At 39.8% G+C, this 72089-nt stretch overlaps 1 long non-coding RNA gene across 1 annotated transcript; it reads right to left on the bottom strand.

The window, feature by feature from the left end:
• Positions 1 to 31303: 31303 nt before the first annotated feature.
• LOC309844453 lies at positions 31304 to 69307 on the bottom strand. Its single transcript, XR_014300703.1, has 2 exons — positions 69189 to 69307; positions 31304 to 31462 (listed from the first exon to the last, which is right to left on the bottom strand). It is a non-coding gene; the product is annotated as an uncharacterized lncRNA (long non-coding RNA).
• Between the last annotated feature and the right edge of the window lie 2782 nt (positions 69308 to 72089).

Here is a 72089-nt window from a genome sequence, read left to right as displayed (position 1 = left end):
TGTGAAAAGTGTCATAAACATACTTCTAATAATCTGTGAGGGCTTATCCAATTGTTTACTTATTTAGAATTTGTTTTCAAGTTATTACTAGTCTATAGGGTAAACCAAATAGCAGGAAGTTCTATCTCATCAACCCAAATATCATCACTTCGGATCAAATGCATGTATAAAATATACAATATTCACCATAAAGGGTACATTTGGTTTTTCAGGAGCTTAAAAAAAAAAAAAAAAAAAAAGCTAACAATAAGAACTCCAACTCTCTATGAATTCCTCATTTTCAGAAACAGAAGTATAAAATTTACTTTGGGGACGCCTGGGTGGCTCAGTTGGTTAAGCAGCTGCCTTCGGCTCAGGTCATGATCCCAGTGTCCTGGGATCGAGTCCCACATCGGGCTCCTTGCTCTGCAGGGAGCCTGCTTCTCCCTCTGACTCTGCCTTCCACTCTGTCTGTCGGTGCTCGCTCTCGCTCACTCTCTCTGACAAATAAATAAAATCTTTAAAAAAAAAAATTTTACTTTGGTGTAAAATTCCATCCATCTTTTTTATAGAATTGTTACTTAAATAAAAGTAATACAAATAATGTTCATAATTAGAATATCATCTTGATTGATTCATTCAAAAAATGTTTTTGAAAAAACCATTTTGTGCCAGACATTGAGTTGTAATTTACAAAAGATCAGGGACTTCATCTGTTTTGTCCACTATTGTATTTTCAACATGGTAAAGAGTACCAAGTCAAGATAAGGCCCTCGATACATAATTAATGTTGTTGAATAGGTAATTGAATATGTAATAAATAATAAAGGGGACATAAGCAAATACAGTAACTTATAAAAGAAACCAAATAGAAGTCTACCTATTATATTATTATTGCCGATATAACAAATTATTACAAATTTAGTGGCTTAAAACAACACAAATTTATTGCCTTACAGTTCTGCAGCTCAGAAGTCCTAAAATCCAGCTGTTGACAGGGATTCTTTTGGTGAGAATGTTTCCTTGCCTTTTTCAGTCCCTAGAGGCCACCCACATTGTTTGCTTGTGGCCCCTTCCTTCATCATCAAAGCCAGCAGAGTAGCATCTTCAAATCTCTTCTCTCTCCTCCTCTTCCATTTTTTTCCTCTGATTGCACTGTTCCCCCTCCTTCTCCCACTTTAACACTCCTTCATCCTTATTATATTGACCTCTTATTTTACATTGAGCATACCAGATAATTCAGGATGGTCTTCCTATCTCAAGGGTTTGACTTAATTACATCTGCAAAGTCCCATTTCACCATGTAAGGTAACACATTTCAAAGGTCCCAGAATTAGGGTGTGGGATGGATGGGGGGGAGCACTTCTTCTGTTTACCATACCTAGGGTATAATACGCCACAGGATAAGGGAGCTTCATTTCAATCTGGAGAGACAGGGGAAGGTTTATAGAGAAGGCTCTTGTTGAGCAAACTCTAGGAACATGAACATATAGAAAGAAAGACTTTTATTGACATAGGAAACGTGTATAAGTAAGAAGACAGGAAACAGCAGATTTTGTCTGATGACTTCAAGAAGTTTGTTAAGATTTGAATGTGGAACAAGAACGATAAATTTGGGGATCATGTGCTGAACAATAAATTTCTGAAAAAGCCTGTGGTGACCATTTCATGGAGAGTCTTGTAGGATTTGCTAAGGACTTTGGACTTTATCTTATAGGCAAGTTTAGCCCATGAAGAATTTTAAGCAGCCTAAAATGTCTCAATGTTTTCAATTTGTACTTGAGATAAAGTTTAATATCCTTAACATGGTGCCATATTGGTCCCTTTTGGGGGTCCGCTTCTCAGAATAATATTTTTTAAGATTTATTTATTTGAGAGACAAAGTGAGCAACAGAGAGAGAGAGCATGAGCAGGGAGAGGGGCATAGGGAGAGGGAGACTCAGACTCCCTACTGAGCACAGAGCCCAAGGTGGGGCTTTATCCCAGGACCCCAAGATCATGAATTGAGATGAAGGCAGACACTTAACCCACGGAGCCACCCAGATGCCCCTCGGTATTTTTTAATAAATAAATTACATAGGGTTACAAGGAAAAATAATTTTGTTGAAATAAAAAGTTCTACCCATCAGCCTCTTGATAGTCTGTGGATCCCAGGTTACAAACCACTCAAAGACCTGGCTTCTGTCTCTTGCTCTTTCTCACTTTCTTCTTCCATATTGAGCTCAAAACTCCAAAAACAATGGTCTTTTCTCTGCTCCGTTGAAATGTGAAGTTCCTTTTGCCTCAGTCCTTGCCACATGCAATTCCTTTCATTTTTAGTGTTTTCCTTCTCCCTTGCCCCATCCCCACCCACACCTGGATAACTTTTAGTTGGTTTAAATGTCACTTTATTGTGATAATTTAAATGATCCTCAAACTAGAATAAATCTTCCATTACAGTACAGTATCATTCAGTAATTTTCCTCTGCATCTATACATATTCTGTAGTTACTTTTGTGATTATTTACATACTGCCTCTCTCAGTGACCAGTCAATAATTTCCATGAGTGCAGGAGCTATTATCTCTATTCTCAATATCTACCTCAATGTCTGGCACATAGTAGACACTGAATTTATTTATTTACTTATTTATTTGCACTGAATTTTGGTAAAAAGGTGTATTTATTTATTTGAGAGAGAGAGATACACGCATGCACATGTTAGTTTGGGGAGGGACAGAGGGAGAGAACCTTCTAGCAGACTCCGCACTGAACATGGAACCTGAGATGTGGCTCAGTCCCACAACCCATGAGATCATGACCTGAGCCAAAACCAACAGTCAGACATTCAACTGACTGAGCCACCCAGACAACCTGACACCGAATTTTTAAACAGATTTATTTTAAAAGTTCTAGATTTACAAAAAAAAAAAAAAAAAAAAAAAAAAAATGTGAAGGTAGAGTTATCATATACCCAATAGATAGTTTCTCCAATATTAATATCTTACATTTATGTGTTCATTTATCACAATAAATGAATGAATTTTGATAAATTAGTATTAACTAAAGCCCATACTTTATTCACATTTTCCATTTTTATCCAATACTATTTTGCTATTCCAGGATCTCATACGGTATATCACATTACAGTTAGTCATCACGTCTCCTTAGTCTCCTCTTAAATGTGACTATTTCTCAGGCTTACCTTACAATGGATAACCTTGAGACTTTTGTGGAGTACTGGTCAGATATTTTGTATAATACTGGGATTTGTCTGATTTTTCCCATGATTAAACTGTGACTAAGATTTTGGGGAAGAAAAACCACAAAAATAGAGTGTCATTTTTATCATATCACTTCAAGGGTGCATATATGATTTATCATTACAGGTATTAACCTTGGTCACCTGCTTATGGTAGTGTTTGTACATTTCTCCACTGTGAAGTTGTTCTTTTTATCTCAACACTTCACACATTATATTTTTGGAAGGAAATCACTATACATAGCTCACACTAAGGAGTAGGGATTTATGCTCTACCTCCTTGAAGTTGGAGTCTCTACACAAATTATATAGATCTTTTTTCTTTCATGAGAAACTTATTTATTTTTATCTGTTCTTTTATTTATTCAATCATTTATATCAGTAGTAATTCATGGTTATTTATTTTATACTTTGTGTTATAATCCAATACTACTTTAATTATCTTTTTGTTCAAACGGTTTCAGCTTTGATCATTGGGAGCTTTTTGGTTGGTTCCTGTGTCCCTCCTTACTCTCTGGCATGAGAAGATGCTTGAAGTTCATCATCTTTATTTCCTGCCCTAGCCCTAGAACTGGCTATTTCCCAAGGGGCCCTGGTTCTTTTTATTGAGGAACTAAGTTAGAAACCAAGATCTGGGCATTAGGTATGCTCATTGCTATATGTTTGCTTCTAGGCCCTCTCAGCTGAAAGAGCAAGGAAGTACATTTGTGTACTAACCCATTTAACACACCATTGTGTACTAACCCATTTTACACATTTATGTATATGAAGCTAAACATGACAGCTAAACATGACTTCATAATCATATTTCTAACTCTGATCCATTACCATAGACTCATCAGCCTCCTGCCACCCTTGTTTTCTATAACTTACTACAACTACAATGAGAAACCCAGCTTACTCCATCTGCCATCCATTTACTTACCTGTTCAATTCCATCATACACGATAGTGGTTTCAGAATTGTTAATCCATATGCCAATGGGAAGCAACTTCATTAACTAGATTATAGTGTTTATATATAGTTCCTTTCACCTTTAATCTTAGATTCCAATAATTTCCAAAATGATTGTCAGAGTTTTTCCTTCACCAGCTTCAGTGAGGTTGTTTCATGTATTTGTAACACAGTTAGATTCTTTTTTTAAGATTGATCTTATTTATTTATTTATTTATCTTTTTAATGGGGGCAGGATGGGGAGAAGCAGACTTCTTGCTGAGCACGGAGCCTGACTCATGGTTCCATCCCTTGACCCTGAGATCATAGCCTTAGCTGAAATCAGGAGTTGAATGCTCAACTGACTGAGCCACACAGGCTCCCTTGTAATACAGTTAGATTCTTTTGCCACAGTCTACATTCACCCTAAGATCTCCTTCACCTCCTAAATGATTTTAAAATTTGCATCCATTAATAGTTACTCATTGTAAAGTTCTATGGGTTTTGACAAATGCATAAGTCATGTGTCTACCATTATGTTATCATACAAAATTGTTTCACCATGCTAAAATATCTTCTGTGCTTTGCCTAATACTCTTCCTTCTTCCCAGCTTTTGAATTCCCAATAGCTTTGCTTTTTCCAGAACGTCGTATAAATGAAATAATTTAATATGTAATCTTTTTAGAGTAACTTTTTTTCACTCAGCAAACACATCTAAGATTCATCCATGTCTTTTCAAGTTTTGAAAACTCATTCCTTTTTATCTCTGAAAAGTATTCCATTGTATGGATATACCACCATTTGTTTATCCATTCACCTGTTGAGGGACATCTTGGTTTCTTCCAGTTTTTGCTAATCGTGATTAAAGCTGCCATAACCATTCTGGTACAGGTTTTTATGGTGACATAAAACTTCAAATCAGTTGGGTAAATACCTAATTACATAATTTCTGGATTATGTGATAAGCCTGTATTTAGCTTTGTAAGAAACTGCTAAACTGTCTTCCAAAGTGTCTGTGATTCTGTGCATTTTCAATGAATTATGAGGAGGCCATTCTGCTGGCAGTGTGCAGATGTTAATAGGGTCAAAAGACTGCTGCAATGCTTCTGGTCAGATATAAAGACTATCTGGATAAAGAGCAGCCAGGAGGATAGAGGGCAGTGGCATGGCCTTGGAAAGTTAAAGATATGGGGTCCTTAGAGATTTGGCCACTAACTAGATGTGGGATACTGATGATATATGGTAACTCCCAGGTGTCTAGCTCAGGTAACTTAGTAAATGGAAATAGAGAATAGGGGCACTTTGGGAGGGTTGGAGATTTTGGAACATTGTGATTACATGAGTCTGGAGTGTCTCTGGGACTTACCAAGGGAAGTGTCTAGGACAATTGTACACTTAACTCCTGAGATCAGAAATAAAACCTCTTTATCAGGATAGAAAGAAATAAAATTTCTCACAGTTGCAAAGAGAACTGTAGTAAATTCTAACTTAGTAAACTGTCAACTTTGGTTTAAGAACCATCATTTCCATTAAATTTAAATTTTTGCATGCAATGTATTTGGCTGTTAAGTGACAGTGGCTTCAAAATGAAGATAGATATCTGCATCACCATCCCTGTATGCCTGGTTGCTAAATTATTCTACCTGCCAGCCTGGATAATTCAACCTCTATTTATCAACTATGTTCTGAGTATTCCCTTAGATTACCAATATTTTGGGTTTTAGGACCAGGAAAGAATTTGGAGACCATCTAGTTCAACCACTTATCCTTGAATATGAAGTTAATTTGAACCTAATCAATTTAATTACTGTCATTTACTATGCTTCATTACTCCTTATTTTTAAAAAATACCTAGGTTCTTTTAAAGAAAAACTCAAAATTATTATGATTCAGAGGAATAAGTTGTTCTAAACCTTGGGATGAAGGTAATGTGACATTTCTTTATTTTTCTATATCTGATAAAATCCGATTCCAATTCTCTGTCTACCCAAATTGGCAGTTCAGTTCCAGTGTCAATGGTTTTTTGGGACTCTTTTCTCTCTGGGGCATATTAGGTCCTAGAAAATGGGAGTAAGACTGGGTCTCAGGTTTTGGAGATTACTGCTACCATCATGCTTTTCAGGTGCTCTTGAGGGCTGGAAAAGATGACAGCTCTTCAGTGGCTCTAGTCCTTTGTGGTAAGCTCAGTTACTAAAAAGAAAGGAAGAGAATTTAGTTCACAGGACTCACAGGCTCCTGCCTCTTCTGCATCTGGACATCTCAGACAAGAGCCCTCCAGAGGGCTCTTTACCACCCTTTCTCTTTTCTCTTTTCCATTCCTGGAAGATGCAACTCCATTGAAGTTAAATCATTCCTCTCTTCACCTTTAAAGTACAAAACTTTCCCCTCCAGACATCCTACCTTAATTATTTGGACAGATATAGACCAGAAATTCTAATTTCTGTTGACCAGAACTTGAAAGCAAATGAGTAGAGCTGGCCAGGTATAAGACTGACAAGTTTAGGGACCATATATACCCTGTCTACAGGGTGCAACAGTATCCAACCATATCAAGTCTTTCATTTCAATGAGAGAACCCAAGAAGACAACTTTTAGGGGAATTCTCTCACATTTTAAAAGTTAGTAACTATTTTAATATATTCTAAAATGCCCTTCACATCATAACAAAAAACCCTGTAATCAATAGGCAACTATTTTTGAAAACTTTTATATAGGTCGTCTAAATGCACGTGTATGTTAAGGAAACACAAATTCTTTCTGGAAAAATCTACTTTTTAATCCTAGAATTTAAAAGAAAAAAAGATAATTAGTCCTAATTGGAGTTAAGGGAAATTCATCATACCTTAGAAATAACAGTGGGGGCTCCTAGGTGGCTCAGTGGGTTAAAGCCTCTTCCTTCAGCTCAGGTCATGATCCCAGGGTTCTGGGATTGAACCCCGCATTGGGCTCTCTGCTCCTCGGGGAGCCTGCTTCCTCCTCTCTCTGCCTGCTTCTCTGCCTACTTGTGATTTTTGTCTGTCAAATAAATAAATAAAATTTTTTTAAAAAGAAAGAAATAACAGTGGATGAGGAGGTGCAGAAAATAAGTCTAGTTTTTTTTTTGTTGTTGTTGTTCTAATGAGTCTTCAACAGGAGGATTCATTTGAAAGTTACATTGTCAAACTTGTTACCTGTACTTTACCATGCTTCACATACATGACCAAATTTGGACATGTGAATGATAAATATCTGTGTTAGGACATGAGAGATTTGGATTAGCACTGAATCTTTGGTTTCTCTTCTACTGATTTTTCCCAGTGATTTTCCCAGTGAATTCAATAACTATCTCAATAATTGATGGATTAGTAAAAATATGGAAGTAGATGATCCATTTACTATTTCCTGGTGTTATAACAAGATAATCCAATAATGAATTTCTGTTTGATACTATATAGCCCTTGATAATTGAGTGTGTATGTGTATATAGGTGTCTGTGTATGAAAATACTTGGTCATGCTTATTTGTCTTGATCTGTTCAGGCTACAATAACTAATTACCTTAGACTAGGTGCTTATAAACAGCAAAGATTTATTTCTCACAATTTTGGAGGCTGGGAAGCCCAAGATCAAGGTACTGGCAGATCCAGTGTCTGGTGAGAACCTGCTTCCTGGTTCATAGATGGCCACCTTCTCTTTGTGTCCTCACATAGTGGAAGGGAGTGAGGGAGCTCTCTGGGGCCTCTTTTATGGGCACTAATCCCATTCAGGAGGACTCTACCCTACAACTTAATCACATCCCAAGGATCTCACCTACAAATGCTATCACCTGGGGGTTAGGATTTCAATGTATGAATTAGAGGTGAGCAGGGTACACAACCATTCAGTCTAAAGTACTATTGAACTACTTTATGAAAATCACTTGGAAGCACAAGCCTAAATTTAATCACAAAACTTTTATAGCAGAGGGGTCTCTACAAAATGAAAGTGCCTTTCTCTTGGAAGTAAGGAAGAGTAACAGGGCTCTTTCTTCCAGTTTCAGTTTGGAAAGGTCTGGCTTTTTGCTTATTGAAATGAATTAGTAACTCTGTATCTTAAACTTCCAAAAAGTAAAAACTCACTCAAACTTACCATGATTATAAAAAGGCCCCCTGCAAATCACTATATGCTTTTGTCTCCTTGAAATACGAAGAGCTCCATGCTTAGTATTCAGTGCAGTATGATTGTGAATGATAGCCAACCCTGGGAGGACCACCATATTTCATACTCAGAGGCCTCCTTAACTCCATGGTATGCACAGTGCATTCATTTCCTCATCATCTAATCAACTCTGTTAGCACTTTATCCTACTTCACCTCTGTGATATTCTTTTCCCCCAAACCTATCATTCTATTCTAATCATGAGAAAAATACCAGAAAACTCAAACTGGAGGACATCCTACAAAATGCAAAACAAGCATTCTTTGAATCTGTCAAGGTCATGAAAACCAAGGGAAAATGGAGAAGCCGCCACAGGCCAGAGGAAATTAAGAAAATATAAGAACTAAATGCAATACGATATCCTAGTTGGGATCCTGGGACAGAGAAAGGACATTAGCAGGAACACTTGTGAAATTAAAATAAAACCTATAGTTTAGAAAATAACATGTATCACTGTTTTGACAAATGTGCCATGGTTATGTGAGATGTTAATGGTAGAGAAAAAAGGCAAAAAGTTATGGGAACTCTCTATAATGTCTTTGCAATTTTTTATAAATATGTAATTACTTCAAAATAAAAAAAATATTTCAAAAAAAATTTTTAATTGTGCTAAAGTTAACTCCCTGGGTATCCTGTCTAATTTAACTTCTTCAGTCAAGCAACTTAGTAATAGGCTTTGGACATCAAACAAATCTCCAGGTGAATACTTTTGTTTTCCATTACCTTGTGGTCCCTACCAGGTCTGTCCTGGGTCAATGTATCAGTCAGGAAGGAATCTCTTGGTTGCAAGTGACAGAAATTTCAATTCTAATCAATAAACAAAAACGGGGATTTCTCATTTTATACAACTGTAAGTCTAGGCTTGTACTGACTCTAGAAAAAAGGGAATATTGTCAGTAGTTCTTCCTATTCTCTTAGCCCTGCCTTCTGCTCTGTGGCTTCATCCTGAATCCTTTTATCATGACTTTCTGCAACCCCATGCTTATACCCTCTGAATTCAGCTTTACTAGAAAAGAAACTATGCTCTTCTTTCCAATAGTTTCAGCAAAATTTAATTCCTCCTCATTGATTCTCATTGGATCACGTGTCCAACCACAAACAAATCATTGTAACTAGAGAATGCAATGTTTTCATTGGCAAACTTGAGCCACAAGTCCACCCCTGAACTAGGGTGGAGTTAACTCCCCTGGAAGCTCATGAGCTGACAGTTGTTTCTCAAAGGGAAAGGCAAGCACTGTGACAAGGAACTGACTAAATGGATAAAAGATAGCAAAAAGAACAGATACCTCCTTCCCCATAGTGTATTACCTTTAAACTAGGTGGCTTCTCCAGACTTCCATCCCTGGCTCAATACCAGTGCTTTTCTATAGAGAAGGGGGTAGCACTGTTTCTTCCATGCCTTTCTCGAGTCTACCTGTAACTCATTCACGGTAGCACCAGAGGTTTACCTGTTCTGAAAATGCTGGTAAACATTCCTTCCTTAACTTCAGCCACATTTTTCTCTTCCCTTCCTGGTCTTTAATTCATTTGTGGTATTTGAATTTGGTGTTATAAGCAGTAACAGCCATCCCTATGAAGGTATGGTTTTATAACCCTACTACAAACCAACAATATGTTCCCTATTATGGACATGAAAATTACCCCCCACAAAAAAAGTGACTGTAATTTTTCTCTAGAAAAGAGAAAAGTGGCTCTAAATCTTTCTCCTGAAAAACTTGAATTATTCCTCAATCTCATTATCTATCTGAAAACCTGATTAAAGAGAAAAAGTCATCATTTCCTATTGTTTTGTGTCAGGAAGGCTTTGATGTTTGATGGCATTTCATCTTAGATTGTTTTTTCTGCCCAGAATTTTTGACTTTGGCTCACTTAACCTCTCTTGGGCCACATGATCAAACCATGATCACATATAACTCTCAGATACCCAGACCCAGAGTTGGGGTTTGGGAGAGACGAGCAAAATGAGCATTTCTGTCACCTGGTGACATGTAGTAGTCAATGTCTTGTGTGTATGTGTGTGCATGCACCTACATGTATGTGCACGTGCATGTGTTCATGCGCATGGGCATGTACATGCCTTGGCTACATACACTGAGCACTCACTGTTCCTTATTCTCTGATGACTCTGACTGAAAGCACCTAAACCTATCTTCCAGATGGCTCCCTTCAACCATAGGAAGATGCTTGACTTAAATTTGAAGTAAGCCAAAATTACCAGGAAGTTAATGCCCTCTGGAATAGAGGCCTCAATAAATCACAGTAGTTGGTAGACAAATACCACTATTTCTTTACTTCTCAGGATCCTTCAATGAAGAAAAAACCTTCAGCCTCTGGGTAGAACAGCAAACCCTCTCATCCCTGGTGGCCAGGTAAAAGCTCATTGCTTCTGGGGGAGAGCTGGAAAAAAAAACCTGGGTGGAACACAAGCACTGATCTATTGTTGCTAGGGGAGGTATAGCAGCAAAAACCCTCTGCTCCTAAGGAAGAGGCAGAAAAGCATATTGGGTGCAAGATCCTTCACCATTAAGCAGATGCAGGCCACTACAAGGATGGAGTGAAAACCATCTCACCCAAGACCAACCACAGATACAAGGTAGAGCTCAGCAGCAACAGGGAAGGAGAGCAGGAATGCCAAAAAAGCACCACCCCCAAGGACAAGGTATAAAAAGCCTGCTTGATTCAGGTCAGGAAAAGAGAACCCTCTCCACATTTGGTGTGGTATTAGCAGTGAATAGCAAGCAAAAGCAGCCAACCACATGCAAAAGAGCATGGACAGAGAGAAACCTTATCTTTAGCACAGGCAAAGAGGACTGCTAGAGCTGAAGATGGAGCAAGAGCACAGAGGAAAGCCCTCCAGCACACAAGGTTTTACTCTGAGTACAAAACAAGGGCAAATAAACTCTGAAGAAATGTGAAGACTGTGGTGGAAAGAAGGTGAGAACAGCAACTATAAAACCCAACCCCAGCTCAGTTCCTGACTATTTTAACTCAACCCCACACACTTAGAGCCTGGCAAAAGAAGCAAGCAAATTTCTCGATGTAGATATTATTTAACTCAATCTCTACTATTATATACATAATACTTAGTAATTAATTTTTTAAAAAAGAAAGAAAATTAAGAGATAAAGTAGTGAATTGAACCAGATTCATAGATGACACAAATACTAAAACCATCAGCCAAAAACATTGAAACAATTTTAATTAATATGTTAAAGGATCTGATGGAATAGGTGAGCAACTTTCATGAACATACAAGGAATTCCAATAAAGAGATAAAAACTACTAAAAAAATACTAATTGAAATGTTACGAATAAAAAACATAATATCAGAGGTAGAGAATTCTTTTGACAGGCTTATCACCAGGCTGAAAGAACTAAGAAATCAGCAAATTTGAAGATATATCAATAGAAATTACTCAAAATGAATCACAAAGAAGAAAAAAAGAATAATATAATAATAATAATAAAGAACAGAACGTCCAAAAGCTAAGCACAATACTAAATTTATAACTTACATGAAAATGGACTCCCAAAGAGAGGAAACAAAATGGAGCAGAAGAAATATGTGAAGAAATGTCTTCAAATTTTCCAAAATTAGTAATTAAATACTGCAAGTCATAGATTTAAGATGTTCAGAGAATCTCAAGCATGGTGAAACCAATAAACACACAAATATTCACACCACTAATCAAACTGCTATAAACCAGAGACAGAAAATTTTACACGCAGTGAAAGCAAAAGGAAACTTATCTACAGAACAAAGGTTTATAAGAAACCACTCATTAGAAACTTTGTAAGTTAGAGGACAATGAACCAAGTGCTATAAGAAAAAAATTGCTGACCTGGAAATCTATACCCACTGAAAATACCTTCCAACAATGAGAGTGAGCTGAAGATATTTTTTCAAATAAATAAAGGTTGAAAGAATTCCCTGTTTGCATATCTGCACAATAAGAAATGTTACAGAGAGTTCTTCACTCATAAGAAATTCAGATCTACAAAAAATGAGCGAGAGAAGAGAATCATAAATGGTAAAAATAAGGGTATATGTAAAAATATTTTTCTGTATTTTAATATTTTAAAAGATAATTTATTAAGACAAGAGTGGGCAAACTTTGCCTATAAAAACCCAGATAGTATTTTAGGCTTTACAGACCATATAGATTTTCTGTTGCATAATATACCTCCTGGTTGTTATTGTTTACATAACCCAGTACAAATATAAAAACATAACCCATTACAAATATAAAAACAAAACTTAGGGGTGCTTGGGTGGCTCAGTCAGTTAAGCATCTGTCTTCAGCTCAGGTCTTGATCTCGGGGTCCTGGGATAGAGCCCTTCACTGGGCTCCCTGCACAGCAGGGAGTCTCCTTTTCTCTCTCCTTTTGCCCCTCTCCCCCAATGTTCTCTCTTGCACACTCTGCTCTGACACACTCTCTCTCTGTTTCAAATAAATAAATAATCAATCTTAAAAAAAAAAAAACTTCTTAGCTTATAGGCTGTATAAAAACGGGCCCTGGGCAGGATTTGGACCACAGATCATACTTTGCTGTCCCCGGATCTGAAGCAAAATAGTAGCAATAGTGGGTTATGTGTATAAGTAAAATACATGGCAACGATAATATGGGAGGAGGAAGTAGAGGAGAGTGAGAAAGGGATTAACAACATTTCAAGGTTCTCGCACTTTAGGAGAAGTTGTATAATGATCAATGGTAAACTGTGATAAGTTGAAGATGGATACTGTAAACCCTAAAGCAATCACTAGAAAAGTCAAAAGCAGACATAAGATGGAATTATGAAAAATATTTAAATAATAAAAAAGACAAGAAAAGAGGGAAAAAAACAAAGAACAATGATGAATGAAAAGATGGTAAATTTAATTCCAACTATATCAATAATTGCATTAAATATGAATTGTCTAAATGCCCCTATTAAAATGCAGATTGTTAGATTGAATTAAAAAGCAACATCTAGGGGCGCCTGGGTGGCTCAGTGGGTTAAAGCTCTGCCTTCGGCTCAGGTCATGATCCCAGTGTCCTGGGATCGAGCCCCGCAACAGGCTCTCTGCTCAGCAGGGACCCTGCTTCCTCCTCTCTCTCTGCCTACTTGTGATCTCTGTCTGTCAAAAAAATAAATAAAATCTTTTTTAAAAAGCCATATGTGTAGCTGTATACTACACAAGAAACCCACTTTAAATATAAAGATGTAGGTAGGCTCAAAGTACAGTGATGAAAAAAGATATACAATGCAAACCCAATTTTTTTAAAAAACTGAAGTGGCTGTATTAATATCAGACAAAGTCAATTTTAGAACAAGTAATACTATCAAGGATGAAAGATATTATATTGTGATTAAGGGGTCAACTATCAAGAAGCAATAATATCACTAAATGTTTATGTATGTATCAACAAAAAGTCATATACATGAAGCAATAACTGACAGAACTGAAAGGAAAAATAAACAAATAAATCCACACTAATAATTGGAGGCTCTAAAGCTCCTTTCTCAGTAATCAATAGAACAAAGATATAGAAAATTCAATAAAGATATAGAACAATAGTATCAGGGGCACCTGGGTGGCTCAGTTGTTAGGTATCTGCCTTTGGCTCAAATCATGATCCCAGGGGTCCTGGGATTGAGGCCCGCATCCGGCTCCTGTTCAGTGGGGAGTCTGCTTCTCCTTTCCCAGTCCCACTGCTTGTGTACCCTCTCTCTCACTCCGTCAAATAAATAAATAAAATCTTAAAAAAAAAAAAAAGAACAATAGTATCAATCAATCAGCTCAACATGACTACCATTTATAGGCATGTCCACCTAATAACAGCAGAATACACATTCATTTCGAGTGCACACGGAACGTTCATCAAGACAGACCATAAAACAAATCTCAAAAAAATGGAAAGAATTAAAATTATACCAAGTATATTCTCTGACCACAACAGAATTTCACTAGAAATCAATAAAATTGGAAATCCGTAAATAGTTGAAAATCATACTACGCACCTCTATGCCACTCCTAGGTCAAAGAAAAAGACACAGAGAAAATTAGAAAATATTTTGAATTGAATGAAAATGAAACCAAAATATATGAAAATGTGTGGGAGGCCTGATATAACAAATATTGTTTGAGTTGATTTCAGGAGCCAAGCTCTGTTTCAGATGAGGGCAATATCCCAGTCTGGTAAAACAGGAGGGAGTGAGGCAATAATTCTGTCAAAAGCGGCTGGTCCTGTCAAGGGAGAGGAGAACTGAAAGTGGGCCCCTGGCTTTGGTAGGTGGAGGCCAGTGGTGACCTGCAGGGGAGCAGTTTGCACAGAGCGGTGGGGGCAAACACCTGGCGGGAATAAATGGGTCGAGAGGAATTGGCTGGGCTGAGTACTGCTTCAAGGCATTTTTGCACAGGAAGGAAACCAGAGAAAGGACGATAGTCAGTAAGTGAAGTAGAGTAAAAAGAACGCTTTCTTGTTGTTTTCTTTTGTTGTCTTGTATTTTTTTAAATTATTTTTTAAAGATTTTATTTATTTATTTGAGAGAGAGAAAGCGCATGAGCAGTGGGGAGGGGGAGAAGCAGACTCCCCGCTGAGCAGAAAGCCCCAGGTGAGGCTTGATCCCAGACTCTGGGATCCTGACCTGAGCCAAAGACAGACGCTTCACTGACTGAGCCACCCAGGCGCTCCTGTTGTTTTATCTCTTAAAGGGAAAGAACGAACACCGTGCTTGCCTTCTAATGAGCATGATCTAATGGACAGCTAATAATTGACGACATAGGAAAGAGATGGAAGACATTCTGCACTGACGTCTTCCCCCAGGAGAGGGGGAAAGTTGTGGTACAAAAACACGTATTAAAGAAAATATTAGCACAGGACTCCCAGGCCTGCAGAAAAGAAATCATGCATGAGGAGTAGTTGTTTCCAGCACAGAGAGAGTCCTCAGCAAGTGTTAGCCGTTACTACTACCATTTATTGTTGTTGTTGTTAACTTTCCTAGGCCACATATTTCTCATCTATAAACGGAAGCTGGCATGTATCTCTGAAGTGCTATCCAGTTCTGATGGGCTGATCACTCAGGAAGCTGCCCATGATGTCCGAAGAGGACCTCACCTCCACGCCAAGATCACGCGCAGTCCCTGGGTAATAGTTAAAATGAAACAGCTTAACTAGATACGGCCAAATGGGAAACCTTATTGCTGTGCACAAGGAAGAACTCTAATGCCACTGGGCCTGTTGCTGCAGTAGGAACGCAGTGCAGAAAAAATTCTTCTAACACCTGAGGCTCTAAGACTCTCCAAAAGCAATTGAGTCGTGCAACTCCCATTGTAGATTGGGTTGCTATGTAAACTGGGCTCCATAAGGCATTTAAAGACTTAGCACAAGTGGCTCGAGGTTTAATCTTTTAATTCCATTGCTCCATAAGTTCCTTGTAGGTTCAGTGAACAAGGAATTTAGACATAATATTAGAAACCCATTTTCAGGAAAGGGCTTAGGCCTGGAAAAAATGTGCTGCATTTTAGTACACAAAAGACACCACAGACTAATCTCTAGATTTACTCCGTCTCCGGTTAATTCTCGTGCGGGATCCTGCTGAAAAGACTCATGCTTACACAGTAAATTGTCTGCGGTGTACTTCTTTTCTGCACCATCTACCCCCCGCCCCCAGCACCTCCAAAGGCCTCCTTTATTAAAGGGCTCGTGTAGATGGAATATGTTCACAAACATGCCAATTTGGGTCATTTGCTCCCTGATGAAAGCCCCAATTCACTGTGAAACATTATGTGCCACTTTCAGACTTGGGGACATTTGCACTTTAGAACAGTGCAGTCATGTGACCGCATTATCGAACACAGTGTGGATGCTCAAACCACTTGACACCTAGCCAAGCCAAAGGGAGGCTGAGCACTGTCAGAGATGGAGTGATAGTGTCAGGAAAAACAAGTCGCAAATTATCCAGCCTGAAAAACCAGTGCTAGTTTACGTATATCAGATTTAATTTTATTTTTCATGAGTCACTTGAGGGCAAGACGCATTTTGTATTTGAGCTTTGAGGAAGGGCTGAATTTGCTATTCTCACTCTCTCCCTCCTTCCCGTGGGAAACTGGCAAGTTATAAAATAGTTGTTATAGTCCTTGACACTTTTCTAAAATCACCGGATTTTTTTTTTTTTTTTTTTGGTGTTTAATTTTTGGTTGCGTTAACTGTTTAGTAACTCTAAACAATTGGACAAGGATTCATGGGGCTGCGAAGCCAGGAGTTAAGCCGCTGGGGTAGAAGAGGTTGTAGTGAGCTTGTGGCTAACATATGGTGTCCCAAATTTCTTGTTTGGACAAAGAAGGTAATTATCTGCACTCACACTTTTCTATCTGGAACGTCCAGACAATGTTAGTCCCTTCAAAGGAATGTTGCAAGAATTAGAAAACTGCTCTAAAATCTCTTAGCACTTCTAGATAACAAATTCCACCACTATTACTTACACATCATAAATATTGTGTTTTATTTTGATAATGGCTCTGTCAAGGACTTTTCTTCTTTTCTTTCTGGTCCTAGGTCTCATAGGGTTTAAAAAAGAAAAGAGAAAAAAAAACTCATCTGAAGTTGCAGTCAGGGAGAAAAGCACAAGAAAAGCACTTTTGATGTAGTAAAACAATTTTACTATGAGTGTCATCAAGGTATAAAGGAGAGAGACAAATTGTGGCATGTTTTATCACTTCAAGATAATTAAGCCAATTTTCACTGATGCTTATAAAAGTTTGACACAGAAACAAGAAAACTGTTAAAATAAAGTTTCCTAGTAGAACCTTCATTGTATGTATTCTGCTATGACAAGAGTGGATTTTTCAGCTCCTTTTTCCCACCTTGATGCTCAAACCTGCCTGATCCTTGTGAATATGTGTGCAAGCATTGCCAGATTTGGCAAATAAACATACAGGACACCCAGTTAAATTAGTATGTCAGGCAAGGGGCACCTGGGTGACTCAGTTAGTTAAGCATCAGTCTTTGGCTCAGATCCCAGGGTCCTGGGATTGAGCCCTTCATTGGGTTCCCTGCTCTTCAGGAAGCCCGCTTCTCCCTCTGCTCCTCCCCCGGCTCGTGCTCTCTCTCTGTCAAATAAATAAGTAAAATCTTTAAGGAAGGAAGGAAGGAAGGAAGGAAGGAAAGAAAGAAAGAAAGAAAGAAAGAAAGAAAGAAAGAAAGAAAGAGTGAGTCAGTCAGGCGAATAAGTAATTTTTCATAGAAATGTGTCCTACGCAATATTTGTGACATACGCAAACTAAAAAAAATCATTCTGGCTTATATGATATTCAAATTTAACTAAGCAACTTCTATTTTATCTGCCAAACCTAAACATGCTAGGACTTTTTTCTAACAGACCTGTGGGAGAGAGGGGCTAGCAGGGTTTGTCCGCTAGCTGGAGGTCCCCCCTGAGTAATATGAGTCCGTGCACCTAAAGGCTATAGTTACATTTGGAAAAGCCTGACTTGGCATGGGTACAACCAGACAAGAGGGTTGGTGGGGTGGGGTGGGGGAGGCAAGGAGGAAGAGCAGAGAAGATGGAGCTTCGCTCATCTCATGATCATGCTCAGGTAGGTGACCTCACACAGCATCCCAGGGACCTGTGTGGGGTTGATGCTGCAGTCTGTGGAGCAGTGGTCCAGGGACTCACTTGGGAATTTTGGTCTGAACAGCAGAGCAATTCCAGACCTTATATTCTGTGCTGATTTCCTAGAGATGGAAAGTTTTTAGCTTTTGTAGCTACATGCAGCTACATGCAGCTACAGGAGGGAGGGAATGATGCACAAATGTTCTCCCATTTTAAACTCCTTTGAGGGATTATTTATTATGATCATATCATGTCTGGTGGTTCACCAGTAAAAAATAATCCAAGATTAAAAAACCCTAGCTTTCAAGTCAAACTGATCCAGGTTTGAATTCTGCTCCACCTTCCAGCTACGAGACTTTGAGCAAGCTGTGTGAACTCCATGTGTAAAGTAAAGGTAATAACTCTTTCACAGGGATGTGGGGAGTAGTAAACAAGTAATCTCTAAATTTTTTAATCCCGTGTCTGCCATAGAGTAAGATCTCAGTAAATACTACCTATGTGGTAGTATAAACTTTTATAAGGGTCAAATTCTTCTATTTATTTATTTTATAGACAGAGATCACAAGTAGGCAGAGAGGCAGGCAGAGAAAGAGGGGGAAGCAGGCTTCCCGCTGAGCAGGGAGTCCAATGAGGGACTCGATCGCAGGACCCTGAGATCGTGACCTGAGCCGAAGGCAGAGGTTTAACCCACTGAGCCACCCAGGCGTCCCAAGGGTCAAATTCTTAATCTGAACTGATAATTAAACAAGAAGTGCTGCTCTAGTTGTGGACTTAATGACCCACATTAAGGTCATCCTATTAGGGCAAAATAAGCCTTTCAAGTCCAATGATGACACTTTCTGTTACTTAAGCTACAACCCCATAATTACTAACAAGAAAAACCTTCCCTGATTCCCGAATGAATGGGCTCTAGACAAAGAAAGTCCTTCAACTCAATATAGGTATTTGTATTGATCAAAGTGAGCTATTTCATTGATTCTTCAATAACATGCATCCAAATGTGAGCCCTGCATGCCCATAATATTATAAATTTTTTGACAGCTTGTCGGTTTGAAGAGTCAGCACAGAACAGAGCAGTCGTTCTTACCCTGACTGTATAGAAGCATCACCTGAAGGACTTTTTATCTTTGTTATTTTTTCTAAAGATTTATTTATTGTATTTTAGAGAGAGAGAACCAGAAGGTAGGGGCATAGGGAGAGAGAATCTTAAGCAGCCTCTCGGCTGAGCACGGATCTCACAGCCCTGACTCCATGAACTGAGCGGAAATCGTCAGCCACTTAACCAACAGCCATCCCATGAGCCCCATGCAGGGCTTTTTAAAAAAGCAAAAACAAAAACAAATGAGAGAGGGTACCCCTCGCAGACCAATTTAATTAGAAACCTGAGGTAAGGTGTGAACTTCAGTAGGTTTTAGTTTTCTGCTTTTAACAAGAAGTCAATCTGAAAATACTGGGTAGAGGAAAGAACACAAGCTTTTGAGTCTTCCCCCCAAAACTGAGTTTTTCCCCAAACTGAGTTTCAGTTGAACTGAAACTCAGGGCTTTATTTATGTTGCCTTATGCAATTGATTAATTTCTCAAGGCATAGGGTCTCCTAAGGATAGATGGAGTTCCTACAAAAATAGAAGTTACTATTCCAGAGTTTGTGTAAAGAAGGTGGGCTCCTTTAGCCATCTCTAGCCAACCAGAATATTCCTTTCTTTCCATTCAAAAAGACTGCCATAATAATCCCAAAGTTTTTCAGCATTTGTCTTTCTTGACTTTTTATTATTGCATGCTTAAAATCTGGCTCTTGATGTAAAAGACTTTCTTAGTTGTATTATATATGTCTTTCGCATTGCTTTGTTATCTTGGCTCTTTCCAGAGCCATTTCTGAAGGCTGGACATGAAGGGCTGAAGATTTTGGTACAAAATTTTATTAAAAGAAATTTAAATTAAAACAATCTTTATTATTTCCTTATGTTTCCTGCCTTTGGTCTTACAGCAGAAGAATTTCTCCTGCTGTGCTGTGCTGTGTTTACCAAAGAGCTTTCACTTTCTCTCTTAATCTCCAATTTCCAAAATTTGGACGCTGGATTAGAAATTGATTCTAATACTTACTATTTTGTTTTATGGTAGGGTCCCTTGCTAAAAGCCGCTGTCTAATACAGGTTTGAAATTTTTAATCAATTTTTTGTCATCAGAATATTTTTGCAAATCTCACCATAGCCCTTGAGGTTCTGGTGATAAACAAAAATGTCACATCATTAGGATTGGAAATCCTATTTCCAACTGTCTTCAAGATGAATGGACGTAAAGGTTGTAAAGAGTTGATATCCAAAATACTTAGAAACCAGTTCTAGAATATAAATTATAGTAAAAATAATACAGTTAAAATACAATCCCCCTTTTTTTTCACATGTAACCATATGATGATGATATGCTTATGGCAAAACTATTTCTAATGATGTAACATGAGATGTACCACAAATTATTTACCAAGTCATTCTGAGAATTTCCAAATCATTTGGCGGTTTTCAAAAATTAATGTTATCTTTTTTCTCCGTTAGTTTTTGTGTTTTTGCTGGGTTGTCACTATAGCTAGTGACTATAGCAACTTCATCTGAGCCACACATCAACTTAAAAAACTCCAACAGACTCCTCTAATGGCTTCTCTGGTAAGGAGATTGCCATTAAGTCTCAGGAAAAAGAATTTTTCTTAACATTAAGAAAATTATTGTCCATGGAGCTGAGTCTCATAGCCTCAAATTTTCACATTTTGAGTATGTTTTTTAAATGCTGCTAAAAGAAACAGTTAATGTCTCATCGATTAATGTTGTCATCTTAATGCCTTGATTTACAAGCTTTCCAAAAAGTTGTCTCATTTGGTAGGTTAAAGGTTTTGCAGTAACTAGGAACATAATTCCAGGTAATCATAATCTGCTCATCTCAAACTCACTTTTTAAAAATTCCGTTAAACATCTCGTGTCTGTCCTTGCTCAGTTTTTCCTTTTAAATGAAGTTTTTAGTTAGGATAATTTTTGACTTGCAGGAGAGTTGCAAGGATAGCACAAATCTCATAAGCCCTTCTCCCAGTTTCTCTTAATGTGAACATCTTATATAACCGTGGTCTAATGGTCAAAAACAAGAAATTAACATGGGCCAAATACTATTTACTAAACTATAGTCTGTATTTGGATTTCACCAGTACAACTTGAGTCCCCTTTCACTACCAACCCCGCATTCTTCCGTAAGTTAACTATAATTGCCAGTTCAGTTTGCATGCATATTATACACGTAGAGATAGGCCTACAGAAATATAGTTTTGTTCTGTGAGCTCCCTTATATCTGGGGCTTCCAGGTATTGTAAATTGACAAGTTAGCCCACATGTGCCTTTAGGAATTTATAAAATTTATAAAATTCGTAGCCAATTTTTTCTTATTCACATCTATGAGGGCTACCTCCTCCTCCCATGCTCTGCCCAAGGTGAAATAATTCGTGTGTATTCATGTATCCTGCCTCTGAGATCTCAGCCCTCTGATAGTTTCAAGAAAAGTTATGATTGAATAGACTACTTGATCTTTTTAGGCTTTTATTTGTTGTTAGGATGGAAGTGCAATTTTCTTGTGACTTACATTTTCAATGGAAACAACATTCTTGTCTTTGTGAATTTGGTAGAATGTTCATATATCTATTATTCTTTTTAATGGTGGCATTGATTTCTAGAATGAGATGTATCATGGCTCAAATGAATTTGTCCCAAATGGTTCAAATAAAGTTATTTTAATGGAGGACTATTCACAGAAGTGTGGACAGGTTTAGGAGTACAGGCAACTTTCTTGTTGTTGTTGTTTGAAGATTTTATTTATTTGAGAGAGAAAGACAGAGCATGAGTGGGGGAGGGGCAGAAGGCAAAGCAGACTGTCCACTGAGCAGGGACCCCAACGTGGGTTTCAATCCCAGGACACTGAGATCATGACTTGAGCTGAAGGCAGATGCTTAACCAACTTAACCAGGTGCCCCAAGAATAGGCATCCTTCTCTAGGATTCTAGTATCTGGTTGGGTTTTTCTTTTTAAGATTTGAAGTAATATTCACACCCAGTGTGGGGTTTGAACTCACAACCCCTAGATCAAGAGTTGCACACCCTATCTCAGCTGAGCCAGCCTGGCACCCTAGAATTCTAGTATTTGTATGTGCTCCTTAATCACAGATGTATGTGGAAACAGGACATCATAAATATAAAGGAAGTGAACGTGCTCTTGACTGGATTTCTTTTATTTCAAGGCAGTTTTATTAGTCAGGGTTCTCTAGAGAAACAGAACAAAGAGGATGTGTATATATTTGGAGAGATTGATTATAAGGTATCAACTGACACAGTAATGGAAGCTGACAAACCCCAAGATCTGCAGGGTGAGTCTGCAGGTCAGAGTCACCTTATGGTTCTGTGCCAGTCTGAGTCCAAAGGCCTGAGAACTTGGAGAACCAATAGTGTAGTTCCTGTCCAAAGGCTGGCAAACAGGAGACCCAGAAAAAACGAATGTTTCAGTTTGAGTCCAGCGACCAGAAGAAAGCCAGTGTCCCAGCTGGATGGCAGATAGACAGGAAGAATTCTCTCTTGGGGGTCAGCTTCTTTATTCTAGTCAAGCCTTCCACTGATTGGATGGTACCCACTCATACCAGGAAGAGTAATCTGCTTTATTCAGTCTATTGATTTAAATGTTAATCTCATCCAAAAACATCCTTACAAAAACACCCAGAAAAATGTTTGACCAACTCTCTGGGCACCTTATAGACCACTCCGGTTGAAACAGAATTAACCATCTTGACAAGGAAAAGGCCAGCTGCACATGTCAATTCATGAGGCATTTTATCTTTGAGAATTGCTGTTCTTTCAATCTAAGAGCTGATGGTGATGTCCTTTTTGGGTAATATGTGTATGTGTGCATATAGGAGTATGTGCATGTATGTGTACGATACATAACATATATGTGTGCATACATAGCTACTTTCTTTACAGAAAACACAAGATCCCTGGATCAGAGGACAAACCATTTATTAACTGAGCATCTTAAACATGACTTTCAATCCCCATTGAGCAATTCAATGAAGGCTGAGGTCACCCTGGACATACAATGGAATTTCATCAGAGGAGAGGAAACTTCAAATTATGAAACTTGGGGCTTTTATGGGTTGCTTGCACATTTGTTCATCTTCCCTTCCACAAGGGAAAGAGACCTTTACTCTGGAAAGTAAACAAATCCTCTCTGGGGAGGAGAAGGAAATATCTCTACCTTTTCTTTACCATCCTGGAGTATAGAAAAAAAATGGTGCCAGTAGAGATAAGTCTATAATTTTTCCAGAGCCATACTCTGTCTATAACTTCCAAGACATGTTTGCTTTTCGGAGTTTAAATGCTATGATTTTCCCAATTTCCTCAGAGTGATTCTTCATTACTAAGATTTCAGTTCAGTTGGGCAAAATAATTATGTGCACAGTGCTAGAAATCTTTATGAAAAGCATAAATATTCTTTTTTCTTCAGTTGATTTTCTTAATCCTTTTCCCCACTGATGAGCAGTGAGTGTAGATGGCCTTAGAGGTTCATCTGCTTTCTTTTAATAACTTAGCTAAGAGCTGGCTTAGCTAGACTGAGCCAGTCTGCAGAGGGATAGCAAAATTTTTGGTTGATGTCAACATTCTTGGTAGATAAGACTGTTCCCAGTGTCCAGTATGCATACTCCCTAGGGATTTTCTTGTGCCTACAGGTCCCTTAATAGATATATTTATTGCAACTTAGAAAAATTAGATGTTCCCAGCCCTTCCTAGGCTAAACCTACTAATAGGTACTATCGTATGGGCATAGGACTCATTTGTGTTCTTGGAATGCTCTCTGCCAGTCAAGGCAGGCCCCTCTCTGATGGGATCTTGTCCATGGTGGATACAGTATATTTATGCCAGGAATATTCTGTGGAATAATTAAGAGGTCAGGTTTATGGTGCGTTTTGCTACTTCTCTGTTTTTAAGTTTTTTCTCCCCATGAACGCACTTTTATATCTGCTCTGTGTGTTGCTAATTGTATATAACTAAGACCACTTTGCATGACAGTAAATATTGTAGATCTGTATATTTTGAAAGTCAAAGTTAACTCTTTTTTCTTTGTTTTTCCCAGTACCTTTTTCTGGGAGGCAGTTTCCTTATGATCAGACAGACCATATTCTTTCTCTTCAGGCTCAAACTGCCTCATTCAGCTTATCCTAAATGGAAGTAATGAAATACTGTTCCCTCTGATATTCTTATTGAAATACCTTGTCATTTAGCTTTCATCAGTTTCTAGAAGGTTCTGTGAGTGAGATTTCATCCTTTTGATTGTCTAGTTTTGTGGGGTATGATTTTTTTAAGTATAAAATTTTTCTTCTTTATGATTAAAATTAATGGCTATCTAAATGTGTTAGAGATAACTGAAACACACGTCCCTGTATCATATCTCAGAATTCATATTCTCCTAACAGAAAATATACTTAAAATGCTAATGTGCTCATCAAGCAGGTGGTGTTTGATAGCATTATAAAGAGGTGTTATAATAATCATGTTTGCCCAGTCGAAAAGAGGAAGGTCCATTTTTCATCTTATATCCCAAACTGGAAGCTATATTTTTTTCTGTTAAAAGGAATTTTTCCATGGTGGCTGCCAGAGAAAAGGGAATAACTTCAGTCTCTCCCAAGGCAATTCACCCAGGACCACAGAAAACTCAGCACAGCAGAATAGATGTTGCCAAAGACAGAATCTCTCAAACCAAAAGAGAGGCTAGACCCAGGTCCCAGGAACATATGTACAGACACGTTTGCAATATAACTGAGGAAAGAATAGCCCTTTTCCCAATAAGGTTCAGCTTCAGGAAGTACGTGGAATAAAATTCCTCTTGGTCCCTACCACCTAGTACAGTGGCTAGGACATGATAGGTACTTAACAAATGCCAGCTGAATAAGTAAATAAATGAATGATTAACCTCAACATATGGCCCAACGATAGCCAGGTATAATGACTCCTCTAGAGAGATTATTCCAAATTCCTTACCTCTCTCAGGCTACATGTTTGGTAGCTTCATTCCTAGTGATGGGGCCAACTTTGTTATTCACCTACTCTTCCAGGAAGAACTAAACCCATCATTGATTCTTCATTAGTAGCCCAGGTCCAGGGGTAGAATGTTCTTGGATTGATAGTGTTGTTGTATGAAGGTCCCAGAGAATACTGTAGGACCAACTGGTTGGGATGAGTTAGCACAACTAAGTGATTCATGAGAAGGGTGGAGGAACATTCTGGACCCTGGCTAAACCTCTACTGCTATAGTTGAGCCATTCTGAGATTACAGTGTTGGCCTTAGCAGTAGTGAGTAAGGCATCCTCCCAGAAGGAGTAGTCATACCTGCTTGATGACAGAGTAGGATGATGGTTAATGAATGTCTGGCTGAAGTGACATAACCACCACCTTGGGGAGCCAGTTCTACCCTCTTCTGCCAACACCAGTGCTCTGTGCATATATTTAGTTGGGACATGATTGTCATTCCCATTGAGTTGCAAGCTATACCACTCTTGAGTTCCTCTCCCTAGTTTGTTTTTTATTAGTACCAGGCACTGTTCTAGGTGGTTCCTAAGGAGTCTGCAATCTCATGTAGTGGAATAAATAGATATGGTAATATCTGTTAATGACAAATCCCATGAAGAAAATTTAGAAAGGATAGAGAATAACAAGAGGAATAATAATAAGGAATAACATTAAGTCAGAGAGGTACTCTTAAGCTTGTGACATTAGGACTCAGACCTGAATGATGAGAAGAAAACATCCTTGAAAACACATATCAGACAGGAGAAGAGTTAATATGAGGGCTTGAAATGGAAACAGCCATCTAAAATGCCTCTGACAGGGCACCTGGGTGGCTCAGTTATTAAGCTTCTTCCTTTAGCTCAGGTCATGATCTCCAGGTGCTGGCATTGAGCCCCACATTGGGGTCCCTGTTCAGCGGGAAGCCTTCTTCTCCTTCTCCCACTCCCCCTGCTTGTATTCACTGTTTCTCTCTACCAAATAAATATATAAAATCTTTAAAAAATAATAAAATAAAATACAGACAGAAGCAGACAGAAGTCTGCTGACTGTACTATCTTTCCTCAACATGCATCCAACACTGTCTCAGGCCAAAGCTCATTGGTTGCTCCCCTTGTTTCTAGGACTATTTTCTGTGACACCCATTCCCCCATCACAGAATCCCACCCACAGACTAAGTTTTCCAACCTGGAAGTAGAAGGGTTGCCCCCTCCATAGGAGCACAGAAGTGTTCCCAGTGGACAGTTGATTTCCGCTGAGCCTGGTCCTTCTGTAAGCATAGAGTGAGAGCCTGACACTTTTCAGGACGTCCTGGATGCTGTAACGTAGGCTAAATGCTGTCCATTCCGTATCTCATTGGAGTCGTACAACCCAATGAAATTGTTCCTATTGTTGATTCCTTTTACAAATAAGGAAAGTAGGGGACCAAAAGATTAAATAATGTCAAGATCTCAGAATAGTAAGTGGATGGGATTAACATGGAAAGCCATGAAACCTGATTCCAGTTTGTTCTCTTAACTGCTACACAATTCTCTCATGAGTGAAGCCTAGGAAAGGGTTCCTTCAGTACTCCACTTCTCCATGGGAACCCAGGCTATCTTTCAGTGTGATATCCATTTCCCCTAGTTCCAGATCTTCCAAATCATGTCTTGGAGGTTGGGTTTTTCACTAAAACATAACCTTACTCCTACCTAGAAGGATGTTGTGCCATGACCACTGTCTCTCAGGTTCAAATTCATCCTTCTACATTCTACTCTGGGATGCTAGGACTCTGATTCTGAAAAACACTTTCCCGACAACTTTGCACCTGGTTCTGCCAACAGGAGGTACTAAGCAGCCATCACTGTACATCAGAATACCCTGAGAACATTTGCAACCTAAAGAGGACTGGGCACATACCTAGAGAAGAGTTTCCAAGTAGTCTGGATAGCCTAGATATCACCATTTAACATCTTCTACAGGTCATTCTAACACACCAACATGTGTCAGAGCCATGGTACCAGAGGGAGATCAGAAAACTGAAGGGGGAGAAGGGACTTCCTTCTTTCTATTTGCTTGATGTTCCTGACAACATGGCCCCAACACTGGCACCTGATCTCAGCAGTACTACTGGTTTCAGCCTCCAGCCAGGCATTGGAGATGAGGCATCCTCCATCAGAAGGGGCAGCCCCAGCTTCAGCACAACAAGAAGTTATGGCTGGGCTCTCATGGCTCCAACTGGAGGTTTGTGTTCTGTTTTCCCACCTTTAACACTCTCTTAACAGATAATCTTCTCAACGAGGTAATACAGAATATTGCTCCTACTCTTTAGGGATCTAAAATCCCATCTGTCTCTGTCCTTACCTTGGCCTGGCTCAACCCACCTTATTTTTACAGCATTTAAGCCCTTGGTTTCTCCAACAGTGGTAGGAGTCACCTACTACAAGCTGCATGTCTGCCTGGGTTTGCCTCCACATGGACCCTTTTGGAGAAACAAGTCCCTTCCTTATTCCACTGGGACTAGAAATTACTAAGAATTAATAGGACAGATAGAAGATAAGAGTGTTGATTACGAGGAGGGAGAATTGCTGAGAGTTTGGGTGGTCAGGAAAGGCTTCATAGAACAGAGGTATTAGCTGGGTCTTATTAGGGGGATGTGGTGTTGATAGGCAGGGGAAGGGCATTCCAGACCATGGGAAATGGGAGGGGGAGGGTTGGGACAAAGGCAGGATGAAGAATGTTGTCTTCTGAGGACAATCAGCAGATCAGTCTGGTCTGACAGATGTAGATGTGGGACTAGAAAGGGAGGGATGGGGGTATAGGGTAGGAAATTTTAAGAGAGTGCAGCTTAAAAAGGGGCCCAAATTTCAAGCTAGAAGGCGAGACTTTATTCTGTGAGCTAGCATATGAAATTTCAAGTGACTTCCATAACTAAACCAATTCCTTTAGCAAAAACAACAGGATATAGTTAATGCAATTAGGAAAAAAAAATCCAAACATCTTAGCATAGCCCACAAGATCCTACATGATCTGCCTACTGTCCCAATCCCATCTCTCACCAAGGAAGGCTGTCAACTGGAAGCCTTCTTTCAGAGAACTCTCACTAGATGGGAGAGAATCTTTTCCGGAGGGTTGGTAAGAATGGAGCATTGCATCTGGATTGGGTATCTCACTGTCCACTGCACACATCAACTTCTGGATAGTGTTTATCTTGGGCTGTGGGAAAAAGGGATGGAGACATGTGAAACATTAGTTGGATTTTTTTTTTTTTTTTAAAGAAAGAATCCTAGTCTTAGAAAGTGATCTGTAGCAAATATGGCTAATGCTAACATCTTTTAGATGTGCTGATTGGTTCATTGGGATCTATTATATTATTTTCTCTACTTTTCAATATGTTTGTATGCTTGGAGTATTTTGTACTTGTAAATATTTCAGTGTTCAGTTAAACACATTTTGATCCTATATCTAAGTAGAAATATTAGTGAGTAGGCCAAACGATTCACCCTTATAACAAATCACAGCTATTTAAATTTTAACCTTTTCTTTAATGGATAGATCAGAAAATCACAATAGCTACTTCTAACTTTGAGTTCCATATAACTGGCATCTCTTTCCCCACAGATGTGCTGTGTTCCCCTGGATGGAACTGTTCACCTGGGGAGAGAAAGGGCTGTTACAGGATGAATATTGGTGCTTCCCCAAGAGTCATAGGTTGAAGCTCTAACCCCCATGAGAGACCATTGAGAGGTAAGTAGGCTTAACGAGGTTATGATGGTGGGGACACTATATGATAGGGTTATTGCCCTCATAAGAAGAGAAAGATAGCTCGCTCTTTCTTTCTCTGTCTCTCTTTCTCTCTCTCTCTTTCCATGTAAGCACAAAGAAGAGGTCATCCACACACAGGGAGGAGGCAGTCACCTGCCAGCCAGTAAGCAGGCCCTCAACAAGAACGGATCTGCTGGCACCTTGATCTGGAGCTTTCCAGTCTCTGGAACTGTGAGAAATCAGAATCTGTTATCTAAGCCTCCCAGTCTCTAGTATTTTGGTATAGCACCCCAAACAGACTAAGACAGGGGCATTGAGGTACAGTGTTCTCTTTTGCTTGTCTCTCTTTCTCCTGCCCTTCTTAGAGCCGTTTTTCTTATCCTGCACAAAATTGCCAGGTAGGTACATATGTTTAGGGTTGAGAGGCAAGAAACATTTTAATATTATGTTTTCCCCAACCTCCAGAACCACCAGATACACTGACTTTTGCTTTTTCAGCTCATTCTTTTATATTAGTCACCAGATATTTTTCGTTATCTTTCTTTGCCAGTTCATAAATTACACAGTAGGTACACTGAGTCCCGTTATATCGGGCTTACTTGTGAGTTTCTTCGGAAACCACAAAATTATCTTGGGCAATGACCTGTAGTTTTTAAATGGGCTGTAAAAATCTGGTGTAACAGGTTGTCTTTGAATGTGAGTTAAGGTTCCAGCATTAGGAAAGTGTAATATTTGTCACTTAAAGATGCCACCAAGTCTTTCATGGACTCGTTGTCATTCATCATTGTCAGCTATTTATTGAACACCAGGAGTTCATAATAGCGTACACTGGAGCCTAGAACGGGGTCTTAAGCAAAAGACAATAAATCCAACAGCTTTTAAAGAGTGACTTACAAGCTTCAATCTCTCACAGAAGGGCAAAATCCTAAAATAACTTTCCAAATAAGTCCACAGCGACTGTCCCAAGTATTATAATTACATCATTAATTTATGAGAATGCCACTTTTAAGTCAAGTAAGAGCTCATAAAGTCTACTTTCATTTGTAGGTGTAGTATGTGCATAGTGAGGAAGGCAGGAAAAAATCTGCGGGAAAAAGAAAAACTCAATCAGCAGTTGAGACTAAATTAAGTTCCATGTTGACTTTTAAAGGGTTATTAAACTCTCATTTAAGACTAGTTAGAAATTGGTTAATTCTGCCCTCACTTAAAGATCTAAAGCCTAGAGCCATTTTATTTAAGAAATCTATTTAACATGGGGGATGGGAACAAGACCCAGGGCTTAAATACTTCCCAGGTGGCTTGTGTGCTGGGGGCGGAGAGGCGAGTAGACACTCAAGATGTTCATTTGATAATTGATAATTAACAAGACTATAGGAAGTCTTTCGAATCACTAACTGGGGGTCCAGGCATTAAGTGTGAGCCGCAGCAGGGTATGGATTTGCAGGATGGGAGACCGAGTTCAGTGATGGTCTGGTAATCAGGGTGTGAGTGCTGGATGTCTTCAAGCGGATTGAAGAGTCACATGGTCTGAGGGTCTTTGAGCCCTAGAAGATCTTGAAATCCTAAAATTCTGTATCATTTGCATTATTTGGAGCAATGCAGAATCCTAAAGCAACAACATAACAGAGTGTAGAAAGTAATTTGGGGACCATAGGGTCCAACGTTTTCATTTAGAAAATAAGCAGACCAAGACCAAGAATGGGAAAAACCAACTCCAGGCAGCTCTGATAATCCTACAGAGTCAAGTCGAGAGATGAGCTGGGGATTCCCAGGCCTGTGTGCTTATCAGTAATGCACAAGAGATCTGAAATCTCATGCAATCTCAGCTCTGTGTTCAGAATCCTGCCTGAGTCCAGTGTTCACATCATCCTCCTGCTTTCTCCCCTAACTGGAAAATGTATGCACATACAAGAAGTACCTAGGATGACAGAGGAAAAAAAATCAGAATTTCTTCTTTAAATCTAATGAGGCATCTACCTAGGTAGACTTTTAATCTCATTATGAAGCTATGACTAGTTGTGACGGAAGTTTATTTTAATGTAGTTATTATAACAGAGGAATATTCTGGTGTGATGAGATCACCTTAATTCACTGTAAAACATCTGTGCGTGGTGCATTGTCTGATGCTCTTGAGTATGAATATCACTTCTCAAGGTAGAATTCTCAGCATCTCAATTTTCTGTCTGGCTTTTAAATTGTGTCTAATTAAAGGATTTCACATTCCTTCACAATATTGCCTCCTCAAGCAGAAATAAAACGACAGAAACACATTTTGTGTTTTTTCTTATGAAAGACATTCTATTAATATTTGGGTGGGTTATTTTGCCTGAAGTGTGTTAATTACATTAATTAGCCTTACTTCAAGAACAGTAACTAGGAGTTGGTGGAATGAATCTGAGTTAGAGCACTGTCATTCCAAAACTTCCCTTCCTTTTCCCTTCCTCCCAACCTACCCTGCTTTCCCACTATAAAAACACCAGGATATTGGAAAGTGCTACTCACTTGGAATTGCTATCATGCATGTTATTTTTGAGATGAAAGCACAGACACTACAAGAATAATATTCAATAATTTTATTGATCTCATAAAGAATGATGAAGCTCACAGAATGGGAGCTCCTCGGGAATCAAGGACACATAACACAGGATTCTAACCTTAATGAGCAAGGCCACATTGTTCTCTTGTTTTTCCTCATGTGTATTCTCTGGGTCACCTACCTGGAAAAGAGAAGGAAAAATAACACTCTGTGGTGGGCACACCAAGCAGGCGGGGGACAGTGAGCTTTCAACCACCTTTATTGAAGCAGAAAATACCATAGGCTAAACTCCCTCCCCAGATGTCACTATTCTGCGGAATCTAAAAAGAACCACATATTTTTTTTCTTGTACCCTGGCTGCTGATGGAAAACATTACAAAATCCTGAAAGAATAAAGAACTTGCCGATGTAAACTCTGTCACTGTTTCCGCCGCAGCCATGCCCTGTGGACTCTGACAAGGGTCACCTCCTATTAAAGCAGGCAAGGAAAAACAATCGTGATGCCCGGTCTCTATTCAAACTTTGCAAAGGTCATTGCCCTCATTCCGGCTCTCAATGAAATGCAGAGATTGTATTTTACCCTCTTGCAGATTCTGCAAGAAACTGTCTGCCAGGAAGGTGCTTCTCAGGCTTCAACGTACACACTAAATCATTTGAGGATCCTGCTTAAAAATTCTGATTCGGTAGGTTTTGGGGGGTGGACCTGAAATTCTGTATCTCTACCAAGGTCCCAAAGAGCTGATGCTGTTAGTGCCTGGACCATACCGTCAGCAGCAAGGGTCTAGGACAGTGGCTCTTAAGATGTGTTGATCATCACCAACAGGAGGAAATCTATTTTATGTTATACATTATATTTACACATTTTATGCCATAACTTTATATCTATGCATGTAACATTTGTGTGAAAATGGATCTAAATGAATGTAAAATGGAAACAACAGCTTCATAGAACAATTCTTACCTTTACCAGCTGTGACATTTTCTTGTTTTCTCTTTTTAAAGATTTTATTTATTTGTTTGTCAGAGAGACAGAGAGAAAGCACAAGCAGGAAGAGGGGCAGAAGGAGAAGCAGACTCCCCGCCGAGTAGGGAGCCAGATACGGTACCCGATCTCAGCACCCTGGGATCATGACCTGAGCCGAAGGCAGATGCTTAACTACTGAGCCACCCAGGCATCCCGAGCTGTGACATTTTCAAGACAAATTTTTCTTCTGTAATTATTTTGATTTAGTTGGTAGTTACCCAAGTTTACACAATATGATAAAATTGCAGAGATCTATACACATATACACTCAAGGAAGTTCACGTACTGCAAAATCTGTAATGTAATGCAATCTGAGTAACTCTGAGAATTGTGCCGAGGTCGAGTCCCTGGTTTAGACATCCTACTATAGTCCCACAAGATGGAAAGCAAAGGGTCCATGGGGCCTCTCTGTGCATTTCTTTGCAACTTCCTGTAAATCTATACTAATTTCAAAATAAAAAGTAACAGATAGTAAGTGGCTAGGAACCAGCAAAACAGGTTTCAAGACCACTTATGCACTGAGAGTCAGTTTGGAAAACTCTCCTCCGGAATATCATAAACAGTGATGGGTTGTTTCACCACACAGTTGCTGTTAAGTGGGTGAGGCAAAGAGGAGTCTTGGGGTGGGACGTGATGGTGGCAGTGGCGGGAGCGGAATGGGAGGAGGAAGGGAGGAGCCTGGGAGGAGGTTTTCTAAGGGCTGCTGGGTGGAGGGGGTCATAGATAATGCATCCCAGAGTTAGGGTGGTAGCCCACATGTGCAGGGAAAATAAGAAACACCAACATCTACTGGCGGTCCAAATTTGTCTCCTGATATTTCCGCTTTTCAGAGTGGAGCCCATCTAACAGAGTTTTGTTTTTGTTTTCATTTGAATGTGTTTTTTAAAATCTGTGGTAATGCAGTGTAAACACAGAGCCCAAGAGGATTTGAAGATATTTGGAAGAGAAACTCTAAGGGGTCTTCAGAGAGTCAGGAGTGGGAAATACTTAAAAGGCAAGCCTGGGGGAGGGGTCGTCAGCATGTGGGGAGCAGCCATGATTATTAGCCCCGGATTCAGACCGAAGGAATAGAGAGGCAATTTTACGTATTGAACTCGTTAGGCATTATAGTAGAGCAATGCTACCCTGCAAACCACAGAACTGTGTTGTCTCATTTTTCTCAAGATAACACAAATCACAAGAAAAATAGAGAAGAAGAAAAAGCACATTCCTTGGCCAGAAGCTTATGAATGTGGAATGGGCGAGGAGTGATCTTAATTTAATTAACTACTATTTTAATGTCACCAGATGCTGAAAATATGAATCATACAACGGTTTTCAACGTAATACCTAACTGATATAGCTAAATGGAAGAATGAACTTAGACCATTTTTGCAAGGCTTCCTTTCTTCATTCACTTCTTTTTTGCTTAGATGCAAGTTCGTTTTCTAACTAGATAACTCTGAAGCATTATTTTGCTCTTGTAATCCAATTGCGGGTAAATCAGAGAGATCTGCAAAGTCTAATTTCGAAGAGAAGAAGGTTTTCTCTGTACGGTATAATAATTCATTTCAATTAGCATGATGAAACAAACTGCAGAGCCATTTTTCACTGAAAATGTTGTGGTGGAGTTCGGGGAAATATTAAAGACATTTCTAGAAGCACAAACAAGCTTACACATGCACTTAGTTGCCCTAAGGAAGAAGAGAAGATTACAAATTATCTCATCACACAGATAAGAATGCTCTGTCCTCTTCAACACTTTAGGTGAAACAGAATCATATGTGGTTTATTTATAGTCATTCAACGTGTGATCCCAGGACATGTCCCATAAAAATATCCCTTTTACTCACATTATTCTTCTTTTAATGCACTTATCTATGGAGAAGATAAAATAGTGTCTATTATGGGTTTTAATAAAAAATATGATAGATAAAAAAATATCCATAAGAACAGATATTGCTTCCAGGAACTGAATGATATTGAATAAAACTGATATAATTAAGGGTTACCGAGAAATTTCTGATATAAGCTTAAGGGGATTTCAAATTTTGTAAATAAGAAATGTAGAAAAATCAGTGTATTAAAGACAGAGGCTGTTGTATATGTGAACGTGCAAGTTTGTGAAGGCTGAATGTGTATTGCCAAATGACTTGTAACAAACTAAAGAATGAAGTAGTAGGAAGCTGAGAAGAGCTGTAAAACTAATTGGGGTCCAATATGTTTTGGGCTGCATTTAATTTTCCTGAGGGGAAGAGAGGTCAGGAATGGAATGAAGTCAATGAGAACAGGAATAAGACTCACAGGAAAAAGCAAAAAAGCAAAATGGCCAACATTGAAAGGTCAGTGAATATCCTAGAGACAGGAAATGAACTTTAAACAAAATAGAAGGTAGTATTTCTATCTCTGTTTGAGAGTTGTTAAAATTGCTATTTAAAGAGGCAACTTCAATCGCCAGGTGTTGCTTGCGTAGAACCTACTTTGGTATCTAGTTAACTTATTAGAAATATCAAGAACATATATATTTTGCACTGGACAATAAAATAAATATTTAAATGCACAGCAAACTTCTTGCTATTTACCAAGACTTACTTCCTATTTTACTGTAATATGTTTTCTTGGAAGAAAAAGAAAAAAAAACAATTTTTGAATCATCTTTCCTAAGAAGTCTTCATTATGCTAATGACTATTAGAGTCTAAAAGTCTGCCCATAGTGTGAAATCAAATAAGGTAAATTTCCTCTTTTGTTAGAAAGCTACTGCTAGTCAAAACCCTTTGGGGTTGATATTTGACATGCTGCATTTTACAAAGGGAAAACAGGATTGCAAGTTTGGTTGATAGTCTTTTGCCTCTACTCTCTTAAGTGCTAGCAATGACAGAATAATGCAAATTCTGAATTAGCATCCAAATGCTTTCCAAAGTAAAACTAAAGCAAATAATTGCTACTTTGAATTGCCACATCTAAGGGCATCTTTTGATTCTACAAAGCCTGAGTTTTAAAAAATAAGTGTTCATGGTTCTATTGAAGGCTAATAATCATTAAAATTAACAATTGTCAGGAGGGTTGTTTTCCTTAAGGAGGCATTCATAATTGGGCTGTCTTGGTGCCCTCGTCTTCTCGTCTTCTCCTGCCTTCCTGCTTGATGCTGTGGGATTCTGGGAAAAAGACCATATGATGCAGCAAGATGATGCTGGGGTAACAGACAGTATAAACAGGCTTGTAAAACTCAAACAGGTCGCCAACAAACCGGTGTTGTGCCTAGAGCTTCCAGTAACACTCGCGTTCTCTTTTCTCCCCCAAGCATTCTGTTAAGCTTTTCCTCATATATCACTATTGCATGTAAATATTTGGACTGGCCCTTCCTGGCACTATACACCTATGTTATGCTTTTAAAACTGTGACTCGTCCTCTTCCACCCACTTGTGGGAAAGACTGTTTTGCCTACATTTTTTTCCCCAGTCACACGTATTCTGAATTTTTTTTGGCATTGCCGCACGACAGTTTGCTCTAATTTGGCTCTGCAATGGAGTGTTACCAAGGCTTTCTTCCCCCCTCCCTCTAAGCAAAGGAATGAGTTGGAGTGTGTGCTATACTTTGCTGTCTTGGCAAGAGCGGAGGAGGGTCAGAAAGGAACCAGGATGTTCTTTACCCAGTGCTCCTGGCCCCACTTCCAGAAGCTAAGGAGGAAGTTGGAATAGGCTACGACTTCAATGGGATACCGGCCCTGACGGCATTTGTTAGAAAGACCTGTACCCCAAACTCTCCATAATTGCTTAAGAGCGGCAATTTGATTGTTGAGGTTACAAAGAGACTTGCCTTTGAGTTGTATTTGTTCCACATATGTGCTTTTTTTCTACTTTGATTGTAAGTTTATTTGGAAGAATGATGGAGTTTGTTGGGAAGGGGAATTAAAGACCCAGAGATCGCCCCTCTCCACCCCACCACTGTGAAATCGAGAGTCTCCCTATCCCAAATTTGGCCCCCACAAAATTTCATGTGTTTATAAGGTGCTTGAACTTATGAAAGTGCAATGAAAATTTACAAACTGGATATATTTTTCCTCTTTGGTCCTTGGTTAAGCACATGAATGGCAAACAGAAAGAACTTATCTGAAAAATCAGCAGGGTAGCACTAGCTGGAATGTAATTTTACAAAACCTGGCCATCTTTCAACAAGAGTGGGTGGATTTTTAGCGCTACAAATGTTTGTGTATTATGAAGTATTTGCCATGGTGACAAAGCTGGGAGAAACATCCCATTAGCCACAGACGGGCTACAGATTGTTCTGATTATCCATGTCCAAAATTCAGTCTGGCTACGGCTTTGTGTTATTTTCAGTGTTTATAAGTGCTCCATTTTTTTTTTTTCAACATACTAACCTACAAACAAGCAAGTATGGATGTAGGTAGCTATTTAACTTAAAATTGCCTTTGAACATGTTCTTAGGGCTTATTCACATAACCTATGTGTAGATCATGTGTGTGTCATCATTACATTTACAAGCAGATATGTTGATAGTGTTAAAAATAACAATCTTTGAAAGAATGACAGACTTGTGAAAAGTATCCTGGAGCACTTATTAAAAATAAAAAGGGTCATAGAGAGAGAGTTCGAATAAGGAGCAGTAAAATGTCTGCACTAATTTATTTGCAGGTATTTCTGACTATTGATTTCGGTTGTAAAAGTTAGAGCTTCTATTTTTAAAAGTGACTTTTATCTCAAGTACATGGGGAGAAATGTGAATTATAAATAGCCACCAAAAAATATGCCACTGAATGTAAAGAATCCACATGTTCCCTCTTCCAAACATTTCTCTGCTAAGAAAAACATGAGAAAAATTTTAATGACTCTTTTTGCCCCTGTTTTGGGGGAGAAAATTTATAAGAAAATGGTGTTTTTATGTAGTGGAATGAATTGTCAATGCAATAAAACCTAGCATCAGACAGAACTGCTTTGAAGTCACCCATGGCTGTGCAAGATAGAAAAGATAGAAGGCAGGCAGAATAAGGGGGAAAGAGGCTAAAGAAAGAAAGAGAGAGAGAGAGAAAGAAAAGAAGGAAGGATGGAAGGAAGGAAGAAGGAGGGAGGGAGGAAGAAAAGAAAAGAAAAAGAAAAAGGAAAAGGAAAAAAAAAGAGAAAAGGGGCGTAGCTCTTAAGGTCATATAAAGATTCAGGGGGAAATGTCACAGAAAATGAATTCTTATCATCTGAGCAGCGTTGCTGCTAAGTTGACCCACAGTGGAAGCAGGAACAGTCTGGAAATTTAGTGAAAAGACGACACAATTAATTCTGCACCTGCTCCATCTCTCAAACTTCTTTTGCTTTTTTGTGTGACTTTTAGTAGAGGTGCTACTGATGTTCCTTTCTCACATAAACAAGGAAAAAAAATCTAATTTGCTTATTCATCACTCAGTCTTCTCAGGCAGGTAATAGGACAGATTATTTCACTAGACAGGACTGAGGAGAGACATTTTAATGAGGAAATAAAATGCCTATCACAGGTATTTTGAGCAAATAAAGTTTTGCTGACTCCTTCCAAAAATTGTGCTTTCTCAATTCGTTTTGAAAAGCACTAATTCGAGTGCACATCTGTGCAAACCGAGCAGTTGTTTCAATAAAATATAGTCAGATTTTCATATTCTCTAAATATGCTTGTGTTCAAAAGTAGATGTACCAATACATTATACGATTTTAGAAGAGGCAAATTAAAGAAACTTAGTTTTATAAAGATGGAGGATTCTGAAGATTTATTTCCAGACTATGGAAAGGGTCTGTAGTAAATGTTTCTAATAATCCTATTTCTAAGCTTAGCCTGTGTTTTGAGGTCTAATACCAGTTATGTTTCTTCTTGCCAACAAACTAGTTAGTTAAGGTTGGGACTATCCATTCAAGATTTCGGCACATAAAACATCCCAGTTTCCTAACTTCACTAAACAATTTCAGCGACCACAGAGCAGAGAATAAGAGTGGGTCATGGGCATCGGGGGCAGTACTTTACTTAATACTTGGCCACCATCATTGATTTCTAGCTTACATTTGCTTTGGAGTTCACATTTGGCATTTTCCAAAAGACAGTCTGGACCACTGCCTTCTCAGCTTGAGCTGAGATGTTCACTGGGGCTTTCTCTATCATATTTTGCTCATGACTAAGTAAAACTAGACTGACATAAAAGGCTAAATTCCTGACACATCTCTTCTAATGGCAAATTTTCATATTTAAAGAATTCCTGGCACATATTTGTGTTTCAATGGAGCCCTACACATCTGTTACTTATTTTGGTGCAGCCTCTATCACATATGCAAAAGTCTTTTGCAGATAAATTACTGCATTTCAATCTGAAATTACATAAAAAGGATTTCATTCTTTAGAAGAAAGTTCTTTACACAGTTATCACAAAAGGATCATAAGGGTTCCCCACAAAAGAAATAGACATCACACTGTGTGTGCAGAAAAGTGTGATCAGTTACTGGAGTCACTGCTCTAATAATAGTATGCATGCGTTCTTTATTAGAGGGCACGCATGCAGAGTTATATCCACTGTGGGTATAGACAGACAAGTGCATCCTGTTTGCCATAAAACTGGAGGCCTAGGATTTCTATAGGTTTCTATTTGGAAAATGCATCACATACCCACTTCATCCCACAACTTCCCTCCCAAGGCCCAGTGAGCATCAGCAGAAAGACACTTGCAAAAACTCTTCCTCTACATCTATATCCCCTGCACACCATCTCCTCTGCCCCTCCCTCCCACCTGGCAAGCAGACCACTATGCACATACCACCCAAAAGGCTAGCTTTTCAAATCAAAGGGAAATTTTAAAACCCTGAACCAAATAGTCCAAGGGGATGGCTTCCATCCCTTCTCTCTACTCAGGTGGGAAGAGAACAACTTACCTGATTGGTATAACTGGATACGAGGCCGTATTCCTTACTAGAGATCCAGTCCCTTTGAAGCTTTCTGGACCTGACTGCCCACAAGCAACCCACTTTTGCATTTTTGCTTCCTGTGTCCTTATCTGCACTAACTAGAGCAGCCTCTCCGCCTGCCACCAGACAAGGTCAGTTCAGGGGGAGGTAAAGCCTATTGGCCTCAGGTTTGAGTCACGTTCTCCAATCCATTAGTGACAAAGAAAGCCAATTTTTGCTTCCTATCTGACGTCTTGTATTTACTCCTCTCCCTCAAATTCAGGGAGAAGAGGTAAGTGATCCAGGGTACTTGCAAATACCAAGTGCTCTTTACAGCGAGTATCTTACTGTTCTAATGTTTGCTTGGCTATATACCTTCTTGCTAGACTATAAGCAACCTGACAGCAACACCTATATAGTTTTTTTCATCTTTGTAAGCCCTGGACTAACACAGAGCACAAGATTCAATTAATGTTGCTTGCATCCATCAATCAATGGCACTAGCACCTAATAAAATAGTAATGAAATGATAACCTAGTTTTAAAAGACTTCACTCAAGCAATTACATCAGCTGTATTAATCATCATCTAAGGGAAAGTGCTATGTTGTTTGAATGATTTAATCTAATGAATATTAGAAGTCCTGAAGTATGAGGGTTAACCCCCTTTCCCAATACTCCACCCCCCACTCCCCAATTCTTTCCTACCACATAACACTATTTATAGAATAGCTCACTTTTCAAATAGCCGTCATGGAGATTGAGTAAATAATACAGTATTGAATATGTAAATATCTCCAGGAATCTCCAATCTTTCCCTGAAGAATAACTCGTTGTTAGTTCCCTGAAGTATTTCAAGGACACAAGCACTGAGCCGGAAGCTTACTTTCCTGCTTCTGACTTCACAAAAAGAAGGGAGGTCCCAGGAGCAAGGTGGCATGGACCCCTGAAAGCCTTCACAATCCTCATGGTATTTCCTGGAGTTATACATACAAGCTTGAAAATATTCTTGACACAAAATTTGAGTCATGCTAAACACCTTTCCCATAAACATATGTGGCTTTATGTATGGGTTAATTCAAGCAAGTTGTTGTTCTTAGTAATAAGCATTAAATAGTCATAACTGAACTAGAAAACTTCATTTTAGAGTCACTCTAAGACAAACAGGAGAGTGACCCACTTGAAAGGAACCAAACCAACAAGGATTATCATATCCAGAGAGAGGGTTAAGCAACTGTGAATGAACAACTGCTCTTTTTTGCTTTCACTATTTATGGATGAATCTCCACCTTCCATTTTATTGTTTTTGTGTTGTTCGGGGTGGTGGGGGCACAGAGTTTCTGACAACAGGTGGGCACAATCAAGTCCCTTCATCATTATGCATACCTGTGATGTTCATATAATAAATCAGCAATTAATTTTTTTCTTGCCAAAGATACTACTAAATAAACCTTAAAACCCATTAGCTGCACCAATACTTTCTTTCTCTTGTGTATTCTGACCCATTAATTTGACTAAATCCACTCAACTAATCCACTAATCTACTTAACTAAATCAAATTTTTTCAATAACTTGTCTCTATTCCTCTTATTTATTAGAAGTGAGAATGGATTTAGTTATACAGCTTCCGGGCAGAAGAAAAGACTGAGGCAATAGAGATGTTTACCTAAAGAATGCTTTAGGAAAAGGGGGGAAAGGCTGCCATCATGGAAGAGGTAAGCGAATAGGTTTTGGAGACTGAGGTAGGTGAATGAGAGAGGCTACGGACTGAGAGGAAGATGGGAGGCAGAGTCAGTGACAGGGCACAGGGAATTCTGGGAGGGTGACCTGTTAGCAGGAAGGGTTGGGGTTGGCTGACACCGGAGCTCCAGGTAGAAGGAGCTACAGATTGCTCATAGCTATAGCCAACATTCTCCTACGTCACCTCCGTACTGGTGTGAGCTAGAACTCCAACTGAGAGAGAATAAATAAGCCAACTTCTTTGGTTTTCAAAACAAGATGTCCCTTTTGCTGCCTGATATTGAAAGTACAAGTATATGGCTTCAATATAAAATACATCTACACTCTAGACACTTGTCAGAGAGCTTTACCCGGCCTACTTTGTGTAATTTTACTGTACTTCGAGTTCTTGTCAGCAGGAACTAGGATATAAATTATAAATAACACAAACTTAAAAACAACAACAATAATAACACCAAACCCTCCTGCTCTAGGGTTGACAGCACGATTAGATATCCCTGGATCAAAAAAAAAGTATTCCTTGTACTTTCTTTGCTCTGTTTAAGAAGGCCAGAAACTGTTGTATATTTTAGAAAGATTTTCATCCACACTCTTACCTTAAAATGTAAAAGCGTTGGCATGAAAAGGAGTTGACTCCAGTTATCTGGAAAACATGTTTACATGGAACACTTCATTCCCCGGCAATGTCAACCAAATGATGTGTCATTACAAGAAGCAACGATGCATAACATGAAAGAGAGTTGGACCCACCACATTTCATCACCCTTCTGCTAGCATTCCAGAAGACCTTCTTGTTCTGCCTTCTTTACTGAATCAAATATCCAGCGCTACCCCAGGCAGTCAAATTGCTAACATTTTGATTTTTAAATCTCCATTGGAAATTAATGCATAGGTACATGACAACAGAAAAGGAAGCAATAATGTGAAAAGCCTAGGCACACCATGACATTTTCATTTTATATAAAGGCACTTACATTTTAAAATAGATAGCAATGAGTCATCTTAAGAAAGATACTGTATCTTTGTATGATAGTGTTACTGAGCTTAATACTGTGTATCTTCTCATCCACCAGAGAAAGAAAGGGAGAACACTGGGTTGCTTTTCTTTTTCTTTTTAAGATTTTATTTATTTATTTAGCAGAGGGAGATCACAGGTAGTCAGAGAGGCAGGCAGAGAGAGAGGAAGAAGCAGGCTCCCTGCTGAGCAGAGAGCCCGATGTGGGACTCGATCCCAGGACCCTGAGATCATGACCTGAGCTGAAGGCAGAGGCTTAACCTACTGAGCCACCCAGGCGCCCCTACTGGGTTGCTTTTCATTGACCTCTCAGGCGTTTTTCAAAACGACAGCCACATCATGCAAATATTTAATCAGTCCCTGAAAATTGTTAGCAAGAGGCAGTTCAAGGCAGCCTTCTTCATTTATTACCGGCATTGCTATAACAGTACTCAAGAAATACAGAGGGGCACACCAGTCTCCTGTCCTTCAGCCACTCTACTGGGAATTCTCATTCCATCAACGGAATGTGTCTGCCAAAATCAAGATGTAAGGTCTTGCGGATCATTTCATTTGAGAAAACATAAAAAAAGGACTAAATAATGGGTGGAAAAAAAAAAAACCTTGATTTTTTTTTTTTTTTAATTTGGGGCAAGGAGGGTGGAGATTGATCTAAAATGGTCCCATTTCCAGGGAAGACATTTGTTATTTAATTTTTAAAGATTTTATTTATTTATTTATCTGACAGATAATTTTAGGAAAAAATTTTAATCTGAATTCCAGCAAAATCAACACTGATGGAATTCAGAATTTGCAAGAGAATGAAACAAGTCTCAAAGATAATCAATTATGTTTAAAGAGCAAATGCTGAGAGATAAATTATCACGTGTTTGGTTGTATAGGGAGAGGATTTGTGCCAGCAAGTCAAATAAAAGGGAGACTAGGGACCAAATGTTCAGGGAGAAACATGGCCATGGCATCCAAGCCAGCTGGTCAGTAGGTTAGGAGTGGTCCAGGACTGACTGCCTAAAAGTCACCAGAAATTAAGGGCCTCAAGTGACTAATTGGGAAGTCAACCAGCCTCGATTAGTCCCCAGCTAAGGAGAATAGTCCTTGGTCTTTCCATTTAAAATAGACTCTAGGAAGGGCCAAAGGTAACTTAGAAAGGTAACTTCTGCTGCCCCTTGGCTGTAAACATCCCCTTTGTCATGAGAATATAACAAAGCTCCCTATCATCACCAGGTCAATATTTTTCCCGGACTTTTCGGGATACCTTCTCCAAATCACCATGAAAACCATGAGGGTACTTCAACTAAATCTAGGGTTTCAGGTCCCAAATCCCAAGACCCCTCCTTATCATGGCTGTCTTACAGGTTTAGAAAAACTTTGGGCAACCTTGGAACATGGGGAAAATGTTATGTTTTACATAACATAAAAAATAGGATTTTGTAATCTGGGGAGCTCCACTGACCATGAACCCATAAATTCAGACATGTCACTTAGGAATAAGGAGAACATAAAAACTGGTCTGCCCACTGCCAGTTTATAGCTACTATCTCAGAATAATTGTAAATACTGCCTCATTACTCCTAAACATCCCAGTTTGGGTTCTGTATTATCTGGGAACATTATTAGAGACCCCATTAAGACAAATCACCTTCTGACAAAAAAAAAAAAAAAAAAATCATTTGTGTGTAGAAACTAAATGTAGCTAGCTAAAATAGGTTCTGTTCAGTAAAGAATCAGCTCTCATAAATCGGTAATGAAAGGTAGAGTATGAGAGAAATGTTGACCCTTTGAAAAGTTCTATCTTAATTTCTTCCTCTTTGTGTGGGCAGTGGTGGTGGGGGGAGATGTGTGTGTGTGTGTGTCTGATTAATGCTTCTTAAAAGATCTTAGTGCCCTATTAGTAAAGATTTCACACAAACCAGCATTACTGCAACTTACTCGTTTGAAAAGTTCCCAAGCAAAGAGGTTGTCAGGAAAATGGGGGGACGGGGTAAGTTTCTGAATGGCTGTCAGACCTAGCTCCTGTCCTATGAAGCAGATAGAACTTCTCTGTGTGGGACAGAACATACTCACATATATATCCACCCACACATATATCCCGGCACAATGAGAAAGTAAACATTTGTGTTTTTGTCCTTTAATTGAGGGAGTGGCAGTAGGCGTGGTGGAATATCAGAAAATTGTGGCAAGGGAGAGAAACTTTAATGGCAATAAATTCCTCACAAAGAATGTCGCACTTTGCCCTGGAGAGTGGGCTAAGAGGACTGTGCTGCCAGATCAACATGGGACTGAAGAGCCCCTAGTGGGGCTTTCGGAGCCCCCAGCAAAACGGGGATGCTGATCCTTGAAGCAGAGATGTGACATGGAGAGCCTCTGCCTGTTTCAGAGTCTCGCTGGGATCTCTTTAACATCCTCTGGTCATTCTGTAAATCAAAACTAGCATGGAAACCACTTCAAAATACCGCATTTTATTTCTCCTTTTTGTCTGTTGCTGAGAAATGCATGAAAACCTTAGGAACGATAACATGAGAGGGCCTAAAATGATGGTGATTTTGTTCCTCTTCATTCAAGAGGTAGGAGTGAGCCCAGGAAAGGGTAACAGGAGAGTGGGAAGTGGGAGGCCTCATTTCTTTCCTTGTAATGGCTGCAGCCTAAGTTGCCTTTTATCCACTTAGGCCCACACCACAAGTTCACTCTGGAAATCTCTTCAGCTTGGCTACGTGCAGATGTAATCGGACCTGTTCTGGGCAGTCCTAATTGCAAACACATTTCTCCCCTTCCGTGGCCATTCCGAAGCAAGCAATGGTCACAGCCTTGCCAGGGTTTTCTGGCATCTTTTTCCTTCTTTGTTTCCAAATCTACATTTTTCTATGAGAAAAGATGCACAAGAGATTGTAAACAGGATAATTATATGGCAATATGATTTCTAATGCAGGCTTTCCTTGTGGATTATTTCAAATGTGTAGGGGTTTGTTTTGGTGTGTTTTTTTTCCACTCTGCCTGTGAGTCAGAGAGATAAAATGTTGTTTTGAAAGCACGAGTATACGGATCCACTAGAAACCTCCTACAATGTTGCTTAAAACATTTCACGAAAGATTACTAAAAGAAAGAGCAAAGAAGAGTGAGAAGGGAGTACAGAGGTGGTCCCAGGCATTTAGCCCACGTCACTGTGGACACAGGGTCTGCCCCGTGTGTCCTCTTTTCTCCAGAACAGTGTGGAGAAAGAAGAAAAACTATATGCACAAAGAGCTGCAAGTTTAAATATGACGAAGTTACAAAGTGATCCTGTCTGAGATGACAGTGTTTTGGTTGGGGGAAGGGATGAGTATGAGTCTTTGGAAGGATGCGTCCTCCTGTCCTTTCCCTATGTCTTCACTAAACTTTCCACTGTGGTTGGTCAAGTCAGATGCTTGGGACCCACAGATGGATGGGGTAGTGTCAAACACCTGCCCACCCTTCAAGCTGGCACACATAGACACAGCACATTTATTTATTGTGGCACAGAGCGGCAGTTTAAGCTAAGGAGCACTTAGGACCCCCTCCCCTTCCCGGGCTATGTGGCACAAGTACAGGCTGCAGGGGCATTCGGACTTCCGGTGGAATTGGTGTCCCTCGCGCTCTACCCCAAAGAAAGCCCCAAGACGTACTGTCTGCTTTTTCACCGATGATCTGTCTTCTATGCCACGCACCATGCCTAGCATATATTAGACACTCAATAAGTTTTGTTGAAAAAAAATTGTTAGTCTGCCACCAGAAGATTGAGCTGCTTGATAATCAAAGGACCTCAAAAAAAAACAGACTATTGATTCATTCCTTCAGCGGCTAGGGACACAGGGATAAAGGAAGTACCGTCTTGCTCCAGGAAGCTACGGTTTAATGAGAAAAACACATGCACAAGAGTCAAGTGAACAGAGCAGACGGATCTCATGGCGAGAAATCAGAAAAAATTTCACATAGAGAGGATCTTGGCCAAGAAGACTGCATTCTCTAGCCCCAAATATCAAAGAAAATAATGCCAACATCTAATCTCTGCCATTTCCTTCCTTCTCAGGAAGAAGGAAAACTTGACACATCAGAGAGGATGGATTATTCTGGATATACTGGAATCTGTTTTAGTTGTGAATACTAGAAATGACATAATCTCCCTATACACCTCATTCAAATGTAACAGGTTCTTTTTTTTTTTTGAAGAAATCTTCCTTCAGATATTGTGGGGTAGTCACATGCTGAAGAGTCAGGTAATCCTAGGCTGATGCTTATTAGTCAAGTGACCTTAAGAATGTTATTTATTGTATGTGATGGTCCCTTAACCATAAAATGGGGATAGCATATGTCAAGTGGTCCATAAATGTCATCCCCTCTCTTGCTGTCCCACACTTTAAGGTATACTTGGCATGTTCAGGTTTTTGTAAATAATCTATTTAACCATTAGAATGGTTGATAACCTTCATGTGTGAGCAAATGCAGTGAAGATTCTTAGATAGCTCATAGTTTGCCTCTTACTCTTCTCAAATGTAAATAAGAGCAGCGCTATTTCTTTTTCAAGAGCTTCTTGAGGGAAGCACGGAGTGAGACTAAAAAATATCAACCCAGAACATCAATGTTTACCATTCTTCAAATGAGGAGAATCTTAATACTATCCATAACCACATCAATAAGTATTAACTGATAATGATTATTTTTGGAACCAGCAATATTCTTTAGGCACTTCACTGATAACATTAGTAAGGCAAATGAAATCTTTCATGGGTTATTTTAAAAATTAAATGTATTTAATACATTTATTTTTTTCACAACTCCTAATTATATCTTCATTAAAAAAGTTCTTGACTACTATGTGTAATTTCACTCTAGGAGCGATTAAAAATTTTCTGAAGAGTTTCAGGAAATTATATTTGAAGGAAACACTTGAAAGATATTCAGCAATCTGAATATCTAGAGGCAATAAGAAAACTCAAATCAATGACATTTGAGTTGATTCCCATGACACATTTACAGCAAGTCTGTTGACTTTACTTCAACTTTTCTTCCTAGAAAATTTTTCTCACAGCGGCTAAGTAACAAATTTCTTTTCTTAGTCTTCTGGGTATCATATTAATTACCGACAATATCTCCCCACCCAAAAAAAAAAAACAATGAAACAGGGTAGGAAGAGAAAGAAGAGTCTTCTGTAATTAGACTCTAGCTAATACATTGGCTAACCAGCTTGGCAATGACTAATTTTAGCTAATTCTAAATTACCCATCCACAGATAATTCATAAGGTAAAAATTTATAGACCATTTATTGTGTGACATCTGCTTTAGTAGGTACTGAAAAACAAAAACAAGTAAGAATATAACCTCCCTGAAGACATTTTTTTTTTCACTACTGTATCTATCCTCAGCAACTAGGACAGTATCTAGCATGTTGTTGAGTCTCAATAAATGTTTTTAAGTTGATAGGTGAATTCAAGAAATGACAAAGTTCCAAGTTGTCACTGTCTAGGTGGGGAAATGGACATGTGGACCACTAATTTAATACTGTACTGTTCATGGTAGTTTCTTCCCACCCACTTTTCACGATCTCCGAACTTCCTTTCAGCCACCGTACAAAATCTTTTTTTAATTAGAGAGTGAAATGGGAAAACATTTAAAGTAAAAGAGGTTTGGTTTTAATTTTCTGTTCCACTACTAGCTGTGTGACTTCAGACAAATTATTTGCCAATTTTATGTTTGATCTTTGATTTATCAAATGGAGATAATGGTACTTGTATATAGGTCAGTCTGGAAAAATAAGTGACAGTGTATAAAACCCAGGGTTTGTCAAACAGTAATTACTTAAGTAACTATAAATCTCCCAGACAGATCCCTCTTTTTCTTCTCCTCTAGTTTTCTCTCCCAGACTGTATTAGCCTGTCCTCAGGACCACTGTCTTCCCAATCACTCTACACCAGAGGTTCCCAAACATGGCTGACTTCAGAATCACTGGGACCAGTGATTAGAATCTCTTGAGCGTGTCTTAAAATCCCACAGGGAGCTCATGCTCATCCTCTCATTCCAGCTGATTCTGATCAGCTGTTTGGGAGTCATTGTTCTCCATCAATGCAACGTTCCTTAGAGCTGTGGCTCTCAAACTGGAATGTGCACCAGAATCCCCACGTCGATTGCTGGGTCTCACCTCCAAAGTTTCTAATTCAGGAGGTTTAGAGTGGAGCCAAAGAATTTCCATTTCTAACAAGTCCCCAGGGAATACTGGTGCTATTGATTCAGTGACCACATTCTGAGGTCTTGTTTAAAGGTCTTGCTAGCCAAAGTATGATCTCCTGGCAGCCATGTCAGCATCACTGGGGAGCACCTTAAAAATTCAGACTCTCACACCTCACCTCACCTTTACCTTAAAGTCTGAGAAGCACAGATTTACAGACAAGCTTTATAAAGGGACCTTTTAAAAATGCTGGTTCCTGGGCTCCATACATTATGCTATAGCCCCAGAATCTACATTTTATTTATTTTTTAAAAGATTTTATTTATTTATTTGAGTGAGAGAGAGCATGAGAGGGGAGAAGGCCAAAGGGAGAAGCAGACTCCCCATAGAGCTGGGAGCCCAATGCAGGACTCAATCCCTGGACTCCAGGATCATGACCTGAGAAGAAGGCAGTTGCTTAGCCAACTGAGCCACCCAGGTGCCCAGAATTTACATTTTAATAAACTTCTCCATGTCACCTGGATTCATGCAATTCTTGAAACACAGCTAGAAAACACTGCCCAAGAGTTTTGTTGCAGCAGCTGATTAGCGGCAAAGTCAGTAATTGTACTCCCTACTGAGTATGTAACATTGAACCTAGACACCTTGCTAGGTGTCTTGCTGTAGCGAGAATCCTACCAACCAGGTAACCACATCCTACTTACTTTTTCCTATCAGCCAAGAAGATTGTGTATGCTTCCCAGCATTTGTCTCATTTTGAGACAGATGTCAAATTTGAAGAAGAATGTCTGAAACCATTGCCTATACCCATTAGTCAATACTGTTGTGATTTTAAGTAACAGAAACCCTCTCTATCTAGCATGCATGCACACACACTCACCCACCCCCCACACACAATGAAAAGATGAATTTTCTAGGAAGATAAAAGGTATCTAACAAAATCTGGATAGCTCCATTGGTTAAATATTCTACTCGGTTTCAGCTCAGGTCATGAAATTAAGTCCTGGGTTGGGCTCCACACTCAGCAGGAAGTCTGCTGGAGATTCTCTCCCTCTCCCTCCGCCTCTGCTCCTCCCCTCACGAATAAATAAATAAAATCTTTACAAAATACAACAGAAGGAAGTACAGTTGGGTCTCATCTTTGATGGTCCAGAATTGAGATCATTAATCTGTGGCAGATTGTATATTCCCCAAATGGCCACAGCAATATTTTATAGCCTATATGCTCTTTCTGAACTTTGTCACTCCTACACCAAGAGTTGGAATTTATTCTCCCTTCTCTTGAAACTGTTCAGGCCTTTGCAACCACCTCTTCTGATAAAGGACCATGATGGAAGGGTACTACGTGGCTCTCCAGAATGTGCCCCTATAATCTTAAGCCTCAATGCCAGAAGTCCAGCTGTCCAAAAGCTTCCATGTGCGAAAGACCACTTGGAAAGACCACATGGAGATAGAAAGAAATACCCCCAAAAGACCCATGTGTTCTAGTTCCTGTCCAGCTATTTGAATCTTCTTAGTCCAAGAATCAAATACGTGAATAAGGAAGCCCTCAAATTGTTTCCCAGGATACTATCTGACTGTAACGATGTAAGGGACTCTGAAGAGAATCACCCAGTTAAATCCAGAACCATGAGCAATATTAATAATTGTTGTTGTTTTATACCCCTATCCAGCAATAGTAGCTGAACTAATCTCTCTGTTTATCTAAAGCATTGTGATTTTGCCCTTCTATTTCTCTCTGCACATCTTCTTTCTGTCTACAGACCAGGCTCATGCATTTGTTCATGCACATAGAACAATATGGTTATTCAGCTAGACTACAAGCCCTACTTCTTAAGTTTTAATGTGCATAGGAATCACCTGGAAATTTTGTTATAAGATAGATTCGAATTCAGTAGTTCTATGGTGGTAGCTGAGATTTTGTATTTCTTTTTTTATTTACTTTATTTTTTAATAGGCTCCATACCCAATGTGGGACTTGAACTCATGACTCTGAGATCAAGGGTCACATGCTCTACTAAGACAACCAGATGCCCTAAGAGCTCGTGTTTCTAAAAAGGTCCCAGGTGATGGATGTTGCTGTGGCTGTGGACCACTAGATTAACTTTACCATTTGCTCATTCTCTTTTTTTGTGCTCTCTCTCACCTCTCATTATCTTCAATAACTTAAAAACAAATTGTAGACATTGTGATAGTTTACCACTAGGTCCTTCAAAGTTAACTCTGCTAAGAAAAAGAGCATTCTTCCATGTAATCAGGATACTACTATATACACCAGAAACTTAATTGATATTTAAAAAAGACCTCATCTAAAATACAGTCCATATTTAAATATCCTCATTTGTCTCAAAAAATATCTTTCAAAGCAGTTTTCTTTTTCCATTTTGATCTAACATTCAGTCAAGGATTATGCATTTTTGCTACCCTATACTCTAAAATAGTTGCTTTATCTTTTCTTGAAATGTCTTTTATGAGATTGATATTCATGCAGGCCTTGCCTAATAAAATGTCCCATAATCTGGGTTTGATTGTTTCTTCATGAATAGATTCAAGTTATTCATTTTAATGTACCAATTATGTACTTCATATTGGAACACATTGGAACACCTCAGGAGACTCATATCACTTTACCCCTTTCTCTGGTGATGCAAGGTTAGATCTCTTAGTTATGGTGTTGTCTCTTGCATTCCTTTTTTAAGTGCAAAGAAATTTTTTCAAGAGAGGTCCCACCTGCCTGGGTGGCTCAGTAAGTCACAGGGTTAAGCACCTGACTCTTAATCTCAGTTCAAGTCTTGACCTCATGGTCCTGAGTTCAAGCCCCACATTGGGCTCTTCCATGGGCGTGGAGTATATTTAAAAGAAAGAGAGGGAGAGAGGCCCCAGCTGACTTCAGCTCTCATCTCATTGACCAGAACAGGTCACATGGTCATCACTAATCCATTCATTGACGAAGGAGAAGGGTATCCTGATACTGGCTTAAACCAATCAGGAATCCATCCCTGGAGATGAGGAGCAGCCCAGCCTCCCTGGAAGTGGAGGTCTATCACCCTGTGGGAGAGGAAACTATAAGCCTGGAAGAAAGAATTGCATGTGGATAGACAACCTACAGTGTTTGCCATACTTACCTAACATTACAGAGCTAGTTAGAGGAAAAAGTGATCTCTGATTCTTATTCCAACATAGCATACTGCCTCCTCAAGAGATTAAGGATTTATTGCTTATAAAATACTTTACAGGCCTCCTGTGAGAAATCCAATATTTATTTACCCTCTAAGATAAAAACAGAAATTTGTATTTTCTTATTTTCTTTCAAGCTTTCCTCAGTCCATGATTCTTCACAGTGTGATAATGATATAGCCATATATGTCCTCTGAGAAAGAAAACACTTTTTTCCTTACAAAATAGGCTAATAAGTTACACACAGAATAAGTCCATGAAACGTAAATAGTGTAATTTAAAAACATTTCCCCCCCAAAAAAATTCTACTCTATGATTCTTTCAAAAAGTTCTAGAGATCTGAAATAAAAAGGAGTTATAATTCTACCAAGACAAGAAGCCAAAATTATGGATGCTTTTACAAAGTTTATCAAGACTATTAATAATGGTGATCCAAACCTTTGGCATCTACAGAATTGGGTGGGATATGTATAAAATGTAGTTTTCTTATGAGAACTCTGGCACTCTGAAATCTGAAAAACATGAAGTTGATTCTGAATCCCAGGAAAGATTTGGTGTAATTCTGAAAATCAAATGTAGTGTCTTGGTGCTAGATACAAGGGCCATTGGTTGGGTCAACCAAGTGACACTTCCCTCTACAGTCATCTTTCCTGTGCCTTCAGATGTAGGAGAGGCAACTTACATCCTATGATCTGAAGGGTTCAAAGGCAACTTTTTTACTAGTTTGTATAGTGCCTATGAATTTTACCACAGGAATCTTAAAGTCATTCATTATCCCACTTCCGGCAAGAGGTCTCTCCCCCTTCCCAGCCCCTTTCTCACTGAGCTGAAGCTATTCCCCCTCTTTGTACTTAAATAAGGAGCCCCAAAGTTGACTCTGCATGGGCCTAAGCGATAGTTCTTCCCATACCTCTCTCAGTCAACATTTTAGCAATAGAACTTTAGGTTCCATTGAAACCTAAGGACAAAGAAGCCCAGACAGCTCTATGGAGAATGGATTATAGGTGGAGAAATGGGTACAGATGTGTTGGGAGATGAAAAAGGAGAGAATATTGAAGCTAATCTTTACCTGCTTCACAGTTTTGCCCAAACCAAGGCACTAGTTTTAGAGCTCACCACAATTTCTGTTTTTGACAACCACCGACCTCAACCTTCACCAATTTTTTCTTCTGTGCTATAATCTTGACTCCAGGAGAATGGTGCTTGTGATTTGTATAACCTTGTTTCACCCTGCAGCAAAAAACAGGAGATGGCCAAATACCACAGAGAACTGTGGGGTTATTTTTGTATGGGCACCAAACAAGATTTCTACATAGATTTGTCATCTCTCCCATACAATGAGTGAGTTTTATAAAAATGTGGAGAGATTTCTCAGAACTATTATTCCAACTATTTTATTCTTTGGCATTTACCCACATACCCCATGAGAGGTAAATATGAAAAAACAATATTTGGCCATGTAGCTATAGTTACAGGCCACAGACAGCCAAGGGTACAGAAATTTAAAGACAAATGTAATATACAACTTTGCCCCGATTCTGTCTCCCTGGATAAACTCTGCTTACCACTTAAATCTAAGTGTTCCCTTGTCCTAGATAATTGACAAGCAGTGGGAGAATGTAAAATCAAGTAGAAATTGAACATTGAACAGAAAAGGACCTCTTTTCCAAAACAAAAATTCCATTTTATTGTGGAATGATGAAAATACCCCATTCTTTTGTTTAGATAAATTTCAACAGCGTTTACGCTGATTTCCCCACAGGGAGAAAAAGAGACTATTTCTTTGAAAAGTTGTTGGCAGAAAAACACTCAAGTTCAAATTGGTTTCATCCTGAAGGTTTGAAGTAAAATAATTCTTTGTAAGGATTTATAAATAAGACATTCATTAATGAAGTTTCACAATATCACTTTGAAGTGAATACTACTGAATTCATTTAACTTGTGCTGAGAAACCTAACAGAGAAATTGGGCAATTAGACTTGCTCAGTAAGGCATTTAAAAGTCTAGAGAATGAATCTAGGAATTCCCAGTGCCTCAGTCTCCATGTTGAAGGAGACAGATATGGAATCAGACGTGCATCAGATACAGAGAAAGGAATTCTGTGACCCAGATAGAACGAGAAGTATAACCTAGACATCTACTTAGGGTATCACTATTTCCCATCTGGAACAGATGTCCAGTACATGTCACATCTGGAAGAAGAGGCTTCTGGGAAGTGCATGAGTGCTTTCACGGAACTGAACATCTGCCCTGACCTCTTCTCCAGTTCCCAGGAAACTCAACACCTATCCCTACACTCCCCGCCCCAAGTCAGTGCTGCTATTAAACATTTCTGAGGTGAATGGCCTGAAAGCACCTTGGATATCAAAGGCCTCTCCCCCAAGGTCAGCCTAGCTTTGAGGTAACTCTGACTGCCTCTGATTCCTCTCTTTCCGCAGCCCAGCAACATTCAAACATGTCAGCTCATTGTTCGTCCCCAAATTTAACCCATTTTTGTTGACATGTCCCTTTTCAGTCTTATTCAGGACCTAATGACAGTACTTTGTAATCTACTTCTTCAACACTCCTTTCCTTCCTGTCTGTCCTCCTGTCTATTGCAAAGATTTCTGTTTTTGTGGCAAGAAGAACACCTTTACTGCCTGCCTATCACCCTCTGGTCCAAGTTGCCTTTTCCCTTAAGTTTCAGGTCTGCTCCCTGATGTCTGCTTTCCATTTTCTTCTCTTTTACTCAGGCAAGCAAAGCTTCTCCAGAGGTCCAGTGACACAGACATCTTTCTTTTGCCTTTATGTCTGCTACACTCACACACACCTCTAATTCTCTAATTTCCTTTCATGCTTTCAGAATCACTTCATCTACTAAATTTATTTTTTAAGATTTTACTTATTTATTTGCAGAGATCACAAGTAGGCAGAAAGTCAGGCAGAGAGAGAGGTGCAAGCAGGCTCCCCACCAAGCAGAGAACTCCATATGGGCCTTGATCCCAGGACCCTGAGATCACGACCTGAGCCGAAGGCAGAGGCTCAACCCACTGAGCCACCCAGGCGCCCCTCATCTACTAAATTTACATTGACCCCAATGCCCCGTTTCTTGTCCATGCTTTCTTTGTGCAATTGCCCACATTAATTCAGTAAATATTTACTGATAACGTCCTATGTATAGAGCACCATATGTAACAAGAAAGATACAAAGATAATTGAGATATGCATCTGGAACTTGAGGACCGGAGCATAAATCCTTCTAATTCACAAGGGATTCAGAATACCTGGGTGGCTCAGTCGTTAAGCAGCTGCCTTCAGCTCGCATCATGATCCCAGGGTCCTGGGATTGAGCCCCGCATCAGGCTCCCTGCTCGGTGGGAAGCCTGCTTCTCCTTCTCTTACTCCCCCACTTGTGTTCCCTCTCTTGCTGTCTCTATCAAATAAATAAAATCTCTTAAAAAAATACAAAGGAGATTCTAAATGATACTAAAATGATACTGATAAGGTGATATGGTCATTCAAAGTCAGGGGCAGTTCCTTCCAAAAAGGAGGAACATGAGCAAAATCAGGAAGATTTCATGGAAGAAGTAGCTTCTTCGTGTAGCCGTAAACAGATATTTCAGCTATAGAAAGGTATTTCAGGTGTTAAAAACTGTACCAGCAAAGGCATGGAATGCGGAGGAAACCGGGATTAATAGGACAGTTTGGGCTGGCTAGAACATGGAAGGCAGAAAAGCATGTTTATGGAAATAACTATGGAGCCAAGTGTGCAGCATTGGAATGGTATGCTAAGGTGTCAGATTTGTTTTGAAGCCACTGAAAGCTTGTGATGAGGAGTGAGACAATCTGGGCTGGCCTCTGGAAGGTTAAGCTGGCACTGGTACAGGTGAAAACAAGAAGCAAGGAATATTTAGGACATCATTATAACCAACTCCAAGAGGGAAAAAGAATCGAGAACCTGGACTAGAGTAGTAACAGTGGGAAGGAAAAGGAAGAAACATCTAGGGAAGGGTCCAAACGTAGAATCAACAGAGGTTGGCAATGGGCTGGATTAGTGGGGAAGAAAGTGACTCCAGGTTTTCCTAATAATGTCGGTACAAAGAGCCACTAGACAGACGGCTGCTTTTTTTAATTCCATCCACAAATGCTTATTAAGCTCTTACTGTGTGACCAGAGCTAGGCAAGAAATCAGAGATACAGTAGTCAATGAAAATAGTCTTCTGCCATGAGAAGCTGTCAATTTAAAAGAGCAAGATACGGGGCTGCGTCGGAGATGCTGTGAAAAAAGCTCCCTCAGAATCCAGAGGGGTTAGTTAAGTCACTTGTGGCCAGAAAGTTTCCGGTCCAGAGACCAGGTTGTGTAAAAGCCAGCTGCACATGACCATATGCGTAACCGCAGAGAAGCCCGCCTCCTCTGAGAACATTCCTTTCCAGCTCCTCGGGTGCCTGCGTCTCAGCTTCGATGGAAATGAAAACAAAGACTTCATTGTTCATTGTTACCCAAAAACTGTCATTTCCATTGCACTTGAATTAGGTAATAGTATCAGGTGATGTCGCCTGGGGTGGGGAAGGGAGAGGACTGGCAGCCCAATGCAGGGCAAAGAGCTCTAAATTCAGAGTCAGTAAACCAGACTTGTTTTTTGGCTCTCCCACTGACCAGTGGGGTCAACTTTACCAGGTATAAAAACTTCTCTTGGCCTCAGTTTTCTTATTCTTAAAATGGTGACTTCAAGAAAAAAAAAAAATCTGCTTTACTTATATCACTTTGTGTTGTAGAGATCGAAAAAGAAATATAAAAGCAATTTTCAAAACATAAAATATTATTAGTTATCAACTATTACTAAATATATTTCTTTTAGTCCCGATTCCTCCACAGAGCAAATGACACACTCATGTTAGATTAAAGCAGAGTTTTTTACAAAGAGACTGCTTCCAAAGTACAGGCCGGGTCCTGGGAGAACACAGTACTCCAGGGCAGGTAACATCAGAGGAGCCGTTCCCACGCGTGGGATGAAAGAGAGAAGAGGCCTGAGGATCGTGGCAGGGATTGGGAAAGACCAAGTGCTATCAGTTGGAGAAGGCTGTCTGCAGCCAGCAAAGCAGAGAGGAAACCCAGATAATAAATACCTCGGTCATGCTCTTTCTTCCATCTAATCAGCTTCCAGGGTCCCTTGGTCAGAGCCAACCAGAAGACAGCAAGAGAGAGATCAGAGCTGAGGTAGTCTGTCTAGGTCAGGCTCTGGGGTTAGCGAATTGAGTGGAGAAGTATCTGACCCAGCATCAGTAAGCTTCTATCAATCATCTTCAGTGAATGCGAGAATCACTGGTGGAAACTTGTTAGAAAAGAAAGTGCAAGGAGATGTTTTCCCCGAGCAGCCCACAGATTCGCACGTATGTGGTCAACGGACACATTTTTGAGAACACTGAAGTGGATAGGTTAATTTCTAGATAGATTAATAAGTGATTCCTAGGAGCCAATCAAGTTCTCTTCCCTCGGTCATGGAGGGGGGTGGGAATCGTAGGAGTAAGATCAGATTAACCCACCAGGAAAGAAGGCATTTGCTCCTCTTCCCAAGTGCCTTGTATATCTTGGAGACTGGTGTGTGAACCATGGGGGGTTGTCATTTTGCTAGGGCCTACCACCTGGCACGATTCAAAAGAACTCTAACACCATCCTTTGCTTCTAATAGGACCCAAATCAACCCAGAAGAGAGTCTGGTCACAACGCTGTGTCTTCATGCATTTGTTTCAACCAATTATAGAGAATGTCACTCCCACAGGGAAGAGTTTTTCATTTTTGACAGGATCCTGTTGCACTAAAAATCACTGTGTTTTCTCTGTCTTTGTATCCCTACTGCCAACACACTGAGTAGATGGTAAGTGCTCAGTAAACATCAAGGGCCACCATTTCATGACTGGACAGAAAAGAAAAAGGAATGCAGTTGAAATGAATATTGTAAAGTCTATTATGTGTTTCTTTTAAAAAGCAAAAAAAAAAAAAAAACTTATCTTAAAAAACTTTCTTTGGAACTTTCACTTAAAACCAAATCCACGGGACACCTGGATGGCTCAGTCAGTTAAGCATCTGTCGTTGGCTCAGATCATGATCCCAGTGTCTCGGCATAGAGTCCAGCTTCGGACTCCTTGCTCAGTGGGGACCCTGATTCTCCCTCTGTCTGCAGCTCTCCCTGCTGTGCTCTCTTTCCCTGACAAATAAATAAAATCTTTCGTAAAAAATAAAAAATAAAAATAAAACCAAATCCAACAAAAGTCCAAACAAATTTTTAAGACTATATGCAGTTGCTATGTTCCTCAAGGTAATTAATGGGTCCCTGGGAAAGAGAGCCTCTTCTCAGGCTCCCACCTACTGTTTTGTACTTCTGTGTAGTTGTTATTCAACATAACTGAAATTTTCTTAGAAATGATAAACTCGTTGCAAATAACAAGATCTCATCCTTTTTATGGCTAAGTAATATTCCATTTTATATATCTATATCTCATACCTTCTTTATCCATTCATCTATCAGTGGACACTGGGCTGCTTCCATATCTTATCTATTATAATTTTTTTGTTTTCCATGAGTAGCACTATATGGGGACTAATGATAGCTACACTTGTGGTGAGCATAGCATAACATTTACTGAATCACTATGTTGTACACTTAAAACTAATGTAACATTGTCAACTACACTCAAAAATAAAAGAAGAAGAAGAAGACGGAGAAGAAGAAGAAGGCGGCAGGGTGGGGGGGAGGAGGAGGAAGAGGAGGGGGAGGAGGGGGAGGAGGAATGATAAAGTTGTAAAGATAATGCCACAGTAGAAATGCGGGTGTCACTTTTTTAAGTCTTTCTATTTTTTTTTGTCAAGAATCTGTTTTCATACACATGTAACTCAAAAACAAACAAACAAATCTTAGCAACTAGATTACACAGCCTCAGCCCAAAAGTGAATTCATTTCTTTTCAGCACATACTGACCATGCAACACCTGTTCCTTACAGAAGATATTTAGCATTTTGTGCACACCTACACATATTTTGGGGGTAGGAATCACAGCTGTTTGTAATTTAACTGTAACTGTAATCCCAAGTGTGAAACAGAACTAAGAGAATTATAAGACATTAAAATAAGGAATTATGCAGATGATCCTTTCTTGGTAAGACCTCAAAAGTGCAAAATCAAGAAAAAGTTACTTATTTAATAATTTACAAAAATATTGAGTGAAACTTCATTGTTTTCTGAATATTAATAATATTTTCAAGATTTCCTTCTGTAGGATGAAACAGACTACCACCACAGGAGAACTTTTCCCACTTTGATATCAATCCTAAAGAGAGATAATAATTAGTTTCTAAACTTTTAAATGCTCCCATTTAGTTTGAACTCCTAGCCAGTGAAAGAGAGTTGTTTGTTATCTATCATCAAAAGGAATTCCAAATAAAGAAGGCTCCAGGTCTGATTAATTCCGAAGTTCAATCACATTCTTGAGACCCGGTTTCTGTCCATGTTTTTACTCATTCATCTAAATTTCCATACTGAAAAGAAGACAGTGTGTCAGTCAGAATTATCTGAGAAAGGGAACAAAAAATGTATCTATCTATCTGTCTATCTATCTATTCTTTGACCAATCTATCTACTGATCAATCAGTCCATCTATTGACATATCTAGAGAGATTTCAAGCAATTGGCTTATGCAATTGTAAGAGGAAGCTGGCAAGTCTGAAATCTGTGGGAAATGACAACAGGCAGGAAACTCTTGGGCAGAAGCTAATGTTGCAGGCTTGAGGCAAAATTTCTTCTTCCTCAGAAAAAGAGTTTTTCTCTTAAGATCTTTTGACTAATTGGAAGCCCACCTAGATTATCAAATACACTCTCCTTTACCTAAAGTCAGCTGATTATAGACGGCAACCATATCTACAAAATACCTTCACAGCAACACCTAAATTAGTGTTTAACTGAATATCTGGGTACTCTAGCCTAGCCAGTCAACCGACACACAAAACTGTCACAGACCATTTCTTCCTTGTGCAACTCTTACCAGCAAAGGAGCCTTTCCCTGAAGCATCTCAACCTACTTCTTCTCAATCTCCTTTGGCCAGTGCTTGGATTTACACTCTTCATGAAATTGATCCCTTGCAGGGAGAATTAAATCAAGACTGGTTTAGACCAGTTGGGTTTTAGCTGAACCCTAGAGAGTCAGAGTAGATGCCTGCACTCGGTGTGGGCTGTGCCACATGGGAGAAGGGGAAAGTTACTGTTGGGTAGGCAAAAAGAGTATCAGAACATAGTAGGAGCTCAATACAAATTTGAATGAGGGAATAAGCCAATGAGTGAATAGTGATGCACGCTGAGGATAATGAGTAGTGGTGGTTATCTCCAACTACACATTCCAGGAAACACATGACTTCATCAGGTAAACAGTGTATATACTGTATGCATGACGTATGCCTCTTGTCTCCATGATATCACATTCACATCTCTGCCACACACTGCTAGGCATTGTCACTCATAAAGACAAAGTGAATGCTGACTTGTGCTCAAGGGGATAAACTGGAAAAGAAAGGAAGAAAAACACTATTCTAAGTTTACAATCTAATTTAGTACCAAATGCAAAAGATTTCATGTTGCTGTACTTAAACCCTTAATTCTAGAACACACACCAACATATTGTTTTCAGTAAATAAGATTATACTTTATAGAAATCTAGGAAAGCAGAGACCCTTGCCTGGGGACTATGCATTTCTCCAGGGAGTCCCAAATTGTATTCCAAAAAAATTTTTTGCTTTTTTTGTTGCACTTTTTTCAGAGTTCTTTATGTTTAACTGTTTTGTTAAACCAAGAGTTTTGACCAGGAGTCTGAGTTTGTATCACATGTGATATATGAACAAGATGGAGATATGTTCAGAATCAATGGAACACCGATTTATCTCACACCCCTCGCATACGCACATAGATGCGCGCACACACAAAACCACCCCCACACCTAGCTGCCTTTACTGTTTTCTCACCACCTTAATAATTAGGGACTGTGTTATGTTCCTTCCATATTAATTTTGCAGAAAAAATACTAAGGTGGTCAACAAGAAATTATTCTCTTTCAGTGGTCTAAAATTCAAATTTACTAAAAAATACTATCAGAAACTTGTAAGGAACTCCCGTGAATAAGAGGAAGTCTATGACTAATTTCTCCTTCTTTTTTTTTTTTTAAAGATTTTATTTGTTTATTTGACAGAGAGAGATCACAAGTAGGCAGAGACGAAGGCAGAGAGAGAGAGAGGAGGAAGCAGGCTCCCCGCTGAGCAGAGAGCCCGATGCGGGACTCGATCCCAGGACCCCGAGATCATGACCCGAGCCGAAGGCAGCGGCTTAACCCACTGAGCCACCCAGGTGCCCCTAATTTCTCCTTCTTAAGCACTTTGAAAATCACTTCCCCTTCCTCTCTCTTCTTTTTCTGTGGCCCCTGGCCAACTTGCTGCCATATATTAGTCTTGTAACCCTGGAGAGTCCTTTACTCTTTCTAAGATTTAGTTGATTTTTTTCCATGCAAAATAGGAAGAACAATAGTTTTCCAAAATGCCTTAGAAGTTTCTAGATCTCTGTTTTCAACTTCGTATTTTTTTCCCACTAAAATGTGATATTCTGGAGGGCAGAAATTATGCCATTTTCAATTTTATCACTAGGTGCTCAAAATATTTTGGCGGGTTGAAGTAACAAAATATTCATCAATTAGTACTTGTACCCCAAGTGTTTTTAAAGCATTTCTCTCTACCAACATATTTTCTAATTATTCACTTGAGATCTCTCAATAGAGACTTTTGTATTGTCCTCCATAATTATTCTTCCCAAGGAAAGTGTGTTGGGTGGGAAATACTTGAGAAGACTTGTTTGGAAACTTGCTTTTAGTGTTACATATTACTTTTAGCTAAGCTTGGTTTAGGCATGAACAAGACTGCTAGAGGAGGCTTGTGCAATGTAGGAAGTTGCTAACAAATACATATGATCATTATATCCAATATGTATTGACAATCACCATATATGGCCTGTCATGATATGGTGGTTATCGAGAGGTTTGAATAAGAAGTTGAGTATTTTACTGGAAGACATAGATTCCCTTGGGAAAACAGCAAAAAGATATTTACTTTGTGTAGATCAATGGAATATAGGAAAAGCAGTGGTTATTGAATGAAACTTTTATGCACAAATATTTCCATGACACCAAAACAAAATAGACAGGAAAAGTGATAGGTTTGTATTTTTTAAGATGTATGGTTCAAACAAAATAACTCTTCTTTGATTAGTCAAAAGGTTTTGTGAAAGTGCTTAAACTATCAAAGGCCATTTCATGAGATTTGAGAGAGAGTCTGATGACCTGGAAGTAGAACTAGGGCTGAGAAAGGCAAACCAGGACTAGACAAGAGACGTCATAGGGGTAAGAGGTGTCAGAGTGGGGTCACAGAGGAAAAAAGGAGTGAGAAAAATTCCAGGAACAGGTGTGTAAGGAGGGATCTAAGCAGCCCAGGTTCAACATTGGGATACCTAAGGAATGAGAACAGGGTCTTTAATGCTGCCATCTTGAATTTACTTCTCGGAATTTTGAGCACATGGAGGGGATTAATATTCTTGATTTAATTTCCTGTTACAGACCAAAAGGAAATAGTGTGTTAAAATGCAATCACTATGCCCTTTTTTGATACAGAAAGATAGAGGCCCTAATGCCACAAGAACTGGTTTTTAAGACTTTTGGAAACCATTGAGATCTCCTTGTCAGTTTCCAAATCTGAACTGAGAAACTTTCCAAAAATGCAATGGTAAAGGGACAGGGACATATTTTAACTTGCTAGACTGCAAGGAAGCAGGAAACATTTTTCTAGTAGTGTGTTGTCTATGCAGAGAAAGTTAAACTACTTCATTTCCCTAAAAATTGAGAAGAGGGATTTGTAATTGTATGGTGGGCGGTGGGCCCTGAAGTGGGGAGGAGAGGACATCTGGTGTGGTACATCACTGTTCCACCCACCGGGAGATGAGTGGGAAGAGGGAAAACCTGCCTCCCTTGCTTTGAGTTTGACTTCTAGATTACAGTCACAGAAAATGCAGACAGCCCTTTGCCAATTGATGTTTGAACTCAATGGGATTAAAATGTACATGCAAACCTAATACAGAGTGCAATTGGACATCTGTAAAGTCAACCTGTTTTTTTCGTTGTTGTTGTTGTTGTTTTTTTCCTAGATTCTATGGGATTTGGAGTTCTGGTCTCTACCTTCAGGTTTCCATCTGTGGTATGACATAATCTCCAAAGATATTGCTAAGACAGCTTTGCCCCTTACATTAAAGCCCAAATATGTCATTCTAGGCATTATGTAATACTCTCCTATTGGAAGTACTTGAGATAATGTATGTGAGTGTGTTCCATAAACTGTAAAGCACTGTCTAAATACATGTTCTGTGGCAAGTGCACGGTTAAATCAAGCCTCACAATGAAAAAATAATTGTGACTGAACTGCAATTCTCAGTGTCTGGAGCCCACTTCCAATTAGGTTTACAGTTTCATCAATTTGCTATTTAATTGTTTTAAGCCACCCAAGTGCCAGGCAATATTCTTGTACTCTTTCTTCAATATGGCATCAGCACAAAAACTTGAAGAAGTTTAATATAAATGTTGACACAGAAGCAATATTTTTGTTTTTAGGGCATAAAATAGCAGATATTTGGGGAAATGCTTTTAACAGGTTTTGATATCTGGCTAAGTCCATCGCTCTCCCCAGCTGTCTGCCTCGTCTGTCACCCTCAGCTTCCTTCCACTTCTCCAAGGAGCCTTAGAAAAACACTCCTCGCTGATATCAGTTGCTCCAGCACTTTCCAGGCACAGTCAAGGCATTTAGAAGTCCAGAGAGGCCCATGGTCACCTTATTTTTAGACTCTTACTGACTTAAAAAATTAAGATATACGCTAATAGGTTTAACAAAATTATGGCATATTTTGTTATGTTTACACTTAAATGAATTCCCTTAAGACACATAAATCGATACATCAACAACTTAAGTTGATGCATTAAAGTTTGATCCACTGAACACAAAGATGAATAAGACACAATATCTTCCTCAAGGAATTCTCAGTCCAGCAGACTGTGAGTGTTGTAAGTGTTGATAGAGTCATGCAACCAGAAAGTCTTTAATGAATATGCTTTTCTCATAGAGAATGTCAAAACTCTGACATGCTTTCTCTGTGTGAAAACCTCCACCAAGTGGCAGTCCTCATCCTTTCCCACTCCTGAGCTCACCAGTCTGGCTGCTCGCCCTCACCGGGCAGCATTGCCCAGCGCATCGGCCCATCGGCCCATCAAGGTTGCCAGATTGCTGGCCACAGCCCTACCCTGGTTCTTTCTGCTGCAGCTTTCAAGGAGATGGAGAGCATTGCCATTCCACAACCAGGAAAGTTCCATTTCCTCCTGGCCCATCAGCAGGGCTGAAGCTTTTTTTCAAATTGGCTCTTTCATTTGGAAAGCTCTTTCATGTTCAAAACACTAGCGAGTACAAACTGTTGCTAAATTAGGTAAACCATAGAGCAATCTGTCTCACTAGAAAAAAAAGAAAAAGTTGGTATTGCTCTTCTGTTCTAGTCTGCACAGATCACAGTCAACATCCTCATGGTAGTGGAGCACATTACTAAGAGAGAGAGAGAGATGGAGAGACAGAGGCTGGAATCAAAAGAAGTCAGTTTTCCCTTCTGAAAAACTCCATTTTGAGAAGACACTGACTCTCCACAAATCCTAGTTCCTGCTTGCACGTTGTAATGTCTCAACACACCTGCGGATCCTTTGACCTAACGAGGCTCCTCCCCATCCCGTGATTCACGCCACGTGCTCTATTTATCTCCAGTCTTACCAGCAGCTCAGAACAACTGGGAGACTCAGAGATTCAATTCTGAAGGACAAGCCTCATCATAATGGAAAATCCAATTAACTTTAGATACAGGAGCTGCATTCCAGCAGCAGCAGTGTAATTTTGCCTTCTATGAAAATGGTTGAGCTGTTCATTAGGTAGCATGTCAGAAATTAAACAAGGCCAATTATTTTCCTTGTCTTGAGATCTAGCATTATCTGGGGAATTAGAAGACTGACTGCGGACATCCATTTTAACTAGATATAATTCCTGGCATCTTTGTTTTTCACTGTGTTATCTTTTCTTGTATGTCCTGGTGTGAGGGAAAATAATTATCTCTGGGGACTCCAGACTGAACTCCTGTTCAATGGTTTGTAGATTATGAAATGATGATGTTGATAGTGTTGATGTCATTTTTAGCTTTCCTAAGTGAAAACTGATATTAAAGAGTGATGTTATCAGGCTTACACTCTCAGCTGCTTTGTGAGAGAAGTAAGAAAGCGATTGTTATCCCTGCTTCCAGGGAGATAAACTGGAGACCACATGACTTGCTGAAAGTTTCCTATGTGATTATTGGGAGAGCTGGAAACAAAAGACAGGTCTTGACACCCCGCTCACTGCTCAGCTTCCAAAGTATGCTTTCTCACTTTGGCAAAGCTGACAAACCCTAAGTTTCTATTGCATGCCTTCTTTTTATTGCTTTTTGCACATTTGGCTGACTCACAATAAAAAAAAAAAAAAATTCTTTTTTACCACGAAATTCTAAAGGATAAAAACATGGTAAAGACACAACCCCTGCCCTGTAGGGGGTTAAAACGGGACCACAAATGCAGAGCAGAGACGTGATCACTAGCATATCAGACATACAAGAAAATTAGAGTCTTTTTGAAGGTGGGAAAAATCTAAGTGTAGGTGTGTGTATACATACTTACAAAGGTGAGAGTGGCATGGAAGTGAAAGGACATCCCATTTGGTTGGGGGTAAAGGAAAATCAGAGACGCAAAGGAGAAATGGGGGAGGGGGGTGGGGGCTGCCTTCCCCTCACCTGTGCTTGCTGTTGGTTTAGCCAGCATCCCCTTCCCTAGGCAATTTCTCCAACTTAGTGGTGTGCATCAGACTTACTCAAGGAATTTCTTAAAAATGCAGATTCATGGGCTCCATCCCAGATATCCAGATGCTATATGGGACTGCCGGGGGGGTTCCTGCAATCGGCAGTTTTCCACAGGTCTCCTGTGGCTGTGAACCAAGCTGGGAAGCAGTGCTGTAAGATCACGCCACTTGCTTGTTTAAAGAAGGGAGAGCACTGACTCGGAAGGTAAGGATGATGTAGGAGTCCACAAAAGGCGGTCCTTGCAAACTCTGCCTTATACGTGGAAGAGGAGGACTGAAGGAGGAAAGAAAGAGAGTACTAGGTGATTCATTAACAGCCCTTGTACAGCTCAAGTGCTCTTGGACACAGCCCCACCTGCCTGCATCAGAGAATTCTGACTCATGACAGAGCTTCCCCTTCCTCTGTCCATCTCCGGCATTTCCTCTGACCCTCATATTATGCTCCTTCTGGGGCATGGACTGTTCTCATTTTCCGTTTATGAATAATTTGGGGCTATATTTAGGCAACTCCAGTCATTAGGTACCCGTATTTCTGTATATAGCCTATAAGGTTTTATTTTTTTTAGAATTCTAGAAATTCAGGAGCAAGAAAGCTCTTAATATTAGGTCACTTAGTCAATTACCTCCTTTCCTGCCTAATGCAAGATTATTCCCACTAGCCCTGTTTCCAGTGCTCTGTTGCCTATTTTTAAATGCACTAGCTGATGGTGATTCTGCCACTCCCCTCAGGAGACCATTATCCTGGCTCACCATTCTCAGTGTCAGGGGGCTTCCCTGGTAATTAGCTCTAACTTGCTATTTCTTCCCCTTCCCATTATCCTCAGTTATCAATTCCCTTGTAACAACATTATTTCTCTCACATTCATTATATATTTTTAGATCATTTCCACAGTTCCACAAGCCCCTGTTAAAAAGAGTTGAGCTAGTTGGTAGCAGCCCATGTCTTAATCAGAATCACTGTGGAGAATGAAAATGGAGCGAAAGGGAAGGGTCCCTGGGCTCCGCGGTTGGCAGCCACGTGGTAGGCAGCCACGTACTGCACTGTCTCGTCCCTGCAGCTCCAGGCCCATCCAGGCCATTTTTCAGTGTGAGGCCACCCTCCTCCACAAAGCAGTGTCTCTTGGAGCATAATATGTCTAGGTCGTATGGAGGTGTATAAAAAAAGGTTGTTTCATCACCTGAAAAACTGGGATGAGACTGCCTACACTTCATCAGATTTCTAGGAATGTTAAATGAGACCAGGTATGCAAATAATTTAGCAAAAGCTCTAGCATACACTAAATAGAATAAAATCTTGAGACACATCCGTGTGTTCAGGTGAATATACGTTTGGAAGTCCAATAAACCTCATTCCATTTTTTGCTTTGTCATTCGCTGGTTGTGTGACTTCATCAACACGTATGTGCAGTAATTTATCATATAGCATTATATAACATCAAGATTTCTTGAGGGAAGGTATTGGCATCTTATTCATCTTTACGCCCAGTGTACCTGCTTAAATGCATCAACTTAAGTCGTTTGACCTCCCTGAGGGTCAGTGTTCCCTTCTGTGCAATGAGTGCATATTGCCTACCTCTGTGTCACACACATGTTGTGCCCCGGCTCACATCTCCTTAGCTTACTTTTTTTTTTCCCCTGCAGCCACTGCTGCAGCTACCACATGGGCACAGGAATAGCCCGATGACACTTCATCTTAGCAGCGTCCTGAAGAATCCTGCCATCACCTAAGGGAGTCTGGATCCCATCACCCGAGCAGCAGTTCTCACTATGGAGATTTGGTTGTCATAACTGAGGGCGGGAAGGGCTGTTGGCATCTGGCAGATAAGAGGCCAGGCTGTTCACATCTTACAAGGCACAGGGTAAGAGTGTTGCTGTTGAGAAACCCTGAGGAGGAGACACTACAAAAGCCTTATCTGTGGACAACACCTCATAAGATATGCTCCTCTTCTCACATTCAGAACCATCCCCTTCAGTGCTCTAGACTGGACTCATCAGAAGGTTATTTCTCTGCTGTATAAGGGCTATGTACTAAACAGCCAGCAGAACCATGCATTAGTTCCTACCCTATGGAGTAAGGGCTATAATGATAGAAATGTATACCGATAGGAACATTTAGGTCATAACACCAACACAGGATATTATATACTCCCTTCTCCGAGAGAAAACAGCACAGCTAAAGAATTGCAAGCCATTGGGTGCCTGGGTGGCTCAGTCATTTAAGCATTGGCTGTTGGCTCAGGTCATGATCTCAGGGTCCTGGGATCGTGCCCCACATCAGGCTCCCTGCTCAGCAGGGAGTCTGCTTCTTCCTGTGCCCCTCCCCCAAACTGTACTCTCAATCTCTCTCTCTCTCTCTCTCTCAAATAAATAAGTAAAATCTTAACTATAAAAAAAAAATTGCAAGGCAGAAACTAGGGGAACCAGTGTGGGAGTAGATTTTGAGAGTGCTCACATATGAGGTTAGAATCTAAGGCTGGAGAGGGGAAAGTTTATTGGCAATGGGACACTCTTCTGTGATATGGGGTTCAATGTCTTAGCAAGAAAAAAGTGGGCCCTAATACCCTACTGGGATTGTTTCTTGAAGTTTGGATCTTACAAAAGTAAAGCAGGTGTAGAACTGCCTTAACAGAGAACTGGGGAAGAGGTTGAAAGGCTCAGGGAACATTGTGGTGGATTAATGTTAAATCAAAGAAACCACCACCTGGCCATGCTCCCTGAGAAGGTCCAGAGGACACTACTCCACCTGGTCAACAAAGAATGTATGGTGAAGGAAAGCACCAGAATTGTAGAGAAGCTTGGTTGTCATGCTGTTGACACTGGGAGGTACTACATTAGAAATGGGTTCTCTTGTATTACCAGAATGGATAGGATTCTAAAATAGCTGAGATTATTTTGTCTTTACAGAGAGAGTGGATATAATTATTGAAATGGGTTGGATGGCCAGAGTGACAGAGTGCCTTGATCCACAGGGATGTGTGACAATTATTAATTGATCCTGGGAATGAGATAGAAGAGCAACCAATTTGAATTTTGTCTAAGTTGTATAACCAGAAGTTGAGATCTAGCAAGCAAAAAACTGGTGTCAGCCACCACAATGGAAAATCATGAGCACTCACTCATTTTCTAGATCTAAGTCAATTCTCAGATTCAGAACCCAGTCTCAGAGCCAGAACCCATTGACCAATGAAGAGGCTGGGTCCTTTTGAGGAAGTGCCCTGCATCACCATTGCAAATATATATAATAAATATCCCCTAAACCTTCCTCAAAGGATCTGAAACCAGTTATCAGAATCAGTATGTACTGGGAAAAGAGTGCCCAGACCATTCAAGAGCTCCTGGGCACCAGGGCTGAGCTGACTCTGACAGCAAGGCATCTGAAGTGCCATTGTGATCCTCCATTAGAGAAAGGTTTATATAAGCCAGACAATGAATGGAATCCTGGCCCACATCCATCTCCTAGTGGCCCCATGGGTCCACAGACCATATGTGCAGTTATTACCCCTTTCCTTAGTGCAATCAAGATTGGTTCCTTGGCCAATGGAATAAAAGCTACTATGTTTGAAAGGGGTAAGGGCAAATCTTTAAAACTGTGGTGCTTTATCACAAGAGGAACTGCAGAAACTAGCATCACCGTCAAAGATTTGAAGGATGAAGGGGTATCACCCTTCGATTCACCTGTTTGGCCTCTGCAAAAAGCTAGAGGGATCATGGTGAATGACAGTGGATCAAAATAAAACCAAGTGGTAGCCTCAATCACAACTGCTATCACAGATATGATACCTGACTACAACTGATTATCACAATTTCTGGCATGTAATACAAAGCTTTTGAGCAGACAAATGTATTTTTCTCAATCCCCATAAATAATAAAGATCAAATGCACTTTCTGGTCATGTCAAAAAGACAGTAGTATGCATTAACTGTCTTACCTTAGGACTAGGTTAAATCTCCAGTTCTCTGTCATAATATAGTCTACAAAGATCTTAATGGCCTTGATATTCCACAGAATCAGCATGGTTTCTGATTGACAGCACTGGTGGTGCCATGGTGATTGGACCTGGTGAGCTGGAAGAGGTAAGTATTTAGGGTCCCATGGTCAGACACATACATGCCATAGTTTAGATGATAAAACCTTCAAAGTTTCAAGGACCTACCACGTGAGTGACGTTTTTGATGATCCCAAGAAGCAGAACATGTGTAGGCAGTCGAGTTCAACATAAATGACAAATTGTTGCACTTGCCCCTCCTACGACTAGGAGAGAGGCTTCTTCAGGTACTGGTGTCAACACATACCACACATGGAAATACACTGTGGACTATTTAGTGGTGCCTTGGAAAGCTGTGTGATATATGCTTCCCAGAGCAAGAGAGAATCCTGTTGCAGGTCCAGACTGAAGTACAAGTTGCTTTGATGTTCAGGCAGGATGACCTAGTTGATGGATGGTGCTAGAGGTATACTTTGTGGGTTAGAATGCTATGCAGAATCTCTGTTAAACTTCAATATGAGACTCCTGGCCTCTGGAGCCAGATCAAAAATTCAAAGGCAGAGAAACTTCACCTCGCATGCTTTGGGGCCCTAGTAGAAGCTAGAACATCAAGTGTGACTATGCAGCTGGAGCTGGAATGGGGAATGAGATTATGAGATCCACAGTCATCTGGTCATCCAGGAAAAGATACAGTCACTGTATGATGTAAATAGTACATTTGGGATTGTGTTGAGTAGGTCCAGAGAGCACAAGTAACTTACATGTGGCCTCAATAGTCATGTGACTTTCCTCTGTTGCACCCATACAGTCTTGGAGACTTCCCTATGACTAACTCATAGAGGAGAAAATATTTGAGCCTGGTTCACAGAAGGATTAGCCCAGTATATTTATGATAAATGAAGATAGACTGCCACCACAATTCAGTCCCACTCAAAGGTGACCCTGAAGGGCACCAGAAAAGAGAAATTTGCCCAGTTGCATAACTCCGGGCCACACAATTGGCTATACAACTCGTCCATAGGGCGGAAACTGCCTAAAGCACAGATATACACAAACTTTTGGGCTTACAGAGAGCTTTGCTGATTGGTCAGGATTTTTGAAAGGAGCACAATTAAAGACTTAAAAACAGATAAGGAAGTTTGAGGAACAGGTTTGTGAATAAATCTTTGGCAGAGGGCCCAAAGCGTGTAGGGATAATGATGCCTTAAATTAATGCCTACTGGAGAGCCTTCTAGAGCATTCAGAGAGGCACTGGGCAATTAGAAGAAGAGGTTAACTTGTCCAGTGACTTATCAGTCAGCCTCTGACCAGTAACCCAAGTGCTTGCACAGTAGTCTCATGAATGAAACAGCCTTGGTGACAGGAATGGAGGCTATGCATAGACCCGACAGCACAGGCTCTCTCTCACTCAGGCTGATCTAGCTATTGCTCCTGCTGAATTTCTAAGCTGCCAGCAGCAGAGACACAATATGGTGCCTCAATATAGAAACATCCCTCAAGAAGGCCAATCTCTTCTTGACAAGTTAGTGACACCCTAGAAAGGCAGCAATATATCCTTGCCAGAATTTACACTGACTTTCATTATGACTTTGCCTTTTCTATCCAAGCTGCCTCAGCTAGCATCATCTGAGGCTTGGGGAGTATATGATTTACCATCTTAGAATCCCAATAAAATCAACTCAGATCAAGGGACATATTTTACAATGAAGGTAAGTGAAATGAGTGCATGACTAGAGAATCCTCAGATCCCACCACATACCACATCACTGTGAAGAAGTCAGCCCCACAGAATGATGGAATCTTCTATTTTAGGCTCAGCTAAGGAGCTTCCTTGGGGACCACATTAGGTTGAGTCCTGTCCTCTAGGACTCTGTATATGTAGAGAACCTCTAGCCAGTATATGGTGAAGTGTATCTAGAATACCTAAGTCCAAAAACCAAGGGGTAGAAGTAGAATTAGCTCTTCCCATCATCACTCCTAGAGACACATTCTCAGAATATTTGCTTCCCATCCCTGTAACCTTAAGCTCTGCAGAATTAAAAGTTTTGAGTCCTGGTACTGGGAGTGAAGATGGAGGGTAGGGGAGGAGGCTTCCACCAGAGAACACAGAAAGACAGAAGGACTTCTACTAAATTTAAAGCTATGACTACTGAGACTCAGTCAGTTAAAGCATATGACTGTTGATTCTGGCCCAAGGCATGATCTCAGGGTCAGGAGATCGAGCCCCACATTGAGCCCCATGTTGAGCTCTGTCTTCAGCACAGAGTCTCCTTTGGATTCTCTCTCTCCTTTCCCTTTGCCCCTCCCCTCACTCATTCTCTCTCTCTCTTTCTCTCTCTCTAATACATAAATAAATAAAGATCTAAGAATAAAAAAATATAGCTATGAATACTATTTTGTCATTTAGGGCTTTTCAAACTAATGGATCAACAAAGAAGGGAGGTTGACATACTGACCCTGATGACCGCTCAGAAATTAAGTTATTTGCTACGCAATGGTGGTTTGAAGGAATAAATCTCTAAACCCACACAATTCACCAGGGCTTCTCTCCATGCTTCCACGCAATTTCAGCAAGCACAGCCCAACAAAGGTGAAACAACTAAGAGATCCAATCCCTGGGGATAAATGTGCAAACTCAGAAATCTAAGGAAGTTAACACCTCCTGGAGCAACCTTTGACCAACAGAGGCATGGAAACTGGTGGATAAATGCTTTTCCCCTCCTACCGTTAAGTGGATCATTCTGAGGTACAGCCTATGTACTTCTTCAAATGGCCCCGAGGTGATTTAAGCCCTAGTTGCCCATGTTGGTAACCAACTCAGTAAGGTACCTGGAGACTGGATTT

The sequence above is a fragment of the Mustela nivalis genome, assembly GCF_964662115.1.
Source record: "Mustela nivalis genome assembly, chromosome: 11".
Classification (NCBI taxonomy): domain Eukaryota; kingdom Metazoa; phylum Chordata; class Mammalia; order Carnivora; family Mustelidae; genus Mustela; species Mustela nivalis.
This window is presented reverse-complemented; position numbering and strand designations above follow the sequence as displayed.